The 72,089-nt window shown below is 37.8% G+C and overlaps 2 protein-coding genes across 5 annotated transcripts in view; both read left to right on the forward strand.

Moving 5' to 3' along the window:
• Positions 1–2,222: 2,222 nt before the first annotated feature.
• On the forward strand, positions 2,223–28,737 carry LOC110209249 (ketosamine-3-kinase-like). The gene is made up of 6 exons (XM_020987534.2): positions 2,223–2,395; positions 10,296–10,447; positions 11,096–11,187; positions 12,658–12,740; positions 26,283–26,405; positions 26,953–28,737. The coding sequence occupies exons 1-6, from the start codon at positions 2,255–2,257 to the stop codon at positions 27,358–27,360; spliced, it is 999 nt and encodes a 332-aa protein (XP_020843193.1). The 5' UTR covers positions 2,223–2,254; the 3' UTR covers positions 27,361–28,737.
• Positions 28,738–56,521: 27,784 nt separating this feature from the next.
• Positions 56,522–72,089, forward strand: part of TBCD (tubulin folding cofactor D) — a 502,517-nt gene continuing 486,949 nt past the window's right edge. For 2 of the 4 annotated variants that reach the window (XM_078155769.1, XM_020987528.2), the window contains exons 1-2: positions 56,524–56,653; positions 57,012–57,266. In XM_078155769.1, coding sequence (XP_078011895.1) covers positions 57,074–57,266 — 193 coding nt within the window. In that variant the 5' untranslated portion in view covers positions 56,524–56,653; positions 57,012–57,073. Of the gene's footprint in view, positions 56,654–57,011; positions 57,267–72,089 lie in introns of those variants that run through there. The other 2 variants (XM_078155768.1, XM_078155770.1) reach the window with 2 other exon arrangements.

Genomic DNA, 72,089 nt, shown 5'->3' on the forward strand with positions numbered 1-72,089 from the left:
ACATTAGTGATGTTGTAAGTAAGAATTAGAACTAATAGGAGAAACCACCAGAAAGAGGAAACAAAATACAACAGAAGAAAAAAAATAGCAAATAGTATGCTTCCATCTGCATTCAAACTCCATAGTTCTTTCTTTGGATGTGGATAGCATTTTCCATCATGAGGCCTTTGGAGATGTCTTAGATCCTTGTATTGCTGAAAAGGGTTAAGTCTATCAATACTAGTCATCACAAAATGTGGCTGTTGCTGTGTACAATGTTCTGCTGGTTCTGCTCACTTCACTCAGCATCAGACCATACAGATCTTTCCAGGTTTTTCTGAAGTCTGCCTGCTCATCATTTCTTATAGCACAATAGTATTCCATTGCATTCATATCCCACAACTTGTTCAGCCATTCCCCAATTGATGGACATCCTCTTAATTTCTAATTCTTCGCCACCACAAAAAGAGCTGCTACAAATGTTTTTGTACATGTGGGTCCTTTTCCCATTTGTATGATCTCTCTGGGATATAGCCCTAGAAGTGCTATTGCTGGGTCAAAGGGTATGCACATTTTTATAGCTCTTTGGGCATAGTTCCAAATTGTTCTCCAGATCATTTCACAACTCCACCAACAATGCATTAGTATTCCAATTTTCCCACATCTTCTCCAACATTTATCATTTTCTTGTTTTGTCATGTTGGCCAATCTGATAGGTGTGATGTGGTACCTCAGAGTTGTTTTGATTTGCATTTCTCTAATCAATAGTGATTTAGAGCATTTTTTCATATGACTGCAGATGGCTTTAAATTTCTTCATCTGAGAACTGCCTGTTCATATTCTTTGACCATTTATCAATTGGGGAATGACTTGTATTCTTATAAATTTGACTTAATTCTCTATATATTTTAGAAATGAGTCTCTTATCGGAGAGACTGGTTGTAAAAATTCTTTCCCAATTTTCTACCTTCCTTATAATCTTGGCTGTGTTTGTGCAAAAACTTTTCAATTTAATGTAATCAAAGTTATCCATTTTACTTTTCATAATGTTCTCTATCTCCTGTTTGGTCATGAATTCTTCTGTTTTCCATAAATCTGATGGGTAAACTATTCCTTGCTCTCTCAGTTTGCTTAGTATCAGCCTTTATATCTAAATCATGAACCCATTTTGACTTTATTTTGGTATATGGTGTGAGATTTTGATCTATGCTTAGTTTCTGCCATACTCTTTTCCATTTTTTTTTTCAAAGAGTGGGTTCTTATCCCAGAAGCTGGGGTCTTTGGGTTTAACAAATAATAGATTACTATAGTCATTGACTACTGTATCTTGAATACTGAGGCAAAGAAGAAACAAAGCTATCACTCTTTTCAGATGATATGATGATATAGTTAGAGAATCCTAGAGAATCAAGTAAAAAAACTACTTGAAATAATAAACAACTTTAGCAAAGTTGCAGGCTATAAAATAAATCCACATAAATTACCGGGATTTCTATATATTATTAGCAAAGCCCAACAGCAAGAGATAGAAAGAGAAATTCCATTTAAAGTTACTGTAGACATTATAAAATATTTAGGCGTCTACCTCCCAAAACAAACCCAGGAACTATAAGAACACAATTACAAAACACTTTTCACACAAATAAAGTCAGATCTGAATAATCAGGAAAACATCATTTGCTCATGGGTAGGCCGAGCTAATATAACAAAAATGACAATTCTACCTAAGTTAATTTATGTATTCAGTGCCATACCAATCAAACTACCAAAAAATTATTTTATAGGGTTAGAAAAAATAATAACAAGATTCATTTTTAGGAACAAAATGTCCAGAGAATATCAAGGGAACTAATGAAAAGAAATGCAGGGGAAGGTGGCCTAGCCATTCCCAATCTTAAATAGTGTTATAAAGCAGCAATCATCAAAATTGTTTGGTACTGGCTAAGAAATAGAGTAGTGGATCAGTGCAATAAAATATGTATTTTTTAAAAGGCATAAAATGCCTATTCAGTTGTAAGGAATGAATGCATGAATTTCTCTGCAGAAACTGAGTAGGAAACAGCTTTTGAATTAGTTGGCTTCACTAGATTATTTTTACTCAACAATGGTAGGAGTCCCCCAGGAGGGTGAAGGGGCCCAGACTCTGACTCTTCCATTCCAGCACGTGCCACTGCGCCCTCCCCCGGTCCCCCGCTTCGCCAATCCTTTACTAAGCCTGCGCGCTCCGCCCCTACCCCGCCCTTCCCAAAGTTGCTCTACATGAAAGGAGAGAAAGATGGAGGCGCTGCTGAAGCGCGAGCTGCAGAGCTCCACAGTCAAAGCCACGGGCCACTCGGCGGGCGGGTGCATTAGCAAGGGCCAGAGTTACGACACCGACCAAGGCCGGGTATTTGTGAAAGTGAACCACAAGCCAGAGGTCAGAGCCAGAAGGCGATTCTCCTCTGCCGCCTTTTTTTTTTTATTTCTTAGGGCTGGGAGTCCGAGTCGAGTGGGCGGTGCTGGGCTCTAGGTAGTGGGCGGCGGGCAGGGCCGAGGCTAGCAGTGCGGGCTCCTAGTCGAGCGGGGTCCGCTCCCTGCGTGTCACCCCCGGCTCCTCCACCGAGGCGGCCGGGGGCGCGCTTCATCCGGGTTCCCAGGAGGCCTTGGCTTCCCCTGGGATCCTTCTCGGGCCCTGCCTGCCAATAAACGATGGCCACTCCTCGGGGTCTGGGAGAATTGTTCCTGGGCTCAGGGACTTCAGGCCCAGGGCTCGGCTCTTTTTATTGCCGCTTTGGTCTTTGGTCCTTCCTTTTTATGTCCCCCTCTCTCCTCCCTCCGCCCCCATGCAGTGTAGAGAATTTAATCAGTGATTCTTTTGTTGCAGAATTGGGAAGAGAAATCTCGTAAACAAAAACCTATTCCTTCCCAAGAACAATCTAAATGCAATTTTGTGGGGCAATTTGTGATCTACTAAGGGAAGAGAAGGGGGCAGGGGAAGATGGGACATTTGAACTACTTTCTGTTCTTTAATGTGTATTTTTGAAATGCTTCCCAATACTATATTCCAAAGATATGTTTTGGGACATTGTGGGAGAATGCACATTAACAGGACAGGCCATGACAAAGAGTTGCCAACTTTTTATTTATACATATACATATATACAAACACCCACATACATGCACACATGCATCCACATGTACCCACATACACATACGTGTGTGTACACCAGTGCTGGAGGTTTAGATAAATAACTTGAAATAGTTTTCTTTGCACATTGTTCCAGCAGAAGCTGATGAGGCAGCTAAGTGGTGTAGTGAATAGAGGTTGGGCTTGGAGTTAGAAAGATCCGAGTTAAAATTTGGCTTTCAGACACTTAATAGCTGAACAAGTGACTTAATTCATGTTTGCCCAGTTTCCTTAACTTTAAAAGGGGAAATATAACAGCACCTATCTTGCACGGTTCTTGTGAGCAACAAATGAGATCCTATGTAAATGCTTATTCCTTTCTTCCCCCACTTCCTTGATGACGGGAAATTGGCACATAATAAACACTATATAAATGTTAGGTGCTATAATGATAATAACGATTATTATTATTATACCATTTTTGTAATATAAAGAATTCTGTAAACCCTTAATTTGCTTTATAATCCTTCATCTGTTTTAGGATTTAATTCCTGGCCATAACTTGGATAGTGAAGGATATAGGGCATTTTCCATGGTTATGTCATGGTTGTTTTACCAAACTTTTTGAGTCATTTCTTTTTATTTGCAGGAACCAAGGACAAACAAGTATGCTCAGCTTGTTTTGCCAATTGTACTACCATTGTATTACTTTTCACTGTAGGCTTTGCATCTTCACTGCAACACATGCAACTTGTTAGGGATTTCTTTTGTGATGTTTTTGCCATGGAGAGCAGAGCTTTCTGGTTTTAAAAATACGTATTTTATGAAATGTAAAATAAGATACCATGTTTGAAAGCTGCCTGTTTTGCCTACCTCTGTTCTTAAATGAGACAAAAGCTTCTTGGATTGAGTTTTCACAGATCAGAATTGGACTTTAATGCTTAAAAATATTGTAGTAAATATCTTATATTTTCATAAGTAGTATTTCTTATGGGACATGTGCAGAGAATCTAGAAGAACTCAGCTGTTAGAATTCCTACCCTTTAGGAAAAAATTCAGTCTTTTTTATCTTATAATTTTTATAAGTTGACCAGAAGGCACGTGGATAGACCAGATAACTTAAGAAGGTATCATCTAGTCAAAACATAGCTATGAGTCAGTGACTCCTTGAGCCATAAATTCTTGTTGGCATGGTATGGTTGTTTCTTTGACCCATTCATTACTCAGGACACACCCTTGCAAAGTCTGATCTTATAAAATGCTTACTGACCTATCACTCTGAAATATTAGTGAGTATATTCTTTCTGCTATGTATAGTTGTTGAGACAGGTGAAACTATCGCCTTTTTTTTAACTATATGTGATATTGACCTCATTTAAGACTCCTTATTCTATAAATTTGATTTAGATTTACTCTTACACTATTGTACCAGATGTTTTTCCATGATTGTTTTAAGGGTGTTCCTTTTTCTCTTATATTGACTTTATTCCAGAGTGATTCTAATTATTTTTTGTTTTCAATTTTTTCAAGTCCTTTTGTATGGGACCTTTACTGGTAGTGTTTCTGGATTACTGATAACATTTTAGAATTGAACCTATTAGTGGTGCCTTATGAACACCTCTGCTTCTGCTGTTTCTTACTGTTTTTTTTCTTTATTAACATGTTCATTTTCTTCCCTTCCATTTTTATGTTGGGTATAAGTCTATTTTTTAAATGCTTTGACAGATATTTCCAAACTTACCATAATGTGCATAAATAATAAATATTTGTTAGATGTCAGGCAAGTCAGACACTCGTACTAAGCCTTGGAGATACAAATATAATGGAGAGATAGTCCCTTTTTTTAAGGAGCTTATATTTTGATGAGGGAGATAATACAGGTGGAGAGCATGGCCAGGGAAGGGGGTTTTGATCTGGAAAGTAACAGTGCTTGTGAATAGTACGATAAATAAGTAGTTCATTGGTATGTCCTTTATATAAGCTATGGTGGTATTTATAGGGTTGAAGCTCTCTGAGGAAGAGATAGAAGGCTGGTGGAGGTAAAAGAAAGTATAAGTGCAAAAGCAGGCTGGAAAATGACAGGGTTGAAGATGAGGATGCCTGGTGCTAGAGAGGACAGAGCTAGATGGCTTAGATCATATACTGGTTTTCTTGGAGTATGCCACATGAAATGGGTAAATACAATGGCTGTAGGCCAGACAAGAGGGAACTTTTGGTCATGTTAGTAGTAGTATTCTTCCCTCACGGCAGATTTAAAATAATTCTTAAACTACAACTTACTCAATTACTTCTCTACCTCAAACTTGGGCAGAGGTCAAAATGGGTTCTCTTTCCACTAATTATTCTTATGTATTCTTTGCAGATACTTAAAAGAGTCAAGTTTTGACCAGAAATTTTTTTTGTTTTTTCTGCTTTCAAAATTATATTGGGGAAAAGCAGAGGTGGATGTTATACCAGGCAGATTGTGGGAGAGGAGGAGCTGCTCAATTCTTGCTTTGCTTCAGCTTCTAAAAAATTAATTTGGCAGCACAGCATAGTAGGCAGAGAACTGGCCTCAAAGCTGTCTTTACCTTTGTGTCATTTGCATATTTGATAAGAACACTATGTATGCTTTAATTCAGGTCATTGATACAAATAGCATAACAATAATCACAGAATTTGGTGGGAGGGTTGGGTGTCCTTTCAGATTTCTATTGACTCTTTGAGTCAAGCTATTCAAACGGTTGTTCCACCTAGTTATATCAGCCTACCCATAACTCTTTAAGAATTACACGAAAAACTAAATTAAATGTTTTGCTGGGTAAGCAATGAAGTAGACTTCAATCCCCCTCATGTACTATTCTTTTCAAAAAAGAAAAGTGTTTGACTGCTGTGGTGTGTTCTTAAGGAAGTCATGCTTGCTCATTGAGACTATGGCTTCTTTTTCTGTATATTCAACTAGCTATCCTGGGAATCATGTCTTCAAGAATAGAAGTCAAGTTCACTGGCTTACTTGATTCTTGCCCTTCTCCAGTGCTACAGCATTTCTTCCATTTCCAGTTTTTTGAAGGAAGCAGACATAGTACAATGGAAAGAAGGATCAAGGTTGATATGTAGCCATGCTTAGTACATGTGTGACATAGAGCAAGTCATTTAACCTCCCTGGGACTCAGTTTACTTATTAATGTAGGGGTTAGAGTAGAGGACCTCTGAAGTCCTTTTCAGTTCTAGACCTATGGTCCTATAAACTATAGCTAAGCAATCACACATGCTAATTCTTTCAGTACCATGGGACGTAATTTGTCTGGATCTGGGGACTTGGAACTCGTCAAAGGCAATTAGGTTTTCTCTTGCAATCTCCCTATTTTGGGTTCCATTTTCTTAAAAGCTATTTGTGTTCTGTTGAGGCAGCTAAGTGGCGCAGTGGATAGAGAACTGGGCCTGGAGTCAGTAAACCTGACCTGTGTGATCTTGGGCAAGTTACTTAATTTCTAGTTGCATCAGCTTCTCCAAGTATAAAACGGGCACAATAATATCACCTACTTCTCAGGATTGTTGTGAGGATCAAAAGATATAATATTTGTAAAATGTCTGGCACATAGTAGGCACTATATAAGTGGTAGCTTTATTATTGTTATAATTATCATTACTAGTAGTGGTGATATGTCCTTCAAGTCCAAAGATAATCCTTTTTGGCAAAGAAAGCAGAAAGAGACATTGGAAAAGAACATATCAGAGCCAACCTGGAATACCAACCTGGAAATAGGGTGGACCTCACCCTTCAGATCTGGGTAAAGGAGAGTTGAACACACTGAGATACACACATCTTGGTACAGAAATAAATTGAACAGGAAAGTAGTAAGGCTCTGAGAGAGGGGAGTTTAAGAGAGAAGGCAGGTTTGGAAAGGGATTAATCACAGGCAACACAAATTTCAACCACAGAGAAGATTAAAGTAAGAGAAATAAAGTATAAGAAAAAGTGATCAGAGGAAGATGTCATTGTGCTAGGATTTAGGGGAGCCCAAATTCCCCTCAAGCACCCTAATAAATCTTAAAATGCCCCATTAACTGGCAAAATAAGGAGAAATCACCTCCTAAATTTCACATGGCCCAGGAGTGAACAGATGAACCACTGGAATCCTATAGGAACTCTGAAACAAGGCAAACTGGTTGAAAACAGTTTCAGGGCACCAGGAGAGGTCAGACATGGAGCTGGAGGGATGGTGGTGGTAATGGAAGCAGATGAGAGAGTAGATCTAAGCCCAGTGGCAGGCCCTAGGTAAAGATCATAAAACCCTAAGGCTAGAGACCAACATGGGATCAGGGAAGGGGCCCAGGCAAAACCTAATACAGGGGACAGAACAGGAGCCCTTTGATAAGAGGGAAGATTTAAGGCAGAGCCCAGTGACTAAACAGCTAAAGAGTCCTTTGAAGGAAGGGCTTAGTCTTAGCCACCACATTACCTGTCTAGTCTACTTTGTTTATAAGTACAGGAATATTGTCTGACTTAGGCACAGGCCACCCAACCTAGACACTGAGGCTGTTGAGATGAACAAACCAAAGAAAAAACAGAGAAATATGAAGAAATAGCTTGAACCGAAAGACACCCAGGCAGTAAACACCATTCTAAAAAGGAAGCTCAAAAGTAGTCCAGTTTAAAGCCCGGGAGGAAAAAAATCCATCCAGGCCACAAGGACTACAAGAGTACCTGGAAGAAAGGAAAGCAGAATATAAAGTGGAATAGCTAGGGAGGAAAGAATGGCAAGGAAAATTGACACTTTAAAACAGACAGTAGAAAAGCTCATCCAAGAACTGAATATTTTAAAAATTAGAATGAGCTAAAAAGAAAATAAGAACTATACCTCAAAGATAATTTTGGTAAACTTTGTTTTAGGCCCTCCAGCTGTGTTGGACCTTCTAGCCTGCTTATTTAAAGCCTCCTCCAAGTTCTAAAAGGGAATTTATTCAGAGCTCAGTTTACCTTCAAAGTAACCTGAAGGGGCTGATTTTGGGGGCTTGGAGAAAGATTTTCACCTCATTAGAAAAAGGTAGATTCAGAAAAACTAGTGTTCAGTCCTAGCTGGGCCTGGATGCCTTAATATTGTTGGTGGTCATCATCACCCAGTTGCTTCAGGGGAGGCCTTCTAAAAGGTCTTAAAAGTTTCAAAAAAGTCATTTGTGTAAACTGTTTGGTTTCAAATGGCTGTTTTGGAAATGACAGTGCAGTCTGAACCAGCATAACCCAATCCTATGCTATATGAACGTAGCTATGCCATTGAAGGGTGATATGAACGACCCTAATAATGAAATAATGCAAACTAAGGCAGATTCATGGAATTTTAGGATTGTGCTGAAGAAACTATTTGAATTTTTATTTTGTTAATTTGGAATTTGAGAGATCACCCTCAATTTTGCCATGAAAATGTTATGAGCCTTTGATGCAAGGCATTTGAAAGACAGTGATAAATTCCGGGATCCCAGAGATATTTCAGGAATTAGGGATATAGATAAATGTGCCACTTGCCCTTCATTTAATTACCCGAGGACACAGGTGCTGCATCAGTTTTAAAAGTTTCCATTCTTTCCCCTGAACTTTGAATTCTTTCTGAAGAGCTTCATTGAGAACCCCCTGAATAGCTAGAACTCAAGACCCAGTAAAATTTCCACAACCCAAAAATGATATTGCTTGCACATGGGAAATAAAGGACATGTACTAGCTGAGGTGAGTCTCATGCTTTGTTGGGTTTTTTTGTGTTGCTTTGCATCTCTCCTCAGCAGTAGCAGCACCTACAGAGCTCCTGGTGTGGACTGGGTGGGCAGTGGCAATGTAGATCCCCAGCAACTTTCTCCATACGAGGTCACAGTCAGGCGTGCTGTATTGGGCTGGAGTCGGGCCCCAGCAATGGTAGTACAGTAGTGCTCAGAACTACAGCAATAGTGCTCAACATGGGGCAGAAGAGCTGAGGCCCTAGTAGTTATAGTTGCTGTGCTGTAGCACAGGAGGTAAAGTAGTTCATCCTAGCAGGATGAATAGCAGCCATGCTGGCCAATGGACCCCGAGGGCAGACAGCAGTAGAAAGAGACTCAGGTTCTAGTAATAGCAGACCTCATTGTGTTGGCTCCCAGCATCAGTAGCTACCCAAAGGCAGAAGAGGGGCACTGGCATCTGCAGTGACAAAAGGTAGGTCCACCATAGCTCGTTGCATACTATAATGTGAAACTGATTGGACTCTCTGTTGCCAGTATAACGTATTCAGCGATCATTCTACAGTTTCTCCCCATGGAGGGGTTGGAGGACCCCATATAGGGTAGCATTGTTGGCTCTCATTAGGCAAAAATATTCTACTCCCTACCCTCTTGGGGCTCTTAGGGAGGGGAAGGTCTTTGCTGGTTTTCTAGTGAATGCTAAGCAGGTGATAGTACAAGGCAATTCTCTCTGACCTGTGATGAAGACTAGTGACTATGCTGGAAATATTTTTGCTGGCTTTCCTACTTTTTTACATTATGAACTGCAAAGATTTGGCATCACCTACCACAAGGACCTGATTGTTTAGATTGGGGACTTAGTACTCCCTAATTCAACTACTTCTTCAGGGAACTTAACATTGTTTTGTTTTTATTATGTTTCTGTTTTAGTTTTTCCTCTTCCTCCTTTGGTACAAGTAGCATTGTTATAATAAAAAGAGTTTAGACTGTGCTACATGAGCACCTTGAAATTGTACATGGCAATTCTATCTGGCTTACTTTTCTGATGTGGACTTTGAACATCTAGGGAATTTATTTATTTTGGGGGGGGCAGTTGGGGTTAAGTGACTTGCCCAGGGTCACACAGCTAGTAAATATCAAGTGTTTGGTCTGAGGCCGGATTTGAACTCTGGTCTTCCTGACCAGGGCTGGTGCTCTATCTGCTCCACCACCTAGCGGCTCCATTAAAGAATTTCGAAAGTGTTACTAGCCTCTTTGGATATAACTATGCCATAAAAGTAGTCTTTTCTGTTTAAGTTGTTTGACATTTATATCCCATATACAAGCATAATTCTTAATTCTACTGTATTTGAAGGTTTATTTGGGGACAAGTTGTTTTTATCAGTTCAGTTTTGATCAAGATATTTTTGGTTTGAAATGGTCTTTTCCTAGAAGTTGTCTCATTTATCAGAGTTCATTGGTTTTTGTCCCCCCCCCCAGTATTGACCTTTCTTATTTCTTGCCCTTCTCATTATTTTCCTGACAGGCCAAAAAAATGTTTGAAGGTGAAATGGCGAGTTTATTTGCTATCCTGCAAACAAACACAGTGAAAGTACCCAAACCCATGAAAGTGATAGATGTGCCAGGGGGTGGGAATCTACTAGTAATGGAGCATTTGGACATGAGATATTTAAACAGGTAAGTCTTGGACAAATTTTCTTCTAAAATTTGCATAGTTCTTCCTTGTAGTGGCTTGTTAGTGGCTTCTTTATTCCTGAAACTTTTTGTACTCTGAGGAGTTGGTTTTGATGAATACTGTATCAAAAAGACGTGGCACCACAGCGCAGTGTGCTCTTCTACAGAATGTATAGTAGTACTGTTAGTACTTTATAGTCATATTCTGTGGAATACTGACTGACTTAAAAGGTAAACAGAAAAGGAATATTTCAAGGTAAATTTTTTTTTGGGGGGGGGCAGGCAGTTGGGGTTAAGTGACTTGCCAGGATCACACAGTTAGTTAAGTGTCAAGTATCTGAGGCAGGATTGGAACTCAGGTCCTCCTGACTCTAAAGGTGGTACTCTATCCATTGTGCCACCTAGCTGCACCCTCAGGGTAAAATTTTTGAGGATGATCAGGGTTAAGAACCTCAGAAGGAGAATAGAAATATCAAAATATTATGGTCCTTCACTAAATTGGTGTTAAAATTCTGTGTTAGCATCATACATAATTATGCCATGTTTATGTATTGTGCCTTAAGGTCTTAAGCGCAGATTTTTTTTTGTAACTTTGGTATTATCTCTTTCATCTTTTATTGGTAGAAAAATTGACTTCTTTTGATTTTGTAGTCATGCCGCAAAGCTTGGATCGCAGTTAGCCAATCTACACCTTCATAACAAGAAGCTTGGTGAGACTCTCAGGAAGGAGGAAAAAACTGTTGGTATGGTAGAATGGTTTAAATATGTATATATATACACATATATACACATACATATATACTGTGAGAGTAACTCAAGCAGTAGGACCAGTTAGCAAAAGTTGGGATTTATACTGAAATTTGAAAAGCAGCCAATTTGGACAAAGTGAGGTCATAAGAGCCAAAGAATGCCAAATAGAGCTGGTATGTAGATTGCTTTTAGGAATGATTTGTATAAACTTATTTACCACAGACATGTGCGCATTTAATAAATGTTTGCTTAATGACTGAATTGAGGGAATGCCTAAGGCAGAGGTTCTAAACATTTTTTTGTATCATGGACCCATTTGGTAATCTGGTAAAACCTATGGATCTCTTCTCAAATTAATATTTGTTGTGTACATTCATAATTGAAGGAGATCTAAATTTCAGTTAGAGGTTATTTTAAATTAAGATGTAATTTTTTCCTGTCCCTATTCACAGACTCACTGAAATTCATGCAGAGACCTCTCGGAAGTCTGTGGAGCCACAACTAACCTTAGTTAGTTCTAAGGTTATCTAAGATAATCTGCAATTTCTAGAAGTGAGCATAATGCAAATTCGTTTTAGCATTATATCAGTTGGGGATCTCTATTAATCAGTACTTCTGCAATTCTAAAAAAGTTTTATAAGCCATAAAATAAAGCTTTATACATTCGTTATTATTACCGTAATACAGTGGTGAATGAAGTTCACAATGGTGATCCTTTATGAAGCAAGATTCTGAAGTACATTAATAATTTAGTTTTTTGTTTCCATTGGTATAAATTTATGTTACATAATATGATCTATTTTCATATGATTCTGTCCTTTGAAGTTTGAGATTGAATTGAGTAAAGCATATAGAATAATTGTGTATTAAGCAGAATATCTCATTAATCAAAATACTTCATTCCTTGACTGTGCATAATAACAAAGAATATATTCTAAAAGGCCAAACACAGATGTCGTTAGTCCCTATACCTTTTGCTCTGCATTTATTGTATTTCTGTCCTTAAAGATTTGTTTAACTACAAGTTCTAAGGCACTTGAAGTTGTGACTGAAATGCATAATCTTGGCTCTCTCAGAAGTAAGTATGCTGAGTTGGTCATCAGCAAATGTATTTTTTTTTTAATGTTAGTCATGAATTTTAGTTCCTTAAAGAATTGACTTCCTTTCTCTTTTTCCATCCTCCTGAACTTCCTCTTCTGCTATCATCAGCAAATGATACTTTCAGTTACTCCTTTTGGAGCCAGGATTACTTTCCTGATGTTCTCTTGGTGAAATTCCCGCTAATTGTTGGTATTGGTTGAACACCAATTATGTATCTCTAGATAAGAAAACAAGGTGAAGAAGAAGACATTCAAATCATTTCTGAAAGTGACTAAGCAACTGGAAGCTGTTTATTCCCATGGGTGGGAGCCAGGCCTCTCTGAGGAAGGTAACTGGTGGTTTTTGTTCTTTTGCTTGCAAAGGGAAAGGAGGAGGGCAGGCAGAACTTCAGTTTGTGGACCAGTTTGGGTTTCATATGGTAACCTGCTGTGGATACCTCCCTCAGGTAAGTGACATAGAAGGTTGTCTCAATTTAATTGGTCACCTCTGGTTATTAGATTCTTATGGACAAAGCTACTTTTCTTGTAAACTTTTAAATGCAAAACTTACTATGTTATCTTTTATTTGTCAAGTGCTAAAAAAAAATGACATTAGGTATATTTGCTTTACATTCAAGGACCTGCTCAGTGTAAAAACTAATGTGTTACATAGTGACACTTTACTTTAGAATGGCTAAGAATTAAACATTTTTTTAAAGATTAAAAAATTTAACCTGGATTTTTTTCTTTCTTTACAAGTTTTTTTATTCTGAACTCAAACACCAAAATTAATGTTTTCACATACGAAGTAAATAAAAAGGATTGTATGTGAAACTGCGAACCTCTGTTATGTATAACTTACTTTTCCTTTTAAGTATATAATAAATTAAGTATTTAACTTTCATAACTGTTCTGCTGTTTTTCCCTCTGTCCTTCCTTTTGTTCTCTTTTGTACATTCTTTAAAAAATTGCTTCAGTGAGTGTTTTGTTTTGGTTTTTTGTTAACCCTCATTCTAGCTTTCCTGTGTTGAGAGCAATATTCTCTCCTTCCCCCGTTCCCTCTCCCTGCTCTAGTTCTATGCAAATTAGGCTAATTTTCTCTTAATAAATATGGAAATGATCTAGGAAACTTGAATGACTCAGGGGGCTAAAAGCTCAGTCTATTGACATCACTTCCTTAGTACAAAACAGACGCAACAAGGAGCTCCAGGATGCTTGGCTGATGGGCCACTATGGGCAACTTAGAGGTAGGGAAGCTTCACTCAGCTAGTTCAACTTAGAATATCCTTGATAAATATTTTTGTTGAATAGCCTTCCCCTACTAAGGCTTAGTAAATCTTCATTTGTTAGTGGTTAACTCACCTCTGAGTTCTCATTTCACTCCAATATTGAACACAGACTATTAAGGGACTGTCTTTAGTCAGGCCAAGCCCAGAAGTCAGGCCTAGCCCAAAACATAAACTTCCAAATTGAATTAAAGCAAACAAACAAAAATCTTTGTAATAATCTTTGTAATAAACTAATTTTTGTAATAAGGTTAGTTGCATAGTCATCAAATTCCCATATTGGCCATATTTGAGAGTGTATATCTTATTGAGCACCTCACCTATCACGTGCACTATAATTGTGATTGGTCATTGCATTCATCAGAGTTCTTAAGTCTTTCGGAATTGTTTTTCTAATCAGCAAACAATAAAAAGTGAGATCTTGATCTGGTATCCTCTGAAACTTTAAATTTTAGTCAGTTGTGTGACTATAAATATTGAATCTACTCTAGAAAATGTTTGTGAAAGCCTGTTGCTTTCATTATTATGCCTTCATCATTAATAACACATATTATATATATGTGTGTATATGTAATTTTCATAAAGGATTTTTAGGGAAAGTAGTTATGAGTGGATAGGTAGTTACTGATATTTTCTCAGTTGCCTTTATAACTTCTACAAATTTTTCCAAGTGTTTAGTATCCTCTCTTTCAGTTATTTTGGGATTGGATCTTTTAAATAACTCAAAATTTTTGTTGCTTTTAGCATGGCACTCATTGTATACTTGGTCTTATCTAGCTGCTCTTCTCATCTTTATTTTCTTTAGTGTCATTTCTATTTCTTCAAGTTGAAAAGAGCTAGATATAGTGGTTTCATTGTCATTGATGAAAAAAAATGTGAAATTATCTTGACAGATATTTTCATGTTTATTGTCTTTATTGTTTCAACCTTAAATTTTCTTGGCATGATGTAATTTGAACAGCTTTCTTCCCAAACTTCCTGTAAACTTATTTTTACCTCTATTGCTTTCCATTATTTTGTGGATAATACTTTCACCATCCTTCTTTGTAGAGTTTTTGCAAATGAGTTTATATTTTAAACTGGCATGGCCCTTGGTTACTATCTCTATGCAATTGATAAAGAATAACATATTTGCTGACTGAGGTGATTTCTTTGCTCTTCCTCTTTCCGTGTTCTAGTGTTGATTTACAGCAGTTAAGTAAGCTTCCTTAGGAAATGGTGATAATCTGTATCTGTGTCTTTTTTAATCCATTTTCTGTTTTGGCTTTAGATGTTTTAGTAGCATATTATATTTCCTCATTTTGTTCTTCTAATTTGGTATTCAGTTTGATCTTTGCTCTAACAATAGTCAGCCATGTGACAGTATTTGGACAGCTAATTTGGACATGACTCCCAAATTAGTAATCATTTGTCTGTTAGGATACTATTTCATTTTTCGTGATGCTTGGTATTTGACTAGCACTTTCTAACTTTGCTTGAAGGAAGAAAATTATTTTTTAGCACTTGACATTTATTTAATTAATACAAATCACAGTAGCACTGGAAAGTGGCTCTCCTGGGTGGGGTTCATTACTTAAATTTTTGCAAACAGGGATGTGTGAGGTGGAGGCACCCAAAAGAACCATTAATACCATCTCTCTTTCACTACTGTCCCATCAACTTGTAAGACTCTGCAAGCCAGATGAATCCTCTGATTTTGTTTTGTTGCTGGAGAGGAGGAGGTTTGAACCATTTAGACTCATAATTTAGGGCACAGGAAGCAAAACACAGGACTCAGTATAATCTACCTCCAGGCTCAGTAAACTTCAGGAAAGGAAAGCCCCCAGCTTTGCCACTAACGATAAAGAAGGCCTTGCAAGGCCAGTTGATTGCTGAGATTTCTTGAAGAAAAATTAATGCTATGTAGTTGTAATTTTTCTGTGTGGATTATAAGCTATTGGCCTCTTTCTTTTCTATATTTTTCAGAGGTTTTTTTTTTGGCCATGCTCTCCAATTTTTACCTGTGCATTAAAGTTATCAAAAAAAAAGTTGATTGAATTTGGAAGGTCACGTTCTTGATAGAATTTCTCTCTACCATTTCATATTCTCTACAGATGCTGAACTGCAGTTATTTCCATAGATAAAAAGCTTTTGCCAAATCTAGTATTCATGATTTTCAAAAATACAAATAGGAATAGCTTCATTTTCAATATAGTAAAAAGTATCTACCCACAACAGGAGCCACAATTAAAAGCATTCCCACTAAAAACAGATGCAGTATACCTACTATCTCCACTTCTGTTTTTCAGAAGATTGTCATTTACAATAAATCAGGGGGAAAATTAGAGATACTAACGTTAGAAATCAAGAGGCCAAATTGTTAGTTGTAGAATATATGATTGTATACCCAGAAAATCTCAACCCCAAAATTATGACTTACAGATATGTTTGGCAAGGTTGCAGAATACAAGATTAATCCACAAAAATCATCCTAATTCTCATATGACAGTGATAAAGATCAAGATAGCACAAAAAAAAAGAGAGGCCACATTCATTATTGCTACAGAAACTTTTTTTCTTGGGGGGGCAAGCAGTGGGGTTAAATGACTTGCCCAGGGTCACATAGTTAGTAAGTGTTATGTGTCTGAGGCCGAATTTGAGCTCAGGTCCTTCTGAATCCGGGCTGGTCCTCTATCCGCTGTGCCGCTTAGCTGCCCCTCACAAAAACTTTTAAGTATTTGATAGTTAGCTTACATAGATATTCAAATGACCATCTGTAAAAGCAGCTATATAGTTGTGATGACAGAAAGTAAGGAAGATCTGAGTCATTGGAGGATGATTCCATATTCCTGAAAGAGGTTAAATTAATATATTAAAAATTAGAGTAATCCAAAGATTTACATAAATGTTACTTGAAGAAGAGAACAGCGGGGGATGGGAGAGAGATGGCAGGGCAGGAAAAAAACCTGACTATCTGTTGTTAGTATAGTGAATTGTTTTTAGAATCTTTCTCCACTGCAAATTTAGAGAAATTAGGTGGTTTTTCTTTTGTTTTTCTTTTTTTACTATGAAGTTAACAATCAAAAACCAAAGATATTTCAGTATATAAAAAAAGATTGTGAATCAGTCTGTGAAGTGACAATGTTTACAATTCACTTTTAAAAATATGTGTTCAGTTTAATAAGTTTATCCTATTTAACAAGATTATCCTGTTTAAATTGCCCTGCCTGTTCATGGCAAAATTGCATCCCCTTCTAAGCTTTTGTTCTCTTCTGCATAAATTTTTAAATGTTTCATTGATGCTCTTTTCTTTATTTTTTTTTTGCATCTCTTGATACCCACTGATTCACTTTCTCCCAAATAAAACCCTCCTTCATTGTAACAAATAGGCAGACAAGCAAAACATAGGCCATATCTGAAAATGTATGTCTTATTCTGTGTCTCTAAGACTAATACCTATTCTGTACCAAGGACATGCTTCATCATCAGCCTTCTAAAGTTGGTAACTGCATAGATCAGAGTTCTGATGTTTTTCAGAGTTGTTTTCTTTTGCATCATTGTGATCATTATGCCAATTATTCTCCTGGTTCTATTCATTTCACTCTGTATCAGTTCATTCAAGTCTTCTCAGGTTTCTGGGAATCCTTCATATTGACCATTTCTTATGCATCAATAATATTCTGTTAATTCATATATCACAATTTATGCTGCTATTCCTCTCTTTATTTCCACTTTTTTTCAGCAACAAAATTTATTACTATAAATAGCTTTGTACATTTGGGCATTAGGAAATTTTTTTTTCTATTAACACAGCCAGTTTCTGTCAGAGACAGGCCTAGAATCCAGGTTTTCCTGACTCTATCCATGATGTCATAATTGCCTCATGTATTATAATATTGATAAAAAATTCTAGCACATTGTGTAGAAAACCAAATGGGTATGACCCAACTTGGCCCTAAAGAAAAGATATGAAAATGTAATTCCCTCCCCTTTTTGTAGATAGGATACTGGATACTGTATATACTGTTGAGCTTCATTGGTGTGTTGATTAGTTTTACTGAATGGCTCTTTTTCCCCTACTTTTTTACCCATTGTTATAATGAATGGCTCAATGGATGAGGAAGGAAGAGAGATATACTAGGAAATAAAGTCATGTAACAGCAAAAGACCAATAAACATTTTTTTTTAAACAACCGAAACATACAAGTAAGCAAGAATATAAACTGTATGGTATTGGAAAAGAAATAGATAGTGCTTAAATTTAACAGAAACTACAAATTTGGCAAGTGATCAGGAGAAAAACCTTCAAATACAAAGCAAAAGACATTTAAATAATGCAATTCTATTCCCATTAAAAAACATATAGGGAATGGAATAATGTGTTCCAAAGAGCAGTGCTCAGGATGCAGCATAGGATGATCTACTCTGCTGATCTGAGCTTAACCAAACAGGAGAAAAGATGAACGTTCAATAATGAAGAAGAGTTTGAAACATTCTAGATGAAAACCAGAACACCCCAAATAGCAGAAATACAGGAGGAATAAACAGATGCAGGAAGCAAGGAGAGCAGTAGTGATACAGTGACAATAGCAAGACTGGTATGAGACTTTTTTTCTGAATATACACAAGAAGATAGGAGTAAGGCAGAAATCTGGAAAAAGTAAGATGATAAACGTTTTATGGACAGAACCTGGTGACACTGGCTACAGGTGAATTAATGCTTTTTTTGTCTGTGTGAGAGAGGGTACATGAAACGGGGAGAAGAACAGGGGGATAGAGAGGAGTGTGTGGTGTGCTGGGATCAAATCAAGGGTTAACAATGAGGGGAGGATGGCCTCTGGTCTTAGAAAGAGAAGAGTAGTGAATGAGGAGGAGGGTGAAAGGATTGAAAATGAGGAGAAAGGAAGAATATCATCCACTTTGACATACGGCACTGTTGAATGCTCCTATGGATGAAGAGAGAATTTCTGTGAAGGGAGATGGGGATCTTAAACTGGATGTACCTGCTTGATTTGGTGTTTGGAAAGTCTACTTGTCCTACATTGAGAGGGAGACGTTGGAACTTGTACATGGGGCAGTAGGAAAATAAGGGCACAAAGAGACTTTGAGAAAAATGTGGAGGGAAAATAAAAGATGACCAGGGGAAGACATAGCTCAGAGGTGGAATGCATAAATAAGGACTTGAGGGGAGAGGGCCCCTACCATTGATAGTGTCCTGTGACACCTGTAAGAATTGGAATTGTTCTGGGAGTGAGGCATAATGGAAAAGGAGAATCCATGGTACAAGTCCTACAGGGCAGTGGTAGAAAGCACCTAGAGAGGAATTCATAGAATGGATACCTTGGAAACTTTAATTGCATGAGAATACAGAGAAAAGAGACAACCCAGATCATTATAAAGATCATGAATCAGAGAATGACGGTCTAGAGTAGGTAGAAAGAGAGGATGGATAATAAAGAGAATGAGAGAAATCCTTTTTGTAAAGGTACACAAAAAATGAAATAAAAAAAACTAATGAACAGGAATAATTGAAGGAGAAAAGAAGGAGGAGGAATCTTCTTGACTGAGAGGAAGAAAGGACAGGGTTGGGGTGGGGAATTATACATCTACATAAAAGCAAAAGGAGAAAAAGGAACTAATAAAACTCCAAAGGAAAGGAGTAACAAATGAGAAGAGGGGATCAGAGGTGTTAGAAAAATCTGAAACAAAAATCTACTACGGAAGTGAGTGAAGGAAAGCCTTTATTACACTTCTCGTGAGAGAAGCAGGCACAACCCACTCTAATGTGGCAGGTGCTCACTAGGTTCAGTTGTAGAATCAACTTTTAAATGGTTAGTAAGATCCATACTCCACCCACCGGGGTTAGGATTGGCCTAGTTCATCTGAGTTACACTCTTCCTGAACAGCCCATCCCATGTTCCTCCATGATCTGTTAACTGCTCCCACTTCATGTGTCACATGTTCGAAATGGCAGCTATGTCTGCCCTCAGGATGTGTCAGTTAATGTTCAATAAGCTTATTAAGCAAGCATAGTGGAGAAAACGAGGCCCATGTCCTTAATATTGTGTTTACAGCAGAAGAGGGAAGCATTAGTAACTTGGCTTATTAAGAAAAGCAGGGGATATGTGGGATAGTTCCCTAATTCTTTGAGGTTGATATTTATTTATAAATCACTAATGCTCTAAATCAGCATTTTTTCATATGACTATAGATAGCTTTAATTTCTTCCTCTGAAAACTGCCTGTTCATATCCTTTGACCTTTTATCAATTGAGGGATGACTTGTAGTCTTATAAATTTGACTCAGTTCTCTATATATTTTAGAAATGAGATCTTTATCAGAGATACTAGTTGTAAAAATTGTTTCCCAGCTTTCTGCTTCCCTTTTAATCTTGGTTGCATTGACTTTGTCTGTGCAAAAGATTTTCAATATCTCTTGTTTGGCCATAAATTTTTCCCTTATCCATAAATTTGATAGGTAAACTATTCCTTGCTTATAGTTTGCTTATAGTATCAGTCTTTGTATCTAAATCATGTACCCATTTTGACTTTATCTTGGTATAGGGTGTAAGATGTTGGTCTTTGCCCAGTTTCTGCCTTACTGTTCTCTAGTTTTCCAAGTAGTTTTTGTTAAGTAGTGATTTCTTATCCCAGAAGCTGGAGTCATCTCTTGTTTGGCCATAAATTTTTCCCTTATCCATAAATTTGATAGGTAAACTATTCCTTGCTTATAGTTTGCTTATAGTATCAGTCTTTGTATCTAAATCATGTACCCATTTTGACTTTATCTTGGTATAGGGTGTAAGATGTTGGTCTTTGCCCAGTTTCTGCCTTACTGTTCTCTAGTTTTCCAAGTAGTTTTTGTTAAGTAGTGATTTCTTATCCCAGAAGCTGGAGTCTTTGGATTTATCAAATAGTAGATGACCTATTCCACTGGTCCACCACTCTATTTCCTAGCCAGTACAAAGTAGTTTTGATGATTGCTACCTTATTGATACAATTTAAGATCTGTTACAGCTAGGCCACCTTCCCTTGCATTTCTTTTCATTAGTTCCCTTGATATTCTGGACCTTTTGTTCTTCTAGATGAATTTTGTTATCATTTTTTCTAGCTCTATAAAATAGTTTTTTGGTAGTTTGATTGGTATGGCACTAAATAGGTAAATTAATTTAGGTAGAATTGTCATTTTTATTAGATTAGTTTGACCTATCCATGAGCCACTGATAGAAATAATATATTTTTTAAAAATTATTTTCATCAAAAGTATTTTCAAATGCTTTTGGTAATTGTAAAGGAGAATTTGAATTAGGAGCCAAACGATTGGTTCTAATCTTAGCAATGTCATTTCTAACTTCTTGACCTTGAGCAAATCACTTAAACTCTCAGAGCTTCAAGTTTTGTCATCAATAAAATAGTGGTGATATACTGTGCCTATTTTCAGAGTTGTGAAAATCAAGAATAAAAATAATTGGCATTTTTATAGTGTTTTAAAGTGTACAAAACTTTTATCCTTGCAAAATCCTTAGGAAGGAATTAGTACAAATTGTGTCATAGGTTTTTAAACTAGAGCAGAGTTTCTTAAACTTTTTCCACTTGCGACCTCTTTTTGCCTGAGAAATTTTTACATGACCCCAGGTAATATATAAGATATATAAGATCTATAAAATAGGTATACAAATCAAACATTTACTGATAATAAATCATAAATTTATTTTAAAACAATTCTTTGGTATACATATAATTTTACCACTTATTAAAGACAAAAGCAAATTTGCAAACTAATGAGATGGAAGTGCTTGTTTATTTTTACATAAAAAATTAAATCAGCAGGATATTTTGTACTGCAGGATGTAGAGCATTTTCTATGTCTTTCAGAGTTGATCAATATTTTGATTTTATAATCATCAATGCTGAGAACAGCATTGCATATAAATACATAGTACAAAATGGCAGAAGTATGTTTAGGGCCATTTCAGAAGTTGTTGGAAATTCCGTCCTAATCCCAAGCCAAAATTTATTTAACACTTTAGTATGTACAGTAAAAACACTGCAATTCATAGCATATGATAGCCTTGAATCTGAGCCAAGGTGTTTCTGGCAGTGTTTGTTGGCGTTGCACGGTGTGATGACATGCACAGTGCAAACTGAACATGTGTGTTCAGAGCCAAGGCTGCAGTGAAGTTGTATGATGCAGCACAGGAAAGTGCTTCCAGGAACATTTCTTATTCGTTACGTGTTTGATTTTGAATTAATTTTTGGTCATTGCATGTTCAGAAACCTTGTACTGTTGCCACATTTTTTGTGATCCCCACATTCAGTTACACAACCCTACATGGAGTCTCAACCCACAGTTTAAGAAACACTGAACTAGAGGAAATCATAGAGATCATTTAGTCTGAACTAGTCATTTTGCAGATAAAAAAGCTGAGACTCAAGAAAAATTACTATTAATTGATTTGCACAGGCTCATATAGATGTCACATGGCAGAGTGAGAATTAAATTCTAGGTCTCTGTGCCTAAGTCCAGTTTCTTTTCTTAAAAAAATTGAACCATCTGGTAGTTTTAGTCCTATGCAGAAAGGAAATACTATGTAATAATCAAAGGATGATTAGAATCATTTGACAGTTTAGTATATAAGTTTTCCTTTTTGGGACATAACTATTTTACAATTCACATCCCCGTGCAAAGTGAGCTATTTTCTTTATGGTTTGTTGTTCAGTCATTTTCAGTCCAACTCTTCATGAACCCATTTGGGGTTTTCTTGGCTAAAATACTGAAGTGGTTTTCAGTTTCCTTCTCCTGCTCATTTTATAGATGAGAAAACTGAGGCAAACTGAGTGATTTTCCCAGGATTGCATAGCTAGTAACTGTCTGAGGGCAGATTGAACTCAGGAAAATGAGTATTCTAAACTCCAGGCCTGGTCTCTATCCACTGTGCCACCTAGCTGCTTAGCTGCTTTTTATGGTAGTTTCTGTTTCCCTCTCAGCCAGTCTTTTTCTGTAACTGGACCAGTTGCTAATATCCTGCTGCTTGGGTGCTCAGAAAAGGGGAGGTAGCCCCTTCTCAAGTACAGGCTTGCCTAGAAGACTGTGTTTGTAAGAGCAGCACAGTTTGAGGAAGGGTAGATACTCCCTGGTCCTCTGGAGCTCAGAGTTATCCTGCTCTAGTGGTCTTTCTTCTGTGTCTATTTATCCCTGAGTTGGGAAGAATATGTACTAAGGTTATTACGGTAACAAGAATGTACCGTTGGAATTCTGATTTAAGTGAATTTTGCCTTGTTTGACTTTATCATTAAATTTGAAGCAGGAGGTTTAGGCACTCATATTGTGGGCAATTATATTTACATTTTCACTGAAATGACAGTATTTAGCACTATCTCCAGCAATATTTTACATAAGCAGAAATCAGAATGTGATATTTCTTCTGTTTATTCTGATATCAGAATGCAATAACTCTGTGACACAAATGCTTGCACAGCTCTGGTAATGATATGGAAGTTTTGGTCATGAAGATACTTAGGCATAGAACTAGACCTTGTAGATACCTACTGAGCTGTGGCAATAACCATATATGGTAGAACCAGAGAAAGGAGTGTTACTGTTTTCTCTTCTTTTCTCTCAGGCTTCCATGGAGAGTCTAGAGATGGAGTTTGTACTTCTGGCTATGCCACAAAAAAACTCTATGACTTTAGGCAAGTTTACTTCGTTCAGTAACAATTTATTTAGTGCCTTTTATATGTAAACCACCATGTTAGGTGCTGGGGGAAGAAGAAAGGTAACTACAACATGATCTTCCTATTCCACAAAGTTTTAGAACTGTAAGGGACAACTGTCTAGCTCAATCCAAAAGGAATTCCCACTATTGACATAACCTTCTATCTGAAGACCTCCAGCGAGGGTAAACTCACCACATCCCAAGGCAACTTATTGCACTTTGGAATAGCTGTAATCATTAGGAAGTTTTTCCCAATATGCCTAAATTTTCCTCTTGCATCCACTGCTTCTGCATCTGCCTACTGGGGACAAACAGAACAAATCCAGTCCCTCTTTCATATGATAGTATTTCAAATGCTTAAAAGCACCTATCATTGGGCATTATATGCTCCAGGCTAAACTTTTCTAGTTCCTTTAACCTGTATTTATATGAAATGAGCCCTTCACTGTCCTGATGGCCTTTTCTGGATATTTTCCAGGTTGTTAATGTCCTTTATAAACTAAGCCTGCCAGACTTGAGCATAGTACTCTAGAGAGGGTTTGACAAGTGCAGAGTATAAAGGAACTATTACTTCCTTTTTCCTGGAAGCTTTGCCTCAAATCACAGCGCTGTTATTCAGTTTGCAATACATTAAAATCTTGAAATTTTTAAATATATTTGTTGAATTAATAAGTGTCTCATTCCTTCTGTACTGTATTTAAGGAACTGATTTTTTGAACCCAAGTGTAAAACTTATATCCATGTTATCCAAGATGGTAGCTCTCCTTCTCAACTTTGTGTCATCTGTAAATTTGATGAGCATGTCTGTGCCTTTATTCAAGTCATTATTAAAAAGTGTTAGTCTCCATAATGAATCAGAGTATATGAATAAATTGTTCTCATAAGAAAAATTGAATGCTATAGGAATGAGTTTCAAATCCCTACTGAGAAAAATATAAACCACAAAAGTTCTTAAGGTGATTACCTTATAACCTAGGAAATTGGCAAAAGCTGGGAAGTCACTATTGGAGGGGTTGTGGAAAGACAGCACACTCCATTTGGTGGAGCTATGAATTGGTCCCAGTATTGTGGAAGATAATTTGGAACTTTACCAGTAAAGTGACTAAAATGTTCATACCTCCTTCCCTAGAGATCCCGCTACTAGGCAGTACCGAAAGGAGGTCAGTAATAAGCACAGGTCTTTACAAATTGAATTTAACTATCAACTATTCCTTCAGTCACACAATGCAACCAGTTCTAAATCCATCTAATTATATCATTGTCCAGTCCATATCTCTCCAGCTTTTGCCATAAGAATAGGAACAGTATAAGGTACTTTATCAAATGTTTTCTAAAATCTAAATAAACTTTTCTAGCACAACCTGTAGCATCAGTTTAGTAACTGTTAAAAAAAAAAGATGATCTGTTGCCAACATCTTGCACGATATGTTTTTGATAAAGTCATACTGACTTCATTATCCCTCAAATGATGTATTCTAGAATTTTTCCAAAAATCAGCTCAAGTTCACTTGCTTATTACTTTAGTTTTTACACTTGTTTTTCTTCCTTTTTTTGAAAACTGTCATATTTGTCCTCCAATCCTGTACTTCCTCTCCTTGTTTCCAGGATCTTTCATATATCACCATCAGTGGCTTAGCAATCATAGCTGCCAGTTCTTTTACTAACTGAGAATAAAGTTTTCTGGTGACTTAACTCTATCAAGGCCAAATAGGTACCCTATCACTATCTCCTTAGTTTCCTTTAGCATCAACACCCTACCAGCTATTTTTATTGTGTAATTTCCAGCACAAAGTCATTCTTCTTAGCAGAGAAAACAGGCGAATTGAGATTGAGAGGCTCTGCCTTCTTTCTGTTGCTGTCATCATTCCATCCACTCTCAAGTAGTTGCCTCATCCCTTCTTTGATTTTGCTTTTTACCTCAATATCACTTTAAAAAAATTAACCTTAGCATCCCTTGCAAGTCTGTGTGCATTCTTAGCTTTAACATTTCTAGTTGACACTACTTTTAAAGACGCATGCACTCCTGTATTCATTATGTTACTTGCCCTTGCTCCTATTTTCTGTACCTTTTTTCATTTTTAAAAAGTTTTTATTGATGTCTTTTTTTACATGATTATGGTTTTCCCCAGATTCCCGCCTACCCCTGGGGGGTCATCATGTAACAAACAGTATTTTTTAAAGACAAAGAAAAGGAAACAATCAGTGCAACCCATCAATACATTGAAAAAAATCCAAGAATTTGTACAATGCTTGGATCTTCTACCTCCACAAAGTGGAGTGGGTTTAGTCATTCCCAAATTGATGGGCATCTACTTTTCTAATTTTTTGCTATTTTTGTACCTATCTTTTGTTGATTAATGAGTTCTTTATGTATCTACAGTATTCTCTTTAGATAATTCCCATCCTTCCTCCTCCCTGGAATTTTTTCCCTTTCTGTCCTCAGAATTTCATTCTTGGGAATTTCCTATTCCTCCTGGGCTTATATCCATGAAGTGCTACCTATCCTTCCTCTGAACTCTTTGAAATCAGATTTTCCAAAATCCAAGGCACATGTCAGATAATACCTCTGCTTTATTTCTCTTTATGACAAACTCCCCTCAGGGAGTTTACAGCTTAGGAGAGTAATATGATAAATACATAAATATGCAGTGTTATGCAATGACTATTTCAGAATATAAGAGCATAGGAGAGAGAAAAAATACTGTTTAAAGTAAGAGAAAGAAAAAAAAGTAAGAGAAAGGAAAGATCACTTAACTGGTAGTGTTGGGAAGACTTCCTGCTTTCATCACTGGACCCCTAGTAAAAAAAAAAAATCTTTAAAAAACAATCACATTAGAATAGATGAACTCTATGGCTCCAGCATCTGCTGTGGAGAGTTGGAACTCCCCAGAGATTGTAGAGTACAAAATATATTGCATCTTTCAGTAGTGCCAGGTTATATTTAATATTCTATGCTTTGGCTGAGCTAGTCACTATTAAAGCTAATTTTTGCTCATTTTTTTTCCTCCTTCTTGATTTTACTTCTATAGGTGAATGATTGGCAGAAGGACTGGGTAACATTCTATGCTAGGCAGCGAATTCAACCCCAGATAGACATGGTGGAGAAGGAGTCTGGGGATAGAGAAGCAAGAGAACTTTGGTCTCAGCTGCAGGTAAGAATTATGTACAGACTCTTAAGTGCTGCCATTTTAGACAAACGTGTTCTTTGACAGTACTTGAGTAGAGATAAGATCTCTTTTTAGTTCTCTCTTTAATATAGAGAAAAGGATAAATCAAGCCTGCCTTTTGTGTCTGTTTCTCCAGAGTAAATGATTAGTTAAATCTAGCCTGATAGTTTTTTGCTAGAATCCCAAGCAGCGTCTCATGTCTCCCCATCATGAGTGATGCATAGTAATTTTGCTTGATTACTGTAAATTGCTTTTTAGAATGAATTCAATTTGTAATCCACAACTCCTTTGGGAAAAGTTCAGCTTAATATAAAGAAAACTTTCTTTATAATTAGAACTGCTCAGAGTTCCCCATCCCTGTAAATATTCAGAGGCTAGGTGACCTATTGGGGATATTGTAGAAAGAATTTATATTTCAGACAAAGATTGGACTGGATAGCCAAGGTTCCTTCCAACTCTGAGATTCTATTATTACTTTGAAACTGGAAAGATGGTAATCACCAACATCTTTTTTACCCCTTTCTTTCTTCAGCTGAAGATACCTGGCATGTTCCAAGGCCTGGAAATTGTACCTGCCTTACTCCATGGAGATCTTTGGGGAGGAAATGTCGCAGAGGATGTGTCTGGGCCAATTATTTTTGATCCAGCTTCCTTTTATGGCCACTCAGAGTTTGAGCTTGCCATAGCTGGAATGTTTGGGGGCTTTGGCAGCTCGTTTTACTCAGCTTACCACAGCAAAATCCCCAAAGCCCCAGGGTTTGAGAAGCGACTTCAGCTCTATCAGCTCTTTCATTATTTGAATCATTGGAACCACTTTGGATCAGGATATAGAGGATCTTCCCTGAATGTAATGAGGAGCCTTCATAAAATGAGTGCTCTTTCTTTTAGTGTTCTGACCTCAGCCCGTTTTGGTGATTCAAACATAGTATTATTTCTCTAAGGAGGTATGTAACATTATAGTCAGACATCTAAAGTCTAGTATTTCTTTTGTTCTGTCTTCTCTTCCCTTGAACATCATTACCATATCCCCAAAGGGTTTTTGATTTTAACTTTTTCTGGTAATTAGAGTAGCTCAGTACTGAGCTTCTTAATCCAGAACCCAAAAACACATACAGTAGCATATTTACAAGCCATGAAAAATACCTCACAGCTTAGAGAAAAATTTGTTTTAAAGTTGAATATTTTGCTAGATGCTAAATTAAGCTATGCTACGGGATAAAGAAACTGTGAAGTAATAAGTGGTAGCATTTAGCTATCATGTTACAAGATAGAAATGGAAAAGATAGTAATCAAGGTTATTTGAAGTGTGAATAAGAAAGTTTGATAATAAATAGATGCCCTTATTTATTTCTTGATTACTTAAACACATTCCTTTCAGCTTTTTTAGTTCTTAGATGAACCCTCCTTGTAGTATGAAATAGGTTTTCCTAACCTTGGCTAGCTATCTTCCTATTACAGAACACAAGAAGTGGTTAGTTCCGCTTTTTAATTGGTATAGCCTAAATCTGGAAATGAACATCATTAATTAGAAGCTTCATAACATTCAGGATCACTGAATCTAATAAAAAGAGGTACAGCAGCCTCTTGTGTTTTCTAATAATAGCATTCTGTTTTTTCCCCTGGAAGGACCTAGAATCTCTTTACTGATCCAAGAATTATTTTTCAAATATTGGAAATCAAGTGTTTCCATTTTGATGGCAGAAATGTAAGTTCATGAACCAAGGAGCATAAAGGAGATGGAATTGTTTCTCAGGCTACTTACAGGTCTGAAGTTATTTCAGAGTACTTTTGAAAGAATATGTTAATTTGTACTCTGTTGCCCTAAGATTTGCAGATCAGAAATGTTATCATAGTGGAATTACTGAGTTGGGTCTAGATTTTACCATGCAAAGGGGGTTTCCAGATTAGCTAGACACGTTTCTTTTTTTTCAGTTGTTTCCTTTGCTGTATGTTGAAATGAGCTTTTAAATGCTTTAACGTAGTCCAGGGTAAGTGAAGTAATTTATTTGCTTATTTATTTACTCCATCCTGTCCTTCCATTTTCCTAAACCTGGTCAGTTATCTCATTTTCATAGACTTTTGAAACAAATTTAAACTTCCTTCCTTTACTTAGTATTCCAGTGATGTAGTAAATTTAATGAATGGTGTTGATGCTTATCACCCTTTTGCCATGAGAATTTGAATGATCTTTCAACTGTTTCGGTGGGTGATATCTGACAATGTATTTACTTTTGCTATTTGTCTTATGATTTGGCTAAATAACATCTGTAACATTCTTGTACAACAATAAAATAGACAAAGGTTGTTTCTTAAAAGATCCATTTTGACCTTGTTACTTTCTTGTTCGTATCATTTGTAATTGATTCTGTTCTTTTATTATAATTTTAATTTACATCTTTTGTTTTTATATCACTTTCATTTCCAAATATATCGCTTTTCCCCCGTCAAAATGAACCATACCTTGTAAGAAGGAGGTAAAAAAGTGTAAAAGTCAGTCAGAAAAGCCCCAAAAGTACTACAGACAGGTAAGAAATGAGAGTAGAGAAGAGGAATACAGATAAATAGTATAAAAGAATACAAATGAATAAAAGAAGTACTGTGTACTATGAGGAAATGTACAAATGGTGCAAGCTAAAAACAGATTGGGAAAGAGTTTAGGTAAATCTGTTATTATGCATAATGGATTATTAAGGGACCCCACCTACTCGCTTGCATCCACTCATACAATTTCGTCTTTATTTTAGGTCCTTATTACCTTTTGCCTGTACTACTGCAATACCCTTCTTTTTTTTTTCCCCCAGTGAGGCAGTCGCGGTTAAGTGACTTGCTTAGGGTCACACAGCTAGTAAGTGTCTTGTGTTTGAGGTCAGATTTGAGCTCAGGTCCTCCTGACTCCAAGGCCAGAAGCTCTATCCATTGCGCCACCTAGCTGCCCTGCAGTACCCTTCTAAATGATTTCCCTATCTCTAGCTTCTCTGTTCTCTAATCCATTTTTTTGCGTAGCTGCCAAATTGATATTCCTAAAATTCAAAACTAACCATGTCACCCCCTTGACAACTATGGGTAGGAGGTAAATTTTTAATCAAACAAAGGATAGAAGTAATTATAAAAGATAAAAACTGACCATTTTGGGTACATGAAACTGATAAGCTTTCACATGAACAAAATTCATCCATCTATAAGAGAAGTTGACTGGGAGAAAGTTTTTGTATCAAATCCTTCTGATAAAGGTCTAATTTCTTAGCTATATTGACAACTAACAAATATATGACCAAAAGTCATTCCCTAATAGATGAGTGGTAAAAGAATGTGAACAAAACAGCTTTCAAAAGAATTGCAAATTATTAGCAACCATGTGATAGTAGGGGCCAAGTCATTAATAATAAAAGAAACTTAAAGCAAATCTTAGGATTTACCTCTAGCCCCACAAATTGGCAAATTCCCATGACAAAAATATGGGAATAGACAATGTTGGAGGACGGTTTATAATAAGACAAACGCATTAAAGTACTGTTGTTGGAATTATGAGTCAGTGCAACCATTCTGGAAATCAATTTGGAATTATGCAAACAAAGTGATTATTATGTCCATACCTCTTTTTTTTTCCTCCAAGTGACTTGCACAGGTCACACAGCTAGTAAGTGTCAAGTGTGTAAGGCCACATTTTTAACTTGAGTTCTCCCGACTCCAGGGCTGGTACCCTATCCATTTGTGCCATCTAGCTGCCCTTGTCCATACTGTTAGAAAAATCTGAAACAAAAATCTACTACCGGACTGTGTAAAGGAAAGCCTTTATTATGCCTCTCATGAGAAGCGGGCACACTGCATCTTAGCAGTATGTGTGCGGTAGTACAGAAGTAGAAAGAACTTTTAAATGATTAGTAAAAATACATACTCCTCCCGTTTGAGCTGGAATTGGACCAGCTCATTTGAGTTACAGTTTTCCTGAACCACCCATCCCATGTTCCTTCTTGTCATGTTAATTCCTCCCAGTTCATGCATCCCATGTCAAAAAATGGCACTATCTTTACCCTCAGGGTGTGTCAGTTAATATTCAGTAAGCTTATTAAGCAAATGCAGTGGAGAAAAGCCTTTGCCTGGTCCTTGATCCTGACGTGTTGCAACTGGTTTAGCCTCCAGGGCTCTGTCTTAAGGAGCTAGTCCTTTTGCAGAATGTTTGGAGTACTTTCTGATTGGTTGAGGGACTATCTGCAAGATCGTGGAAGTCCTCCTCAGAATTCCTGTGTTCTGCTGTGGAAGTTTAACTTCTAAAACTTTCCCACAATACTTTTTGACTTAGAGATTCTGTTGCTAAGCATATCCTCCAAGAAAGTCAATGACAAAAAGAAAGGCTCCATATACACAAAAATATTTATAGCAGCACTTTTTATGGTATCAAAAAATGGGGGAGGGGGTTTTGGGGTAAATGGCTATGGTTGGGAAATGTATGAACAAAATGTGATACATGAATGTAATGGAAAATTACTGTGCTATAAAAAACCACCGTGATGAATGCAGAAAAGCATGGAAAGACTTATATGAAATGTGAAGTAAACAGAACCAGGAAAACAATATACGCAATGACTATAGCAATGTAAATGAAAAGAAAAATAATAAAATAACTGATATGAAATATTTTGAAATTATGATGACCAAGCTCAGTTAACCACTATGAGAAAATACTTTTCTCCACTCCTTTGCAGAAAGTGGAGGAGACCTTCACTTCCACAGCGAAAAATGTGTATGATGTCAGACTTTTAAAATATGTTGCTTTAGTTTTGCTAAAAGGTTTTTTCTTCCTCTCTTCATTCTTTATTGTTGGAGATAGCTCTAGCCAGGGATAAGGGGAAGGATACTGGAGAAAATATAGGTGGCATAAAAAGAAAAGGTCTCAATAAAAATATTTCAGAAAAAAAAGTACAGTTACATCTGATCCCAATGTGTGGGACAGAGACCACTTACTCAAAATTAAAACAAAGACTTAGATACCTTGAAAGTAGAAAAGAGTTCATTGCTTTCTCATGAGAAAGGGTACTGCCCCTAGTTGCCACTGCTGGCCAGGAGAGTATGTATTGGTCACAGAAAGGAAGCCTTATTTATACCCTAACACCAACTCCTCCTCCCTAACCTCCTTCCCCAGCCCATTGGCTGGGCTTTCTGGGGGCACAATCTATTCGTGGAAATCTAGAACAAAGGCAGTTACACAAGTTTGCCCAGAGACAAGAAAAGGTGGGAAGTTTTTCAAGGGCAAGCAGTTCAGGTTGGGGTAGGGCTATTCTTTCTGCTACTTGCTTAAAAACAGGGTCTGAGTGGGGGAGGGTTTTGAAAACAATACAAGAACTATTGACCCTTTGAGGAGGCTTCACTTCTGAGAGATCATCTCTGACATCAACAAGTACAGGGAAGATCTCAGTCTTCAGAAGTTTTCTTTTTTTGCTGTTGGGTAATGGTAGTAAGGAGGTGGCTTTCCCATCCAAAAAATTTTAATCTCTCCTTGCTCTTTTGATGGACTTAGGTCAAGTCCTGAAATACACCAAACACATAAGTGAAGGAAAAGACGTCTTTGAGATAAAGAAGTTTGCAACTGGGGTCACCCACAAGTGCAGAGCACAATGGATTTCCCAACCAAGAGATTCACGAAAAGGTTCTTTATACTTTTAGGAGGAGAATGGAGGAGGTAGTATGAGGTAGCTAGGCCTGGTCATGAGATGTCAGCTGCCCTAAGCAATTTGAGTAAGGAAAACCACTTTGTTCTGGCTGTTGTGCCCTTCATGCCATGAATCCCAACAGAAGGGGTAAGGATGTGAGGGGCTACTTTTGGGGCATGTCTGGCTCAAGCTGGCTGGCTTGGTTTATAAGGAGAGATTCCAAGGCGGGTGATGGGGTGCTTGGGTGCTTGTGGTTGTACTTGGACCCCAATTTCTCCCTCCTCTCACAAACACTGTCTCTGACAACCACTCCCTAGTCCAAGGACACTGTGCCTAGCAGTTATTCATGCATGGGCCTCAGCACAACCCTTATCTCTCTTCCTCGCCCAGCTACACAAAGCTGGGTAAGACAGTGCTGGGCTGCTCAGGCCCCAGCCGTCATGTCTCTGGAAGCCTCCCAATTCCTTAGTAAGTTCCTGTCTTGTGAGAAAGCTTTCCCTTGTTGCAGAGCATTCTCTCATCAAGACAGAGGGAGAGGGGTGCCTTGCCCAGCCCAAGGACTCTACCTCCTGCCAGACTCCAAAGATCCATACCTCTGTCATCTCCCTCCCTGTCTGGTACACTCCCTGCACTTTCTCATCCATAGCTCCCAAAGACACCTGGACTTTTAGATCACCTCATCAATGTCCCTGGCATTCCTTTCCCATGCCCTTTTCCGTATAAACCCTAGCTCATCCTCAGTCTCTTGCAGGTTCCTTAAGAATCCTTGCCCACTGAAAAGCATACCAATAAATCTTTGCTACCTTGACTTGAAGAATGCTTGAGTCTGTGAATTCATTCCAGATGACCCTGGCCTGTACTCTGGTCTTTGAGGGGTCTCAATCTCTCAGATCATAACACAGGGACTTAAAGTGTAGCTCAGCTCAACCTAATGGACATTATCTTAAGGGTAGGAACATAAGCACATTATTGGAACTCTGACGTTTCTAGGATGATTGTGGCCGTCCATATTACATTTGGTATTAACAATTTCCTTGATAGAAGAACTTGGAAGAGACTTAAATTTGCTTATGGGACCTGGACATCATGATCTTATCAAAATTGAAAAGTGTTGCAAAATCAACAATAGTTTTATCATCAGGGTAAAGTTCTCTTTATATTCACATTAGCTGAATGGCCACAGGCAGTTTACTCACTAATTGTTCAGGGGTAACGGAGAAAACCTCATAATAAGTACACACCAGAGACAGTGCTAGGAGCATCACTGGAAGCACAGAGGTCACCCTGGCTCACCTTCCCCAGCATAGTTCCCTTCTCCACTTCAAGATTTTATCCATTCCAAAACTGCCAACTGTTTGAAGCCAGGACTGGCCAGGCCAATCTAGTACCTCAGATTTAATACTGGAACAAAACGAAAACACCTGACCTGTGGACAAACTATCTTGTGATGTTGTAGGAGAAACTATCCTGTATCTTAAATCCATCATTTCTCTCTCAAAAGGTAGGAAACATTCTTCATCATATGTCTTGTGGAGAAATGATTGGTCATTGTTTTGGGCAGAGTTCTTAAGTCTTTAAAAATTATTTGTATTTAAAATGTTCTTGTATAAGGTGTTCTTCTAGTTCTGTCTACTTTGTTTTGTATACATTCATAGAAGCATTCCCAGTTTTTCTGAAACTATCCCCTTTATCATTTCTGCCAAAATAACAGCTAGGTGATACAGTGAATAGAGTGCCTGGCCTGACATCAGATCATATACTGTCTCAGACACTTAATATCTGTGTGACCCTGGGCAAGTCATTTAGCCCTGTTTGCCTCAGTTTCCTCATCTGTAAAATAAGCTGGAGAAGGAAATGGCAAACCATTCTGGTATCTTTGCCAAGAAAACCCCAAATGAGGTCATGAAGAGTTGGGCATGACTGAATCAAGTGAACAACAACAATAACACAATAGTATTCTATCACATTCATATTCCATAATTTGTTCAGCCAATCTGTAGTTGATGGGCATCAGTGCTGTGCCACCTTAAAAAAAAGAACTGCTATAAATGTTTTTGTATGCATCAGTTCTTTTCTATTTCTTTGATCTGTCTAGGATATAGGTATAGTGGTGGTAGTACTATGTCAAAGGACACGCGTAATTAGTAAATTTGGGGCTGCAGTTTCAAATTGCTTTCTAGAATGACTGAACCAATTCATAGCTCTACCAATAGTGCTAATAATGTTCTTGTTTTCCTGCAACTTCTCCAACATTTGTCATTTTCCTTTTTCTGTTGACTTTGCTAATCTGAGGGCTGTCAGGTAGAACATCAGAATTACTCTAATGTCAGTTTCTCTAATTAGTGATTTAGAGCATTTTTTAATCTGGCCATTAATAGCTTGAATTTTCTCCTTTGAAAACTACCTGTTCACAACCTTGGCTGTTTATATTTTGGGAAATGGCTCTTATTCTTATAAATTTGTATCAGTTCCTTACAGGTCTTGGAAATAAGACCTTCAGTCTTCTGATGCATATTTGACTTTGACTTCAGAGGTGGTATTGTAGGTCCATGCACCACCAACTTCATACAGAATCCACAATGCCAGATACTCACAGACCATCTCTTCATTTTGGTCTTTCCACAGAAGGAGCAGGTATACTTGGCATGCTGGGTAATTTCGATTTTCTTCACCATTTTTCTGAGGGGTGCACCATAGCATGTTCCATATTTACCAGCAATTCTGAACTTGTTGGTACATTTAGCCATGCTGCCAGTTGTAGGGCCGGAGCTCAGAGAAGCAAGGACTGCTTTTCTTGAGAGTGACCAATAGTCAGCAGGGTCCCTGTCCCTCCGTAACTGTACTCACCAGCATGTACTCACTTTTCCTCACCCACAGCCACAGTCTGGGACCAAGTTTGGTCAGTGCACCTAGCCCCTGTGTCCAGAACCAGCCAGTTGAATGCACTGCAATTTTCTCCTAATCCTGACCCTGCTGTTTTCCTTGGGGCAAAAGGTCTTGAAGCAGAGGCTGCTGACCTAGCTGCCTTAAGGGCTTGTTTGTTGATTTGGTGGTATCTGCCCAGAGCTATCTGCCTTTCAATCAGGTCAGAAGACCATTCTGAGAAGTCAGATTCTTTTCTAATTCCACCCAAGTTGTCTTAGGCTGGGAAACTGCTTCACCTCAGCTATCCAAAACCAGGACTCAGACAATAAGCATTTCTTCATCTCATGAGAGAAGAAATGGGTGGGGGCAGTCATTGTTAGCCCCCATTACCAAACTTCTTTTTTTTTAAGGCAATTGGGATTAAATGACTTGCCCAGGGTCACACAACTAGTAAGTGTCAAGTGTTTGGTCTGAGGCTGGATTTGAACTCAGGTCCTCCTGACTTCAGGTCCAGTGCTCTATCTACTGGGCCACCTAGCTGCCCCCATTACCAAACTTCCAACCAATCATGTTGCATTCAATCCAATGATGTCATCTATCCTGTTCTGTTCTTTGTTCTGTATTCCCCAAAAGCTATAAAAGGGGTGCTGTCTATCTGCTTGGGGTCTTTGCAAAAATGGAGGCAAGGGAATAGGTTAAGTATGCAAGACACAGTAGTCAATGACTATAGTAATCTATCATTTGATAAACCCAAAGACCCCACCTTCTGGGATAAGAACCCACTCTTTGAAAAAAATGGAAAAGAGTATGGCAGAAACTAAGCATAGATCAAAATCTCACACCATATACCAAAATAAAGTCAAAATGGGTTCATGATTTAGATATAAAGGCTGATACTGTAAGCAAACTGGGAGAGCAAGGAATAGTTTACCCATCAGATTTATGGAAAACAGAAGAATTCATGACAAAACAGGAGATAGAGAACATTATGAAAAGCAAAATGGATAATTTTCATTACATCAAATTGAAACGTTTTTGCATAAACAAAGCCAATGCAACCAAGATTAGAAGGAAGGTAGAAAACTGGGAAAGAATTTTTGCAACCAGTCTTTCTGATAAAGGCCTCATTTCTAAAATATATAGAGAATTAAGACAAATTTATAAGAACACAAGCCATTCCCCAATTGATAAATGGTCAAAGGATATGAACAGACAGTTCTCAGATGAAGAAATTAAAGCCATCTGTAGTCATACAAAAAATGCTCTAAATCGTTATTGATTAGAGAAATGCAAATCAAAACAACTCTGAGGTACCACATCACACCTATCAGATTGGCCAACATGACAAAACAGGAAAATGATAAATGTTGGAGAAGATGTGGGAAAATTGGAACACTAATACATTGTTGGTGGAGTTGTGAAATGATTCAACCATTTTGGAGAACAATTTGGAACTATGCCCAAAGGGCTACAAAAATGTGTATACCCTTTGATCCAGCAATAGCACTTCTAGGGGGTAGATCCCAAAGAGATCGTACAAATGGGAAAAGGACCTACATGTACAAGAATATTTGTAGCAGCTCTTTTTGTGTTGGCAAAGAATTTGAAGTTGAAAGGATGCCCATCAATTGGGGCATGGCTGAGCAAGTTGTGGCATATGAATGTAATGGAATACTATTGTGCTGTAAGAAATGATGAACAGGCTGACTTCAGAAAAACCTAGAAAGACTTGATGGTCTGATGTTGAGTGAAATGAGCAGAACCAAGAGAACGTTGTACACAATAACAGCCACGTTGTGTGATGACTAATATTGATAGACTTAACCCTTCCCAGCAATACAAGGATCTAAGACATCTCCAAAGGCCTCATGAAGGAAAATGCTATCCACATCCAAAGAAAGAACTATGGAGTTTGAATGCAGATCAAAGCATACTATTTGCTATTTTTTTTCTCTTCCGTTGAGTTTTGTTTCCTCTTTTTGGTGGTTCATCCTATTGGTTCTAATTATTACTTACAACATCACTAATGTGAAAATATGTTTAATAGGAATGTATATGTATAGCCTATATCAGATTGTGCGCCATCTTGGGGAGGGTGATGGGGAGGAAGGGGGAGAAAAATTTTAAACTCAAAAGCATATGGAAGTAATTGTTGATAAATCAAAATAAATTTTTAAAAAATGGAGGCAAGTCATCGACCCATTTATTGGCAGGCAGTATGTACCTGTCAATAAATGTTGTCTTTCTTGGAACATTGCTTCAGTTTACCTTCTTGTTAAATTTCAGTCACAACATTCTGTTCTCTGCAGACATAGGGGACTATCAACGTAGGCACTATTGAACGGTTTTGATGAAATGTCTGTTTTTCTCCCACTTTTTTTTATTGTTTGCTATATAGGATGGACAAGGGAGGAGAAAAAGGAAAATAAAAGTCAAGTGAAAACAAAAGATACGTATAATATAAAAAAAACTGAGTGCTTGACAAGGGTCCAGAAGTAGAACCATCTGAACTGTTGCCCAAACCTGATAATCAGTGGACAGAGTGTGGAACCTGGAGTTAGGAAGTGCTGAATTCAAATATGCCTTCAGATACTTGCTAACAGTGTGACCCTGGGCAAGTGAGTAACCCTTGCATGCCTCAGTTTCCTCATTTATAAAATGAAGATAATAATAAAGCATCTATCTTCAAGGTTGTTTTAAAGATGAGATATTTGTCTAGTGCTTTGTAAGGCTTAAAGTGATACATAAATCCTATTGTTATTATTATTAAGGTAGCCATGTGGCATAGTAGTAGAGTGATGGATTTGGTTTAAGAAAAGTCTAAATTCAAATCATGCCACAGGGGGAATTGGAGAATACATTTATTAAGCAGCTACTATGTGCCTGGGACTGTGCTAAGCACTTTACAAATATCTCATTTAATTCTCACAACAATCCTAAGAGGTAGATGCTATTATTATGCCCATTTTACAGATAAGGAAACTGAGACAGATAAGTGATTTTCCCAAGGTCACATAGCTAGTCGGTGTCTAAGGCTTTTTGGACTCAGGTGTTCCTAATTCCAGGCCCAGCACTCTATTCACTCCACCACCTAGTCACAGATAGTAAACTAGCTATGTGATAGGACAAGTCACTTAATTTCTGTCTGCCTCAGTTTTTTTCAACTATAAAATAGGGATAATAATAGCACCTACCTCTCTGAGTTAATGTGCAGGAAAATGGGATAATATTTTTAATAATAATAATAATTAGCTTATGTACAGTCATACCAATTGTGGTTTTGCTTCGATATTTTTCCTTAGTTTTCACACATTTGCTTTAGTGTTTCCAGTGAAACAACAATAAGTTAAACCTGGGTTTAACTGGTGGTGCTTAAGGAGTTAGTTAACAGTTAAGCATTTTTTGAATGTTTCCTATGTACCTAGCACTGTTTTGGTGAATTAAATATGCTTTATTACCTGAAGAATAAGCAGGACTCAGTGTATTTTCTTGCCTCCATAATCACAATAATTGATTGGATTATTATTGTAATAATTATACTAGAAATAATCTTTTAACAATGGGGGGGCAAAAGAAATGTGAAGTATTATTGTAATTTTGTACATGTCTAATTTTCCTATTTAGATTTTAAGCCTGAAGAAGACAGGGACAATGTCTTATGGTGATGTGGAAAAAAAGAGTAGTCTAGTATAGTGAAAAAATACTCGATTTGAAATCAGATGATTTGGGTTCGAGCCTCAGCTTTGATGCTTACTATGTGGCTGCTGTCAATTCACTTTACCTTTCTTGGCCTCTTCTGTGAAATGAGGTAGTTGGTGTAGATGATCTCCAAGGTCCCTTGGGCTCTGAATTTTATTTGCCTACTGCCTCTTTTTTGCATATGTAAAATGTGAATGCTAGTCATTGGTGTGCTAGTAACAACGAGCTCTTTTTTTTTCTTTTGGTGAGGCAATTGGAGTTAAGTGACCTGCCCAGGGTCACACAGCTAGTAAGTTTCAAAGGTCAGATTTGAACTCAGGTCTTCCTGATTTCAAGGCCAGAGCTCTATGCACTGCATCACCTAGCTGCCCCAACAAACTCTTTTAAAAAATGTACATAGCTATGTATCTGCACATTTTATAGAATTCAAATTTTTAAAGAAATAAATCCTAAAAGCTTGAAACAAAAAAAAATGTACACAGGATCCATTTTAAAATTTAATCTGCTTTATTAACATTCTATCAGTTTCTTAAGTCTAGATAGTCAACAAAACTGTACATCAACCTTTGATTTCATTTATAGTTTGCCAGTCTCTGAAATATATAAGTGTTCACACTGAAAGCTGCATTATTAAATCTGGTTGATTTGATCTGGCTCCAGCACACCCTTGATACTAACACATTGCCTGTTCAAAGAAGTTGTTAAAAGAATCAAATGAGGTAATGTTATATAAAGAACTACAAGGGGCAGCTAGGTGGTGCAGTGGATAGAGCATCAGCCCTGGATTCAAGAGGACTTCAGTTCAAATCCAGCCTCAGACACTTGACATTTACTAGCTGTGTGACCTTAGGCAAGTCACTTAACCCCATTATTTAGCCCCCCCCCAAAAAGAACTATGTAAATATGTGCTATTATTGCCATCAAGTTCCCTGGGGTTTACTTAGCTCTGTTGGTTTTCTAACTAGTCTTTTTCTAGGTGAAGATCCTAAATGTTTTGTGAGTATCTTTGACCAGAAAATGTTGCTAAAGATGACCCTAAAGAAAGAGCATTCTGGGAAGATGGTGGAGTAGGTCAGAAAATTCCAAGCTCTCCAGATTTCTCCCAAAAAAGAGATAAAATAGCACATCAGGGCAAACATAGAGCATTAAAATAAGTAAGAGTTAAGGCAGAACAGTAGCCCTCCTGGGACAACTGGAGAAGATCTAAAGAAAAATCCCAGGACCAGGTTTGTTCCCTGTGAAGAGTAAACACCTCCAGGCTAGGTCCCCTTAAACAAGAAGGGGCAAGCTCTGGGGTTAACTGGGTTGGGAGGCTGCCTTGGTTCCAGCCACAGGAACTTTTGCCCCCTGGGACAGTGAGGGGAGTTGGGCATCTGACCTGGAGAAGATAGAGGGAACTTCTACTGACAAAGAATGCCAAACCCAGCTGTGCTGCAGAGATTTGACCAGGTGCAAGAAGGAGCAAGCATACTCTGCGTGAGTGCAGAAGCAGTGGGACAGGGATGCTGCTGGCTATGAGCACTTACAAGAGGCTGGAAGTCTTGGTTTTGGTTCCACACCAGCGTGGACAACTGCAGGAGGATCTAAGGCCAGAGGCACCATCCCATATACCCCAGGATTAGAGGTGATTACAAAAATTAAGCTGCTACAGATAAAAAAAAATTATGAACAGGCAAAGAAGAAAGATCCAACCACAGAGAATTACTATGGGAATAGAGAAGACCAGAGTTTGTCTTCAGAGGAGGATACTATCTATCCCGAAGAGTAATGTCAAATTGTCACCTGCCCCAAAAGACTAAAAATCAAATGAGATAGATTGAGGAAAAACTTAAAAAAAACCCCAACCAATCCAAGGAAAACAAGAAGATTAATGAAAAGAAAGCCAACCAAATAGAAAAGGAGATCTAGAATCTTAAGGAAGAAAACGACTCCTTGAAAATTAGAATTGGGAAAGGGGAAGCCAGTGAAATTATAAGAGATCAAGAAATAACAAAACAAAATATAAAAAATGAAAAAAAAATAGAAGAGAATGTGAAATATTTTGTAAGAAAAACAACTGATCTGGAGAACAGATCAAGAAGAGAAAACATAAGAATAATCAGACTACCTCAAAGCTATGATCAAAAAAAGAATCTTGATATAATAATACTAGAAATAATTAAAGAAAATTGTCCTGAAGAGTTAGAACATGAAGGGAAAGTAGAAATAAAAAATCCACCGATTACCACCTGAAAGAGATCCCACAAGTAAAACTCACAGGGATATCATAGTCAAATTCCAAACCCCCCAGTTCAAGGATAAAATATGAGCAACAAGAAAAAAACCCCAACAATTTAAATATGGTGGTGCCACAATTAGAATCACACAAGAACTAGCAGTGATAACACTAAAAGACTGCAGGTCTTGGAACATAAAAATCAAAGAGCTAAAGAACTGCAGTTCTAGCCAAAAATATCATACCCAGCAGAGTTAAGCATAACCTTGAAAGAAAAAAATGGATATTTAATGAACTGTCAGACTTTCAGGATTTTGTTCAAAACAACAATAACAACAAAAGACCCTGAACTTAACAGAAGATTTGACATACAAGAGCCAAGAGAAATATAAGGTACATACCAAAGACTATTTACAAGGGACTCAGGGCAGATTCTTTACTTTTATGTTTGCAACACATAAAACTTATGTCTAAAATTGTTATTAGTAATTGGGTAGTTTGGAAGAAAGATTGAAGTTGACCTGAGTATGATATGATTTTAAAAAGTTAAACCATTTAGGAACAGCTAAAAAGAGTAATTATACAAATGAGGTGAGAGGGGAAGAATTGACACAGGGGAATTAGATGGGGGAGGAGGGCTGTTAGTTCTGGAAACCTACTTTCTTGGGAATCAGTTCAAGAGGGAACAATACATATCTATATCTAAAAAAGTATAAAAGTCTTCTAAATTCAGAAAGAAATAAAACACTAAGGGGATAGGTAGCGGGGGGAGAATATGGGAAGGATCTTTAAATGGGAATGGGAAGGGATAGGTTAAAGTGGGGGCATAGAAGGATGTTTAGATTAATGAGAATGGGAGGATAAGGGAGAGATCCTGGTGGGGGGGAGTAGGTTAAGTAATAGGAGGGCAACGTAGCAGGTAGAAGTAAATTAGTAGAGTCAGGAGGGATAGGGAATAAGATATGCACAAACAAAATAAAGATTAGGAGTAGAATTTGTTAGGGAAAAAGGAGCAGGAATAGTAATCATGATATTGGACAAAGTTAAGGCTAAAATAGGTTTAATCAAAAGAGAAAAATAGGGAAACTACACGATATGTCATCCATATTCATCAACATTGGTTTGGACTGTTTAAAACAGCTAGACAGAATAAGGTGGGAATATTGCTGTGATATAGGAAATGACGAGTTGGTGGACTTGGAAATATATAGAAAGACTTGGATTTATGAAGGAAGAGGATAGCCACCCTCAGAGAAACAGAGGATACATAAGTACAGTACTGTCTTACATAGATACATATGAATGTATATATCTATAAATGACTAAGTATATGTATGTGTAAGTATGTGTATATATATGTATACATGTATATCTTTGTATGTTTTTGTACATATGTATATATGTATGCATATGTATGTGTGTATATATGTATATATGCCTATGTATACATGTATATATATATAAATATATCCATGCTTAATATTAGCCTTTGGTGGGGGGTAGAAAACGGGAAAAAGAACAAAGTAAAAAGTGCACAGCAGAGAACAAAAGAAAACTTACAAGGAAGCAAAGTAAAGATGGATAACTCTCAACATATTTTTTCTTAAAATGGAAATTTATTGCTGTATATTTTGAACCCTCTCTTACGTTCTGCTGTGCACATGGCAATGCTTTTCTTTCCTTATTTTGCATTTAAGTTTAAAATAAAAAAATTTACAAATAAAAAAAGATGACCCTAGAAACCCATTATTTATGACCCAACTTCCTTCTATAGATATCCAGACTTTAAAATTACTTTATCTTCAATGGTTTGTGAATTTCCCAGATCTTTATTCATTGCTTACAAAAAAAAAATCACCGAAGATTTGAAAAATGATTTTTGCCTTACCCCTCTTGAATTATCGCAACCACTGGAACCATTTGAGAGAGAATAAAGGTGTTCTTCATTGGATACAATGAAAACACTTTTGAGACAATTTCAGAGCTGGAATTTTGAATATTTACCATTATTCCCCCCTTAACAGATCAGACAACATTCTGTTTAGTGATAACAAAGCCAATATATGTAAGGCAAAACTACATTGCATATAAATATAACATCTGGTTGGTTGTACAGATAGATTAGATTTCATTCCTCTACCCTAAGGTTTTGTGGTACCTTTAAGGGAATTGGTGGGAGGGGTGTCTAGGCTCTCTGCCAACGGCTTTAGCACCCACCTGTAGTGTTTCTTCAATTATAAGAGGTGAACATCTTCTGCACCCCAGTTTCATTTAGCCTCTGAAAGCTTTTACATAGAAATACTCGCTTCAAAAGGCATAATAATAAACATACAAACATTCACCCTAATCCATGGGAGGCATAATCCCCTTACATATGTGCACTGACAATGAGGGGTAACAGCAACAGTGTGACAAGTTTGATTCACAGCAGGGCTTCATGACCAGAAACTAATTTTGGGATTTTGCTGTGGCTGAGATCATTCAGAGGGTGAATGCGAAGGATTTTTTGTTATGCCAAGCTGAGGGCACAGCTTGCTTGCTGGGCCTTAGCTCTGGGAAACAGGATATCTCCTAATATCTTGACACCGTAGAGCACCGTCCCAGTTTCAAATCCAAAATCCCTCTAGGACTGGAGTCTCAGGCACCTTGGCTTCCCAGGGCTTTCATGATGGGCAGGCTGGCTGTACCATTCCACCTGTAATCCTGGCTGCAAGGTTACCCGTTGCACCTGAAACTCAGAAGGACAAACAACACAGAATAGAAACAAATACTCTCAGGACTATTACTCAGAGCTGGGGTAAAAGAGGGAGCAGGGGAAGGGCTTTCTTTCCCATCTCATAAGTTCAGTTAATAGCATTCACACTGAGTGCAGCAGAAAAGAGCAGCAACAGAGATTAAGTAGAGAGAGGAAGAAAAGAACACATTTACAGAAAAGAAAGTGAATGTCTCAGTCTTGTCACTTTTAAAGACACAAGCAGCCAATCAAAAGAGGCTACCCATACCTCTGTAGTAGGGAAGACAAGGCTTCCATTTTAGGCAATCTGTATATGCTCCAAAAGTCCCTTAAGGCTGTCTCCATGTTACCCAAGTGGCGCATGCCCAGACTAGATTGGGTTGTCTGCAAGTAAAGGTGCTCTTTCTTCTACAAACTATCTTCTTCCATCATATACTTTAGGAGTTTTTTCTTGTTATTTTTCTTATAATCTGAAGAGCATATTACTGATTGTTACTACTATCTATTTATGGCATTTTCTGGAATCATGCACCACAATCATATCAGCTCTGCCATTATTCCTAAATGGAGTGGGTCTATATACTCCATTATAACATCACTCACTATTCCTGTAATTTTCTGGACCAGAGTGCTTTTCTCTGGCCACCACTCCCCATGTGTATTGTTTCCTGTTAGAATGTGAGCCTCTTAAGGGTAGACACTGTATTTGCTTTTGTATTTATATCACCAGTCTTTAATACAGTGCTTGTCATATAGTAAACATTTAATAAATGCATTTTCACTCATAATTTTATTTTTCAGTTTTCTGAATCAAAACACCCAGATAAAGGTTAGTTTACTTATATTTTCATCCCAGTCTGAACCAAAAATCTTAAGATGATTCTGCCAAGACTTCAAGTTATTTGCTTACTGAAGTAATGATATTTAGGATAAGTTCCAGATAGAGATCTGAACTTTTGGGTAGGAGAGTGGCATCACCAGAGATCAAGTAAGGGATTCAAGAGGACAACCACAGAACTAAGTGTTGAGGGCCGCTCTTAAGAGTCCGATCTGGGTTTAAGATCCAGGACAGAGTTTGACTTTTGCCCAGGCTTAAACCCAAAGGGCTCAATCAGTTAAGAAGCAGGGCTCTCCAAATTTCCCCCTGCTAGGAGTCTCCTGAGACATTCCTTCTCACTCTTTGAACCTTAGATTTACATATTCACTCCTCTATACAGGCTCCAGGAAAAAGCCTTGGAATTTACAACCCTATCTAGGAACTCTGATAATGAGGAAACGTATGTTGTCACATCCTTAGCAGATGTTTCAGGGAATGTCTCATGGGGAGGACTCTTTGAAGTTAGAATAGACTTTCTCTATACATCCTGTACCCTCAGATGAATAAACTGAGTCAGTCTCTACTGCTCTGCCTGGCCCACATCTCACACTTATTTTGAGCCTTTCTGTTCAGTGTACTATCTGATTGCTGGCAATAATTGGCGCTCCAGACAGTGATGACAACATTGGAAAAGTCCAAGAAAGGCGGTTCCCTTGCACTCTGGAGAAAAAACCCTTGGTGGCTATTACGCTGTGGAACAAGGTCCTTGGTGGCTGGATGCTGAGGAATCAAGGTAAAGGGAGCGATGGTCATTACAAATTATCCCTTAGCTGTTTTAGGACTAAAAGGGGGAACAACCAGGCTTAAGAGGGAGATTAGAAATTAGAAAAAAAAGATCAGAAGAAAAGTTTAGAAACAGGCTCGGTAATTAGAGCATGAGAAAAAATAAGGAAAAAGAGCTCGAGCATAAGAAATAGTGTCGCTTTGGAAAGGCCCACATAAATACTTTCGGTCTTAAGAGGTGCCCTTAGGATCAAAAGTATGGGTCAAGGACAAAATGGAAAAAGAGATAGAGATTATTACCTAAGATTACTAAAGAAAATAGTGAAAGAAAGAGGTTTAGTTACTCCGAACAGTCAGCTACAGGAATTTTTAGAATGTGTAGAAAAATGCTGCCCATGGTTTCCACAAGAAGGAACAATTGATTTAGAGAAATGGGAGATTGTAGGCAAGCAATTAAGTGAATATTACAGAGAAGAGGGCCCTGATGCATTCTCGATTGCTACCCTTTTAATGTGGAATGTGTTAAAAATATGTCTTACGCCCCCGGAGAAAGTACTAGTAGCTGAGAAAATGATTCGGGTAGATAAGGGGGCGGGAACAGATGAGGAAGAAGAAATGCACAAGGCCTTTGAGGAACAGTTGAGCACTGTTGAGGAGGGAGAGGAAGATGTGAGAGATGTGCATTCCCCTGTGCAACAGAAAGATGTGCATTCTCCTAAACAACAGAAAAATGTGCATCTACCTTCAGTTAAACAACAGCCTGGGAGAAAGTTAAAATGCAAGGGCTTATTAGAAGAGGCAATACAAAGGGCAGAAGGCAGAGGGGAAGAATTGCCCATGGACTTAAAATTAGCTATTTCAAAAGGCAAGTAAGTTTAAGCATGTAGGAGAGAGGAGTATGTATAGCAAGCTTAAGGAAGGTATAATTTATTTGCACAGTGTGATTAGAGGTTTTGAAAGTAAAAAAGGTTTTGAAACTTTTTGAGAATTGTTGGGAAAAAATTCTCTTTCTTTTTTGCATTCTAGAGCCCTGGCCAAAGCTTTGGGTTAAAATTGAAAGATTATCAAAGATAAGTTGTTGGAAAATATTCTCTTCCTTTCTCTCACATTCCAACCTTGGCCACGTTGGGGTGTGGCAGACAGAATGAGAATAGTTTTTTATGTATTTGGAATGTAATCAAAAGATAATTTGCTCATTCAAATTAGTAATATGTTTGTTTGAAGTTTTAAAAATCTAGTATTGTTACAAATTGGCAAACTTTTGTATTGTTTTGTGTTATGTTAAACAATTTTTAATAATTTAGATGTTATTAAAATGTGAATTAAAAAAGACTGAAAGACAGTGGGAAAGCTGTGTGAAAACCAGCTAAATTATTTTATCAAGTCTGGTTAATCTTGCTTTGTAATGTTTTATAACTGTCAATTAGAAAGTCAGGTATTTCCATCTTTACCTGTAATTAAAGAACAGCTTGTAGTTAAAACAATTTGACTATCACTTATGAAAATTACCAGATTGTTAATTAAGTTATTTGAAGTTACTGTTTTAATGTTAAAACCTAGAATTTTTAATTACTTATGAGTGAAAAGTAGGGGCACAAGGCAATTTCCTCTACTTTGTAAATTTGCCAGGACTCCTGGAAACTATCTGTTGTGGGCAAGGTCACCTGCCCTGGGGAAAAAAAAGAACTTGTTAGGATTATGCAGCTCCTAAACAATTAATTTAGCTTGCTGAGAAGCAGCAACTATATGAAATGATTTCTAATAATTGGCTTTTTTACCAGAACACGTTTAAATTTGAGAAAGAAAGATGTTAAGTGAAATCTCTCATGTATGTGAGTCATGGTAAATCTTTGTTACTTATTACAGCTCCATGGGAGTAAAATTAACTGTATCTGGCTTTAAGCCATGATTGGTAAAACTTACTGCTTAAGGTAAAAGACTCTTAGGACTATAACTAATTTTGTTTTGAGTTTTAATTTGGGTATAGTCATCTCTATTAAATTAGTATTTGAAATTTTCCTATTATGTTCCTTTAAGAAGGAATGTTTTCTGCCATGTGCAAAGATTTTGTTCATAACACTATTAAACCTGTTAGGCAAAAATATTCCCAGACAAAAATAATTTATTACATGGATGATAAATTCAGCAAACTTTCCTTATTAATGTGTGAGCTTTAACAAGCTCTTTAGTCTCAAAGAGTTATAATTACTCCTGATAAGGCACAAAAGAAATCACCTTTTGCTTACTTTAGACATATTGTTTCACGGTCTACAATTAGACCCCCAAAATATTACAAAATAGGCAAGATTCTTTAAAAACTCTTAAAGATATTAATTACCTTTAGCCTGCCTAATCAATTATTTTAAGATGAATTTAAACTAAGTAGAATAATAGATAGCTGAAACTCAATTAATTCCCTTTAATTTGTGGGGGCACGATATTTTACACCTAAGGGGAACTGTTATTTAGTTTGGGTGAAACTGGCTTTTGACAAAAAGGAAGCTTTTTACAGTAAAGCAATTAGTTGAACAAGACTTTTAAAAGGACATATAGAATTCTTTACAAATCCTTAGAATTCACCTGTTATTGTTATTAAAATGAAGTCATTGAAGTGGAGGATGCTTCATGACCTCTGAGCTATTAATGAAGTCTCCCTTCACCCATTATGAATTCTGTTTCCTAGCCTTTGATAGTTATTAATTTAAAAGACTGCTTTTTTACTATTCCACTGCAAGAAGCTGACAAATGTTGTTTTGCTTTTATAATACCCAGCGTTAATGCAGAACATCCTGCAACCAGGTTTCAATAGAAAGTCCTTCCTCAAGGCATGAAAAACAGCCCTACAATGTGTCAAAATTTTGTTAATAAAGCTGTACAAACAATTAGGAAAAAAATTTTCAATGCAAAAATAATACACTACATAGTGACATACTTTGTAGCTGTTCCACTGAAAACTCACACATTTATTTCCTCAGCCTCAATTAGCTTTACAAGAATACAGGAAATTTGCTTTCTGTTATTAATCAACCTTATAACAAAAGGCAAATAGACACTCTTGTTTCCTCTTAAAGAATTGGCAAATTGCTATTACTATTTTTTCCGGTCGTATTGATATTGACAATTACTTCCCATTTCTCAAGATATTAACCTTTTATTTTACTAATTATTTATAGGTATTTCAAAAACATTGTTAGATTTAACCCCATTCCTTCAGCACCCATGACATTCGTCGATGGGTTAAGTACAGGTATAGCAGGATATTATAAGCCTATTAATGCTGTTTCTGATAACAAGTAATCTGTTTATGTCTCTCAAAATATAGAGACTGCAAAGTTAAAATATATTACTAATACACAATTATATACTGAAAGCAATGCCATTATTGATTCTTAACCACAGTGCTACCACTTAATTTTTATTAAGCTTTTATTGAGCCTTTTATTAACTATATTCTGACAATAGAACAACCTGAACTATAGAGAAGAAAACATTTTGTGACTATTTTTGAATAAACTCCTACAGTATTAGAAACATAGTATAAAGAATAATGATTATTTTTTAATTAACAGCCTGTTTCAAATGTATCAAGAGGCTTTTCTCCCAAACATATTTGACAATTGGATGTAGCTTATATGTCTTCTTTTGAAAAGCTTTCTTATATTTATGTTAGAGTTGATGTTTTTTTTTCTTCTTTCATTTTTGCCACTTTACAAACAAGTGGAACAATTAAACATGTGATCAATCATGTTATGAGTGTACTTAAATGAATTAAAACAGATAATGCTCTTGAGGAGCTTCCATTAGCAAAACATTTTCTTCCTTTTATGCTCTTTATAACATTTCTCTGACCACAAACTTTTTATATAATTAAAAACAAAGATATTAAAATTATTCTTTTCAAACAAGAAAAAGGGGGGAATCTGGGCTATTACCCCTCATTGATAATTGGTTATTAATTTTTGACAATTGGCTATTAATTTTTCTAATTGGCTATTAATTTTCTAAATATTAACAAAGATGAGTACACTCCAGCCTAAAAACATCCAGAGGCCCGGATCCATTACAGGATACATTACTAACGAGGGGACGAGGGTGTGCTTATATTTTTTCAGAAAACTTTGATAAACTTCTCCAGATATTGGAGAAAGATGTCAGAGCATGTATAACAACTCCCAGCTGGAATGCAGAGTATGAAAATTTGGGGAAAGCACAGAAGGAGCCAATCTACAGTGACGAGTCACCTTCCCACATGGGGTCCAGTGAAAGCTCTCCCTCATCGAGTGATAAAAGACAACTGAACTTGTATTTTTAGTAATAGTAGCTTTACTTTCTGCTCAAGTGTGTAATGTACAGAGTGCTTAGCACTGCACTTATCTTCCTCTTCCACCCTGGATGCAACCTATCACATATATGGACAAATTGGGACTATATGTATATATACTGATAACATGTGTATATTCGGAAGACAAGAAGATCCCTATCTCCAGGACAAAGTCAATGTTACAATTACCCTCAGCTCTCTAGCATCCAGGACACCTATATGTTTTTCAAAATTTAGCAACAATATTGAATCTGGTCTTTTTCTTGTTACATCAGTTTTTAATACCAGTTTGTCTAATGGATATGTAACTTTTACTCAATCTAATACTACTTTTGAATAGAATGTTACTTGTGTCAATTATACTCTCAAACAATGTATTGATGATAATGACTATATTGTACTTTTGGTAGAACAATCATCATTTGCTATTTTCCCTACCAATGTTTTACATGAATAGTTTCAGAATTCTGGTGAACATGTTCTTCAAATTATTACTTCCTCCTTAAGTCAATGAAAACAATTTATTGGTCTCCTTATTATTTGTCTAATCATTGTTGTTTCTTTTATTGTTATCTACTACTGTTTCATCTATTGTGCTACAATCTGAAATCTAAATTGCATAATTTGTATATGACTTAGCAAAAAATATATGTTTAATACTTAATGCACAAGAAACTATTGATGTATTGTATAAAGTCAATTTATTAGAACAATCAGTATTGTATTTAGCAGATAAGTTAGAACCCTTGAAAACAAGGTTGCTATTGCAATGTGATTATAGATATTCATATGTTTACATTACCCTGCTACCCTATGATGCTTCAGATCTTAATATCTCATGAGACAAGACAAGTGCCCGCATATTGGGGTCTGTCACAATTCTAAATATCACACAGGTGATTGCAGACAGTCATTCCCCAGGGATCAACCCAAAAAATCTGGTGTAGAGATCTTAGAGAAATTAAGTGCGATCAATATATTTAAGAATTTACCTGCCTTGTTACTTCATGCATTTTCTTGGGCAGTGTTATTCATCATATTATGTTTCATTATCCCCTGCATTGTTACCCTTATTAAATCAAGGATCACAGTGTTGGGAACAGATGTTCACTGCCTTAAGCTGCTTGCTAATTCAGAAAGGGAGGAGTTTGTTGAGGGCTGCTCTTAAGAGTCCAATCTGGGTTTAAGGTCCAGGACAGAGTTTGACTTTTGCCCAGGCTTAAACCCAAAGGGCTCAATCAGTTAAGGAGCAGGGATCTCCAAATTTCCCCCTGCTAGGAGGCTCCTGAGACATTCCTTCTCACTCTTTGAACCTTAGATTTACATATTCACTCCTCTATACAGGCTCCAGGAAAAAGCCTTGGAATTTACAACCCTATCTAGGAACTCTGATAATGAGAAAATGTATATTGTCACATCCTTAGCGGATGTTTCAGGGAGTGTCTCACGGGAAGGACTTTTTGAAGTTAGGATATATTTTCTCTATACATCCTGTACCCTCAGATGAATAAACTGAGTCAGTCTCTACTGCTCTGCCTGGCCCACATCTCACATTTATTTCGAGCCTTTCTGTTCAGTGTACTATCTGATTGCTGGCAATAATCAACTAAATCCAGATAGTTTTAAGTTTAACCACTTATAAAAAGGACAATTCAGTTATTCTCCATTATTCACAAACAGATTATCTGGCTTTTAGTTCTTACTGACATAAGGTTCGTTGGTAGGATCATAGATTTAGACCCAGAAAGGATCACAGAACTCATCAAGTCTAGCCTCTTGATTGAATGGATAAGGAAACAGGCTGAAAGTAATGATTTACTCAGTCACACATACAGATAGTAAGTAGTTGAGCCAGGATTTGGATTCCAGATCTTTTTACTTCAAATCCATTGTATCATGTTATTTATTGAACACCTAATATAGTTTTGAACTTCAAGAATTTCTGTTATGATAATTAATTGAGGAACATGAGCAACTGAGGGACTAACTTGTTTTTTAAAGTTGTATTTTTCTATATTTCTATAAAAATTGATATTAATATAGTATTTTCAAGTTTGCAAAGGACTTTATAGGAATTTTCTCATTTGAGCCTTACAGTCCTGTGAGGTAAGTTGGTTGGTTGTTGTCCTTCATTCTCAAACAGGACAAAATGACATCACTATGCTAGAGTCAAGTTACAGTGTGTCCAATTATGGCTGATCAGACAAATCTGACCTTGGAATGCTCTACCACAGGTTGGGCTATGTCTGGTAGTCCATGCTTACTCTAGCATTAAAAGTCACCCAGAATTATAAGCTTGTTTATTTTGGCACATTGTTGATGAGGGTCTTCAGGTCTTCATAAAATTTTTCTTTGACCTCATCAGGGTTTGTCATGACAGGAGCATAGGTATTGATGATGTGGCATGGCACTTTCCTGCAAGTGGCGATTACACTGTCAGGAGTTTGTCCTTCACTCCTTTTGGGAGGCATTCAAGCTTGTTGACTAGATTAGCTTTGATTGATAGTTGACTAGATTAGTTTGATTAGGTTTTCTATGCCAGTTTTATGGCACTCCCCTTCCCTGAGGCCACTCTAGAAAAATGTGTATCCAGCTCCTACTTCAGTAAGCTGGCCTTCATTTGCCTGCCTTGTTTCACTCAGGGTTGCTATTTGGATGTGGTACCATTGAGTTCTTTCACAACAAGAGCTGTTCATCTTTCAGGTCTACTGGTTTTTATGTTGTCCATAAGTGTGCATACATTCCATGTACCAATGGTGAGTGGAATCATCTTTGCAGAAATTTTTGTACTTTTTTTGTGTTTTGACCACAGGGTGGGATCCCTGCCTGCCAAAGTAAACAGGCCAGGATTGGGCAAATAGACAATTTTTAGGCACCTTTTGTAGTCCCTTCTTCACACCAGGAGGTGAATGGTGTGGTCCTTACAAGGCTGCTCAGACACCCAGAGGGCTGCTGAATCCCACTGCTGCTTCCAGTGAGAAGATGACCCCCATGGTCTAGGCCACTTGTGTGCAGGGTTGTGATTATAGCTCCTAGTATATCCTTACCTGCTGCTTTGTCACATACCTGTCACTACAGAACTTCAAGATAGGTAAAAATGGTAAAATAGTAAAATGGTATGGGTGATGTCCAATGGTATGACAGAATCAAGATGACTAGTGATAGCTTGAGGTGCAGTGGATGATCTTGGTGTCTTCAGTGACTCAAAGTGCTCCTAAGTGCCTGCTTCAGCTGCCTTCATGGCCATTGGAACAAATTGTTCTCACCTGCCCATTCCACCAGGGGAAGTCTTCCCATGCTTGGGGTAGACACCTCCCCCTAACTCACTGATGGATTTGAGACTCCTTGGTTACCCTCAACCTGGTTTAGCCCATCTGCCAAAATGGTTTACTGGGGTATGACTGTTGTACTATATACTATAGCTTCTTGGAGCCACAGGTGAGAGTTAGGTGAATCAAGTAGACATCAAAGGTGGAAAGAAGAGGAAATGGTGGTTCTTATTTGAACTTGACAAAAACAGGTTGAACACATACTGATTTTGGTGTATAAATACATTAAATTTAATAGGGGAAAAGGGAGGGAGCAAAGAGAAAGGAGAATGGATGCCTAAGAAGGAGGATAGAGCTGGGGAGGGTATAGTCATAAATAAACACTTCAATTTCAGAGGGTGTGTCAGATTGTTGATCCCATTCCTTTTCTTTCCCACTCCCTACTTCTTTTTAAAGGAGGAATGTGGACAAAAAGAAGAAAAATTATAAGGGGATATGATGGAGCAAAAAAACAAAATTAAAAATCACAACTAAGAGTGTGAATGGGATGAACTCATCCATAAAATGGAGGAGAGTAGCACAATGGATTAGAAAGCAGAATCTAACAATTTGTTGTTTAAAAGAAAGACATCAATATTAAGAGAACTAAAATAAGGGACTGAGCAGAATTTATTATGCCTCAGAGGAATTGAAAATTAAGATTGGCAAAAATAATCACAGACAAGGCAACATTGGGGACATTGGTAAAGAACTGGCATCTGAGTTGGATATTGAAGTAAGAGAAGCATTTCAACAGGGAATCTATTTTAAATGTGAGATATGTCCTATATGTATGCATAAAGACAGACGAGGATAAAATTGGGAAATAGGTAGTAGTCTACTTTGATTAGAACATAGAATGTAAAAGGGGGAGTAGTAGTGTGAAAAATGGCTGAAATATGGTGAGTTGGAGCCAGATTATTTAGTGCCTCAAATACCTGATTGAGAAGTTTGTATTTTACCCTACAGGTAATGAGGAACCTCTTTAGTTTTTTCATCAAGGATATGACATATGCACCAGTGCAAAAGGAAGATTATTTTGGAGAAACTGGAATCAAGAAAATCTATTAAAATATTGTAATTGTCTAGGCAGGAGATCTCAAGGCTCTGACCTAGGATGATGGCAGAGTTAGAAAGGGACAGATAAGAGAGATGCTAGTGAACTAGAATGAAGATAATTTAATAACCAATTGGATGTGGGAATGTATTTATTTTCTTTATGTTTATCCTGCATATACTTAATTGTTTTGTCTCCCACATTAGAAAGAAAGTAGCAATTGTTTTGTTCTTTGTTTGGGTTCTAGCACCTAGCAAAGTGCCTGGCACATAAGAAGTACTGAATAAAAGCTTGTGTATTGATTGATTGGGGCATATTCCTCCCCAATTTCCTCCATCATTCTTCATTTCCCACAAGAAGTTTTGGTTCTGAAATTACACACAGTTGGATTCATCCTGGTCGTTTTCTCTCCCTGGATCACTGCCCTTACCTGGAAGTAACATTCCAGACAAATATCTTCAACAAAGCTTAGGGTCATGTTCATGTTTAAGATCTCCCCAGAATGTAGATAATAGGATCTCTTCTAAAAAGATACTCTGTATATAAATATGGATAATAGGTATAGAACAGTAGCTTTTGAGCTCTGCCACCTTTTTTTGAGGAAAAGCCCTGGACACAGAAGACTCACAGGTGCACATTTACAAATAGAGAAAACCGAAAACACTTCAAATAGTCCATTATACTCATTGTATCCAAGGAAGGTAAAGATACTTAGTGTGACTGCTAAGTTGAAAAATTAACATTCACCTCACACATCTGCTATTTGAGCAATCCACAAAGTCCAGATCTCTGGCTAGCCAGGCTATTTTTATTATAGACTACTGAGGGGGAGAGGTTCCTCCATAAGGGTTTGTTGTCTATGATGCTCAGTGGACAATGATCTTTGATGCAAAATCCAAGGCACAGGGACTCACAAGGACCAATTAGTAAAGCACATGTGTTATTCCATCAAAGCACATATCCTTTATCAATGAGCCAGAAATCACTTCCTGCACTATGGAAGGTGCCCCTTTTGTGATAAATGTCCAAGTCCTATTATAAATTTCATCAATCAGGGTACTGAACTGATTAGGAATTCCACTAATAGGCTTTCCCTCTTTCTCAAGATTGATTAATACAACCCTACAGTGCTGTCCTGGTACCATAAATTCTTTTCTAAGTCAAGTATAACACTAGATGGGTAAGACATATGAATACAAGATAAAACAACTTAAAAGGTGCAGCTTGAAAGGTGCAGGTTTCTATTGATTCTGCTCTTGGCAAGGGGAGGAGAATAGCCAGAGAAGAAGAGGGAGAGGGAGAGAGAGAGAGAGAGAGAGAGAGAGAGAGAGAGAGAGAGAGAGAGAGAGAGAGAGAGAGAGAGAGAGAGAGAGAGAGAGAGAGAGAGAGCAGTCCTAAATTAAGAAAAGTTACTCTCTGAGCTGTCCTCTGTATACTCATGTCTTGAACATATGGATACAAGGAGATACACATCTGGGTCAACCACAGAAGCTTATGAGAAGTAAAACTAGTTATGTTATACAATTTACAGCAGAAAAAAGGAACACATTTAGAAATAGGTACCAGTTGTGTCTAGCTCCAATGAAATGGCCACTCACTTCTCTCCCTTTTCTCCTTCTCAGCCAGCAAGATGAAGCAAAGTTACTAACTATAGGGTGCTGAAATTAGTCATTCATAGCTTTAATGTTTTTCTATAATTTTATTTGCTTGAAGTTCTGCCTCTATTTTTGAATGTCACGGGCCCCTTCCTATTGATGTTTTCTTTACCAGAAATTACTGGAATTGTGCTGTGCCAAATAACCAAATTTTGTCCTTTTGTATATTCATCCTGGGCAGAGTGGATAGAGTGCTGGGCCTGGAGTCTGGAATTCTCACTTTTCTGAGTTGAAATCTGGCCTCAGAGACTTACTAACTTTGTGACCCTGGGCAAGTAACCCTGTTTGCCTCAGCGTCCTCATCTGTAAAATGAGCTGGAGAAGGAAATGTCAAACCAAATGCTCATTTTGGCTTAACTGCCAGGAAGGTAGAGTGAACATGATTTCTTCATACTCCTACAACAGGAGAAAACTCTGGCTGACTTTTCATCTTGACTCCTGGAACTGAATAGTCCCTGCTTTCCGCCAACAGCATCATTTGGAAGCAAAAGCCCTGGAGAAAGAGCCCGGAGACTCAAATTCTAGACCTAGGTTTATCATTAGGTTGCAGTACAACCCTAGGCAAATTATTTCCTTTCCGTGTCTCAGTTTTATCATGTGTCAAGTGATAAGTGGATTGGACGGGGTGGTTTTCAGACCCCTTCTGCCTCTGGCATCCTATGATTCTTCTAGATGGGAAGCAAAACGAAGAAAAAGGAGTTACTCTGGCCCATCACTGCCGCCCCACCACCAACAGAAACGATAACAGCGCTCAGCTCTCTGGGTGGCATGGGGGGGAATATTTTTTAAAAAAATGCTAAGCTGCCGAAGAGAGAAGGTACTGTTTTCAGGAACAAATTAGGAATGATGTAGGGAGAGGAGATGGCACAAAAATAAATTTGAGTGAGGGGCTGACACTTCCTACAAACAACTGCATCTCGGCTGACAACCCGGGTGATTCACGCTCACACCAGACCCCGCCCACGCTACTCGGCCCTCTTTTGTCTCTTTGTGCTTTCCGTAGCGGAACTGAGGTCGGCGTCTGAATTCGGAAGTGAATGCTTTGGGAAGTCTCAGTACCTGGCACCACGAGCGCAAGTTGGAGAGGACCGGCGAGGGACCGTATCGGCTCATCTGTCTTTCAGATTTACGGTGTGCTGGCCAGTGGAGACGGGCAGAGGGACCAAGATGAGAGACAGATTTGGGGAGGAGGAGTAGGGGGGAGCAGATGCTGCTGTCTGTTTTGAAAGGATTGGGCTGGGGCGGGGCTGGTCCTCGGGCAGTGTCTGGAGAATCAGCGGTAGTAATGCCTCATCTCTTGTCTCCTCCCTCCCCCATGTCCAGGCAGGGATGCTGCCTGTGGCATCTTTGGGGTCATGGTGGTGTGTCTGGGGGGCGGGGGGAAAGGGTGTGGCAGGATGGTGTGCAGAACTGTTCCTGGAATTGACTCACAAGTGCGTGTGGTCATTTCTTTATTTCTTTTTTCTTTTCTTTTCTTTTTGAATTCCAGTGTGCTGACAGCTTTCCCAGATTTTTTTTTTATCCACCTCCCCACCACCTTAGTTAGCCCTAATGCCTTTAAATGAGTTGAATGAAGATGGTACCGAGCAAGAAGAAGGGGTAAACACGGAATCTGATGTGATTGCCATTACCAATGTTCTGGAGACGTTCAGTGAGAGCCAGGAGACAAAAGGGCTAATCGATAACCTGAAGTATGTGTATGGCGATTTGGTAACTCGTGAGGTTACAATCGAAAAGTTCATAGGTAAGTGTCCTTTGATAACTCAGTTAAATTTCCATTTTGTGATGACTTTTATGATCCTTTTATAGGGAGGCAACGATAACAGAACGGATAACCACGATTTGAAAATAGTTTTTGTGGTAGTTGTTAGGATGCTTTTATGGAGGTAACTTGGTATAGTGGTACAGTGCAGGATTTGGAGTTAAAAGACTTGGGTTCACTACCTATATAACCTTAGAAAAATCACTTAATCTCTCTGGGCCACATTTCTTCCTCCTTTGTAAAATGAAGAGTTGATCTCTAGGTGCCCTTCCACTTCTAAATTTACAATTCTTTGAGTTTATGATGGAGGTAGCTTTGATAATCCCATTTGCTGCCATTTGATCTGAAGTTGTCTAAGGAATTTGGGGACACAGTAGGAGAAAGTCAGATCCTATTTTGCTTTTAAGACTTGTACCTTCAGTGACATGTAATAGAGAGAGGAAGAGAATAAATGCTAACTTTCTGGAGAACTAGAATTTAAATGGGCATAATAGAAATTGGATAGTGGAGATGGTAAGCAGTGTACCTAATTATGGGGTATACAAATCACACATGAAAATTGATCTTATTACTTTATAGCCGTATTCTTTGTGTAGTATCTTATATTATTCTAATTAGAATCGTAAATATTTGCGATAGAAGGAATCTTAGACATTATGTGGACCAATTCCTTCGTTTTATATATGAGGAAACCAAGGGCTAAAGAACTGAAATGACTTGTCCAATATCTCGTAGTAAGTGGCAGAGTGGAGATTTGAACCTACACCTAAAAATCTTTACCCTGAAGCTGAAATGCACTTTGCAGCTAACTGGCTAAGACAAAGTGGGGAGGGACATGCCCAGGGAAAGGACTAGCATTTTGTTTATTTTTCTATTCACTTTGACTCAGTAAAATGTTTATTAAGTGTTTATTTACATTACATTTACATACTTATATTTATTAAGGTGGACCATCTTGCTAGGTGCAGGAAATACAAAGAAAAATGAAATAGTTCTTAAAAGGAGCTTTTTTTGTTGGAAGGCTGCAACTCTAACTCAAAGAAGCATAAGGTATTTTCAGAAGGGAACATATATTAACAATTGGGGAGCTCCAGAGAAGCTTCATGGAGGAAATGGCACCTGAGCCTTGGAGGAAGATTAGTATTCTGAGAGTGGGCAGAGGGAGCATCTCAGGCCTAATGGAAATTCTTGAGCAAAAGGATGAAGTTGGCAGGCAGGAGATGGAATGTCAAATTTGAGGAATCCCTAGAATTTCCCTTTGGCTGGAACATTAGAATGTGTGACAGGGAGGAATGTGAACTAAGGCTGGACAGGTAGGTTACACTGTTTATGGAAGACCTTACAAACTCCTAAACATTCATTTTTATATTAGATGAAGCCATTAAATGTTTTTGAGCTGGTGGCACTGTACCTTCCGACCTACTGTTGTAGTGGTATAGAGTAGTATTCTTAAAATCAAATAGAAACAGATCACAGCTGGTTGCATGTTGACATATAAAGCCATTAATTAATGTTGTTTATATTGTATTGTATTTTTTATTTATTATATTAAACCCGAGGTTCCCAAATTTATTTGGCCTACCACCCCCTTTTCAAAAAAAGAAAATTATTCCATGACCCCCTGGAAATCTATTTTCTTTAACCCTTTAACATTTAAAAAAATTTACATCATTTCAAAAAAATATAAAGTATTTTTAAAAAAAAAATGACACATCTTAAATTTAATAACTTATTGTAAATTTGTGGTTTTTTCCTGTATTGAAATTTTGATGACACAATGTCATGTTTTGTAACCATATTGTATTGTATTGTAAACAAGTCATTACATGCACACATTCCTGCCAATGCATGCTGGACTTCCCGACAATGCAGTTGGGACACACTTGCCTACCAACCCTTGCTTCTTAAGACCTGTTGGCAGACTTGACCACTCATGGGTTCTAACTCACATTTTGTGCGTTTATTTGGAAAATAATGTAATCACTATGACTTTAACTCTGTTACACAACAGATGAAACATATATGAATGGTTTTTGAAAATATTTTTTTTCTTTCCTTATGTTTCCACTGCCCCTTTATTTTTATTTAGTGCCCCCCAGTTGTATGGACACTACTTCTCCCCACTCCAGTCATTCCAGTGCCCTCCAGGGGGCCCACTTTGAGAACAGCTGTGTTAATCCTTTCCCAATTACGTTTTAATTTGGTTCTGCTTTAGAGGAGCGGTATTTGACGCCTCTGGTGTGGAGGATTGATTCTTTGTAGGAAGGAAGAGACTGGATGCTGAGAGTTAAGAGGCTATTAGCATACTCTAGATAATGTAAGTGAAGAGAAATGGGATGGATAGAAGAAATGATATAAAAGTCGAACTGATAGAACTTGGCATATAACTGGCAAGAGAAAGAGAGGGATGAATCAAATTGGAGAAAAGATATAGGGAGGTTTGGAGGTGAGGTGGGTTTAAGGAGAAGGATTAGGGGCCGTGTTTGGGAAATGTTGAATTTGAGATATTGATTCAATGTTTGGTGGAGATGTCTAAGAACTAGTTGGAAGTATGGTGAGAGTTTAGGACTAGATGTATAGTTTTTTTTTTTAGGCAGTTGGGCAGTTGCCCAGGGTCACACAGTGAGTAGGTGTCACGTGTTTGGTCTGAGACCGGATTTGAACTCAGGTCCTCCTGACTTCAGGGCTGGTGCTCTATCCACTGGGCCGCCTAGCTGCCCCTAGATGTATAGTTTTGAGAGTGATGAACTGTGTAGAGATGAGAATTGAACTCACAGAATCAGTTTAGAGCACCAACAGAGAGAAAGAGAGAATGAAAAAGAGAAGTTTCAGAGAGAGGTGGAGAGGGATGACTGTCCAAAAACAAGACTGACAATTGATCTGATTGGGTGAAGAATTAGGAGAGTGCATTGTCATTGAAGTCAAGGGAAGATAGAGAAAATAGGAGAGAGTGAGGAATCCTTTTTGTGAAAAGCATCAGAGGAGGAGGAGGAAAAGGCTATTTCATTTAGCTACTGAAAACACTGGTAATCTTTGAAGGAGCAATTTCAGGTGAGTGGAGAGGGTTGGAAGCCAGATTACAAGTAGTTGAGAAGTGGATCAGCATATGGGTGACTCTTTCTAAGATGTTAACTGTGAAAAGGAGGAGAGATACAGGACTGTGGCTTCAGAGGTAGTAGGGTCAGTTGTAGGTTTTATAAGGGAAAGGGAGGGGAGAAAGCTGGGTATGTATAGGTAACACGGAAGGAACCAGTAGATAAGAGGGAGATTAAAAGTTATAGATGTGGAGAGAATGATGGAAGGGGAAAACCTCCATACAATTCTCTTATACTTTTTCTTCTTTACAGAGAAGAGGATTATGGGAGAGGAATGTAGTCAGCACAGGTACTCTATGCTTGAGGCAGTCACCTTGGCCCTCTTGCTACCTCTTATCCAGAGCCTGGTCACAGATCCATCCATTCATCCTTCCTTCATTCCTTCCTTCCTTCTTTCCTTCCTTCCTTCCTTCCTTCCTTCCTTCCTTCCTTCCTTCCTTCCTTCCTTCCTTCCTTCCTTCCTTCCTTCCTTCCTTCCTTCCTTCCTTCCTCTCTCCTTCCCTCCTTCTTCCCTTCTTTCTTTTCTTCTTTCCTTCTGTCTTTTCTTCTTTCCTTCTTTAAGAATTTGTTTTGCTCTAGCTGTGTGACCCTGGGCAAGTCACTTAACCCTGATTGCCTCACACACACACACAAAAGCAAAGAATTTGTTTTGCTTATGACTAATTCCTCACTGAATCTTTCTTCCCTCTTATTCCCACTTCTTCCAGTTCCCTATTTGTTTGTATTTTCCTGTTGAGTTGAATTTATTTCTGCATCGGGGTGTGTGAGTGTGTGTTTTCAAACCCTCCTTTGGCTACTTCAGATGAAAGTAAGGTTCTGGTGATTACTTTTCTTTCCCAGCCCTTTCCCTTTGTGTAGACTCTACTTGCCAAACCCATTTAAGTGAGATAAATGAGATCACTTTTTCTTTCCTAGTATATCCCTTTTCCCTTGCTTTACTTCCTTTTTTAAAGATTATTAGAACAAGAAAACCATTGCCAGGCCTTCTGTCTTATATGACTTCTTTCTTATCCATCCTTACGTTAAGATTCTTTTTGGCTAGGCAACGGGGTTAAGTAACTTGCCCAGAGTCACACAGCTAGTAAGTGTCAAATGTCTGAGGTCACATTTGAACTCAGGTCCTCCTGACTTCAGGGCCAGTGCTCTATCCACTGTGCTACCTAGCTGCCCCTTTATATTACGATTCTTAAAGGGGCATATGTATACATTAGACTCTAAACACTTCATTCTTATAAAGTCCCTTTGGATTTACCTTTTTATGTTTCCTTGAATCCTATGCTTATACTTAAAAGTTTCTATGTAGCTCTAGTCTTTTCATCAGGAATTCTTGGAAGTCCTCTATTTCATTAAAGATCCATTTTCCCTTTGTAGGGTTATATTTAATTTTTCTGGGTAAATTATTCTTACTTGTATTTCTATATTTTTGTCTCCTGAAATATTGTATTCCATAATCTTTCTTCCTTTATCATTGTACTTGTTAAATCTTATACAATCCTGACTGTGGTTTATTGATGTGTTAAATATCATACAATCCTGACTAGGTTTATTGGTTCTTCAACTCTTTCTTTCTGGGTGTTTGAGGTATTTTTTTCTTTCATTTGGAAACTCTGGGTTTTGACTCTGTTCACATCTGGAGGGACTGTTATGTCATTATATAAATTCCTGGCCTATCTTATCTGGGGTCCTGCTGTTATGTTCTTCAGGTTATGAGTGCTGTGTTCTTCAGGTTTAACATTGATGGCTTGGGCTAGGTAACTGCAAACTTTCACCAGGCCCTTTGTGGTCTAAATTTTGGCCTCCTGGACTTTTGAGATTCTGGACTCTGGTTTAGACCTAGGCAACAAAACTTCATACTTACCTCTGAGTGGAGCTCCAGCTGACAGTTACTGGTTCCAACATTGTCAGCTAGCTTGAAGGCTCTGCAGGTTCTGAGCCATGATATACTGTCTCTTTTTTCTTACTTTGAGAGTTCAGTCTTTGGTCCTGCTTTGGGGCCAGACCAGTAGGACTGTTGTAAGTAAGGGGCTGTCTGTGAATCCCACTCAGCATCAGAGAGACAGCTTTGCATCCCTTTCTGAATATGGAGGCAAAGACAGTGCAATAGTGGTCCATCCCAGTTCTGAGTCCAATATCTCTAATAGTAGTATGGCCTTGTTTTGAACTTGGTCTGAGTCTGCAATCATGACCTGCTTCTGTGCCACAGTTTTTGCCCTAGACCCTTGCTTGTGTGTGTAATTTGTGATTTTAGGCTAAAAAGATGACCTGTTATGGTTTCTCCTTATATTCCCAGATCACTGCTCATTCTAGGGCTGTTCTTAAATCTTTATTAGAGTAGACATGAATGGCATGGGGCTGTGTTCCTCCTCTGCCATCTTTGCTGGTCTCTTGTTTGCATTTCACAGTTCCTAGACCACAGCTCCGATCTTTTTATAAGAAATGTTTGAGGAGTAGCTAGGTGGTGCAGTGGATAGAACTCTGGCCTTGGAGACAGGAGGACCTGAGTACAAATTTGACCTCAGACACTTGACACTTAATTAGCTGTGTGACCCTGTGCAAGTCACTTAACTCTGATTGCCACCAAAAAGCAAAACAAAAGAAAACAAAATAAAATAAATATTTGAAAGTCTTTTACATTAAAGGGGCTGTTTTTTCACCCTGTACAATTATAATAATTAGGATTCTCTAATCTTTTTTGTCATTTCTTAAAGCTCCATATTCCATTATATTTATATACCATAAATTTATTCGGCTATTTTCCAGTTGTCTAAGGTGTTTTAAAGTGCCCTCTTTCCCCCCACCCCCTTTAGATTCTAGTATTTTAGTTCTTTTGTCTCCCTCCTTCCTCCATCTTGAGAGGAGGACCTTAAGGATCAAGAAGTTTGTTTCCTCCCTGGTGTTAATCCTCTCTCTTAACTACACCTCTGCCTAGTTCTACTTGTTTCCTGGTTGACTTTGACATATTTCTGTTTTTGCACAATGTGCATGTGTATTTAACCCTCCTTTTTCCGTTTCAGATAAAAGCAAGGTTTATTTGATGCCTACCCTTCCTTCCTTCTTCCTCCATGTTTATATACTCTTATCCTTATATACCTCAAATATGAGAAGTTCCATCTCTTTCTTTTTCCTTTCTGAGTATATTCTTCCTTTACCCTCTCCTCTCTTTCTCTTCTTCAAACCCTCAGAACAAACTTGCTCCATCTTTAGATCCTCTGTTTTTCTTTTTATACGTTGAAGTTCTTAAGTGATTGATACTTGTTTCTTTTCTCCATCAGAAGTATTCATCCAGCTCCTATTTGCTCAAATAAATTTACCTTTATAGGTTTTCTTGGCCTCCTATGTTTGTATTTCAGAGTTCCTATTCAGCTGTTGTCTTTTTTTTAATTTAAATTTTATTTTTTTAAATAGTATTTTATTTTTTCCCTAAATGTGCATAAAGTTTTCAGCATTCACTTTTAATAAGATTTTGAGTTTCAAACTTTTTTCTCCCTACTTCCTCTCTCTCCTCCTCAAGGCAGAAAGTGGTCTGATATAGGGTTATACATGTACAATCATATTAAACATATTTCCACATTAGTCATGTTGTGAAAGAACAATCAAAACATAAGGGAAAAGCCAAGAGAAAGTAAAAACAAAACAAAAAAAGTGAAAATAGTATGCTTCAATCTGTATTCAGACTCTATAGTTCTTTTTCTGCATGTGAATAGTATTTTCCGTCATGAGTCTTTTGGAATTTTCTTAAGATTATTGCATTGCTGAGAAGAGCCAAATCTGTCAAAGTTGATCATCTCACAGTGTTGCTGTTACTGTGTGCAATGTTCTTTTGGTTCTGCTCACTTCAGTCAGCATCAGTTCATGTAAGTCTTTCCAGGTTTTTCTGAAATCTGTCTGCTCATCATTTCTCATAGGACGATAGTATACATTCATATGCCACAACTTGTTCAGCAATTGATGGGCATCCCCTCACTTTCCAATTCTTTGCCACCACAAAAAGATCAACTCTTGTCTTTTTTATCAGAAATGCTTAAGAGTCCTCTGTTCCATTAAAGTTCCACTTTGTTTCCCTGTAGTTATACAGAGCTTTGCAGGGAAAGTTTTAAAATATAGTATTCCAAAAGGTATTTTAAATTGTGGTCTAATTTCTTTTGCCTTTTGAAATATTGTATTTCAAGATCTCTTGTTTTTTAATAGAGGCTGCCAGTTCTTGTGTTCCTTACTGGTTCCTTGGTACTTGAAGTACTTTTTTTTTTGCTTTTTGGTGAGGCAGTCGGGGTTAAGTGACTTGCCCAAGGTCGCACAGCTAGTAAGTGTTAGGTGTCTGAGGCTAGACTTGAACTCAGATCCTTCTGACTCCAAGGCCAGAGCTCTATTCACTATACCACCTAGCTGCCCCTTGAAGTACTTCTTTCTGGATGCTTTCAGGGAGCTCAGGATTTTTGCTATGACATTCCTGAGACTTTGCCTTTTGGTTTTTCTTTCAGGAGATGATTGATGGAGTCTTTCTTCTTTTTGCCCTCTGGTTCTAGTAATTCTGGGCATTCTTCATTTATAATTTCTTGAAATACAGTATATAGGTTTTTTTTTTCAATTATGATTTTCAGGAAGTCCAGTGATTTTATTTTATTTCATTTTTTGAGATGAGACTATCTTGCCTAGACTGAAAGTGTAGTGGCCACTCATGGGCCCATCAGGACAGAAACTTTGTCCTGTTTCATTTTCATCCTGGACTGGTTTGCCCCTTCTCAGGTAGCCTTGTGATGGTCCCCTGATCCTAGGGGCTCATCATATTAGTGCTGAATTTAATGTTGATGCCTGATTGCCTTTGGGCCTAATGCTTCTTAATACTCCCAATCTTAAGTGATCCACCAACCTTAGCCTCCCCAAGTAGCAGGGACTACAGGTATGCTCAGTGAGTGTGGTGATTCTTAAATTAAATTATCTGTCCTTGATCTGTGTTCTAGGTCAGTTTTTTTTATATCAGATAGTTTCCATTTTCTTATATTGTTTTAGTCTTTTGATTTTGTTCTTATATTTCCTACTTTCTCATGGAGCCATTGATTTTGTGTGGTCTCTTCTGGTTTTCAGGCAATCCATTACTTGGGTAAGTTTTACTGCTTTCTTTTTTAAGCTATCCAGTCTCCTTCTAGTCCTTTCTTCCAGAGTTGTTCTTATTTCATTTTAAAAAATCTATTGCTTCATTTCTTCTGGGAATTCATGTTGACTTTGTGGAAGATTTTTTTTTTCCTTTTAAGGCCCTGCTTGGAGTTGTTATGGAATTAGATTTGTAAAAATATTTTATACTAGTTAGATATTTTCTTAGATTTTCTCTTCTCTCCAGCTGTAGTTCTTAAATTGGTCCAGGTCTAGGCCGTGCCCTCCCTCCTCTTCCATAGGTGGTTGGCCCTGCTTGGTTTCAGTCTTTATGATCTGCTTTTCTACAGTGATCTCCATCTTTAGTCTTATGCCCCTTTACATGTTTGAAGTTCAGAACAATGGATGTCAGGCCCCTCTGTGGCATCTTAAGACAGAGTGCTAGAAGCCTAGGATAACCTGGGTATTTCCAAGGGCTTGCCTTTCTTTCCTCCTCCTCAGGTTACATCTCCCAGGTGCCTTCTCCCCTATTTCTGCCTTTATGCCCTCTCACATGATGAAGTGACACTGATCTTTGCCAAGGCAAACCTCTGTATGCCAAAGTATTACCATTCTGTTCCATATTCTGCAGCAGCTTATACTTTGTATCATTGCCATTCTCTCACTTATTTTTAGACTCTCCCTGTCAACTAGCTGTTTTCCTACTGTCTACAAACATGTCCATTTCTCTCCCATCTTCAAAAAAACCCTCACTTTATCCATCCATCTCTGCTAGCTATCATCCCATAGCTCTTCATCCTTTTATGGCTAAATAGGTGGTATTCAGACTTTTGTATGGAGAACCCTAATTCTCTTAGAACTCTTTTAGCTCTTATGCTTTTTTGTTTGTAGAGGTCTCAAGTCAATTTCCAGTTGTCATTTTAAGAAATTTTATTTTGTTGTTGTGTCATCTTTATATTTTTTTACTCCAGATGGGCCTTTCTGTTTTTCCTAGATTTCATGGTTTTATTAGAATACTCTAAGTTGAATACTCTGTGTTGTAGAGTGTGGTGTTCTTTATTTTTTTGAATACTCTTATGTACGTTTAAAAATTTTTAAATAATTCATTTATTTTTAGTTTTCAGCATTCACTTCTATAAGCTTTTGAGTTTTAAGTTTTTAAAAATTTTTAAAAATTAATTTATTTTGATTTATCAACAATCACTTCCATAAGCTTTTGAGTTTTAAATTTTTCTCCTTCCTCCCCACCTCCCTCCCCAAGACGGTGTGCAATCTGATATAAGTATACATATACATTCCTATTAAACATATTTTCACATTAGTGATGTTGTAGGTAAGAATTAGAACCAATAGGAGGAACCACCAGAAAGAGGAAACAAAACACAGCAGAAGAAAAAAAATAGCAAATAGTATGCTTCAATCTGCATTCAAACTCCATAGTTCTTTCTTTGGATGTGAATAGCATTTTTCCATCATGAGGCCTTTTGGAGATGTCTTAGATCCTTGTATTGCTGAGAAGGGTTAAGTCTATCAATATTAGTACCTAACCGATTATGTTATTCCCTATCTGATGAGAGTAAGGTTCAAACAATGCTCATCTCTCTCCCTTCTTTTCCCTCTGCTGTAATAGGTTTTTGTGCATTTTCCTGTAATGCAATTTACCCTTGTCTGCCTCCTCTTTTCCTTTTCTCTCAGCACATTTTCTTAGTTAGATCAGATTAATCCACTTACTTGGATCCATTTAACCCACTTGATTAGTTTTGTTTTTTTATCATTACATCAAAGTCAATTTATACCCACTCCCTTTATGTATACTCCTTTAAAATGGTGTAATACAATTCTCAAGGGTCACAAGTGTCATCTTCTCTTGTGGGTATGTAAACAGTTTGCCCTTATTAATAACTTCTTTCTTTCTGTCCCATTTACCTTTTTATATCTCTCTTGAGTCTTGTTTGAAGATCAAATTTTCTGTTGCCTTTTTATCAGGAAGGTTTGAAAGTCCCCTATTTCGTTGAATATCTGTTCCCTCCCTTGAAAGATCATGCTCATTTTCACTGGGTAGTTGATCCTTGGTTGTAATCCAAGCTCCTTTGCCTTATGGAATGTCATATTCCATGCCATACAGTCTTTTAATGTAGAAGCTGCAAGGTCCTGTGTAATTCTGACTGTGGCCACGAATTGTTTCTTTCTGGCTGCTTGCAGTATTTTCTCTTTGACCTGGTAATTTTGGAATTTGGCTACTATATTCCTTGGCGTTTTCAATTTGGAATCTCTTTCTGGAGGTGGAGGTGATCGGTGGATTCTTTCCATGACTGTTTTACCTTCTAGTTCTAGGACCTCAGGGCAGTTTTCCTTTATGATTTCCTGAAAGATACTGTCCAGGCTCTTTTTTTCATCGTGATTTTGAGGTAGACCAATAATTTTTAAATTGTCTCTCCTGGATCTATTTTCCAGGTCAGTTGTTTTATCAATGAGGTACTTTACGTTTTTATCTATTTTTTCATTCTTTTGTTTCTGTTTGACTGATTCTTGCTTTCTCATAGAGTCGTTTGCTTCCATTTGTCCAATTCTAATTTTTAACAAATTGTTTTCTTCTATTACATTTATTTTTTATTTTATTTTATTTATTTAGGCAATTGGGGTTAAGTGACTTGCCCAGCGTCACACAGCTAGTAAGTGTCAAGTGTTTGGTCGGAGGCCGTATTTCAACTCAGGTCCTACTGACTTCAGGGCCGGTGCTCTATCCTCTGCACCACCTACCCGCCCCTCTTCTATTAAATTTTGTACCTCCTTCCCCATTCTGCCAATTGTATTTTTTTAAAAAAATTAATTTATTTATTTTTAGTTTTCAACATTCACTTCCACAAGATTTTGAGTTCCAGATTTTCTTCCCATCTTGTCCCTTCCCCCACCCTAAGATGGCATGCATTCTGAATACACCTTCTCCTAATCTGCCCTCCCTTCTATCTCTCCACCCCTTCTTTTGTTCCCTTCCCCTGCAGTTTTCCTGTAGGGCAGTATAGATTTCTATACCCCATTTCCTGTATATCTTATTTCCCAGTTGCATGTGAAAACAAATTTATTTTTAACTTTTGTTTTTAAAACTTTGGGTTCCAAATTTTCTCCCTTCTCTCCCCACCCACCCTCATTGAGAAGGCAAGCAACTCGATACAAATTATACATGTGTAGTAATGCAAAACTTTTTCCATAGTAGTCGTGTTGTGAAAAACTAAGTATATTTCCCTTCATCGTATTCCACCCCCCCATTTATTCTATTCTCTCTTTTGACCCTGTCCCTCCTTAGAAGTGTTTGCTTCTGATTACCCTCTACCGCAATCTGCCCTCCCCTCTATCATCCTCCTGTTGTCTTGTCCCCTTCCTTCCCTATTTTCTTGTAGGGTAAGATAGATTTCCATACCCAATTGAATGTGTATGTTATTCTCTCCTTAAGCCAAATCCGATGAGAATAAGATTCACTCATTCCCTCTCACCTTCCCCCATTTCCCCTCCACTGTAAAAGCCTTTTCTTGTCTGTTTCGTGTGAGATAATTCACCCCATTCTACCTCTCCCTTTCTCCTTCTCCCAGTATAATCCTCTCTCACCCCTTAATTTTATTCTCCAGAATAAAATTATTCTTCCCTTCATCTTTAACTCACCTTGTGCTCTCCATCTATCTGTCTATCTATCTATCTATCTATCTATCTATCTATCTATCTATCTATCTATCTACCTATCTATCTATATACATATATATTTTTTCCCTTTATCTAATATTGACAAAGGACTCATGAGTTACAAATATCATCTTTCCATGCAGAATGTGAACAGTTCCACCTTAATAAGTCTCTTATGATTTCTCTTTCCTGTTTACCTCTTCGTGTTTCTTTTGAGTCTTGTATATAAAACTAAAATTTTCTATTCAGTTCTGATCTTTTCATCAAGAATGTTTGAAAGTCCTCTATTGCACTGAATATCCATTTTTTCCCCTGAAGGATTATGTTCAGTTTTGCTGGGTGGGTGATTCTTGGTTGTAATCTTGTCTTCTTTGCCCTCAGGAATATCACATTCCATGCCCTCTGATCCCTTAATGCAGAAGCTGCTAAATCTTGTGTTATCCTGATTGTGTTTCCACAGTACTTGAATTGTTTCTTTCTGGCTTCTTGCAGTATTTTCTTCTTGATCTGGAAACTCTGGAATTTGGCTACAATATTCCTAGGCGTTTTCCTTTAGGGATTCTTTCAGGAGGTGATTGGTGGATTCTTTCAATTTCTGTTTTGCCCTTTGGTTCTAAAATATCAGGGCAGTTTTCTTTGAGAATTTCTTTTTTTTTTAAATTAATTTTATTTTTATTAGTCAATTGGAGTTAAGTGACTTGCCCATGATCACACAGCTAGTAAGTGTCAGGTGTTTGGTCTGAGGCCATATTTGAACTCAGGTCCTTTTGACGTTAGGGCTGGTGCTCTATCCACTGGAGAATTTCTTGAACGATGCTGTCTAGGTTCTTTTTTTGACCATGGATTTCAGATAGGCCAGTAATTTTAAAATTATCTCTCCTGGATCTATTTTCCAGGTCAGTTGTTTTTCCAGTGAGATGTTTCACATTGTTTTCAATTTTTTCATTCTTTTGAATTTGTTTTACAGTGTCTTGATTTCTCATAAAGTCACTAGCTTCCAGTTGCTCCATTCTAATATTTAAGGAAGTATTTTCTTCAGTAAGCTTTTGGACTTCCTTTTCCATTTGGCCAATTTTGCTTTTTAAGGCATTCTTCTCCTCATTGGCTTGCTGGGCCTCTTTTGCCATTTGGGTTAGGCTATTTTTTAAGGTGTTATTTTCTTCACTATTTTTTTTTGGGTCTCCTTTAGCAAGCTGTTGATTTGTTTTTCATGATTTTCTTGCATCACTCTCAGTTTTTCCTCTGCTTCTCTTACTTGCTTCTCAAAATCCTTTTTGAACTCTTCCATGGCCTGGGACCAATTCATATTTTTCTTTGAGGTTTTGGACGTAGGAGCTTTGACTTTGTTGTCTTCTTCTGGTTGTGTGTTTTAATCTTCTTTGTCACCAAAGTAAGATTCTATGGTCTGACTCTTTTTGGATCTTTGTTCATGATCCCAGCCAATTACTTGACTTTTAAACTCTTTGTTAAGGTAAGGCTCTGCTTCCACTGTGCTTCCATCGTCCCACAGTGCGGGGGTTTTGTATAGCTGTTTTCAGAGATACTTCTAGGGACCTGTAAATTTTCAGTTCTTCCAAGGTGGTATGATAAGGGGTGAGGTGTTTACTCATTTCCTGGCCTATGCCCTGGTTTGTGAGTGACCACAAGCACTCTTTTCTGCCTTAGAACTGTGAGGAGGATTTTCTCTCCAACGCCACCACAAGCTCCACTGGGTCAGTACTCCTCACTTCAGGACCACCACCCAGAACTGTGACCCAGATCCAAGCATGGGCAAAGCAAGAGATTCCTGCCTCAGCACTGGCAAAGAGATCCCTGCAGTCCCCCTCTGATCAGCTACTCAATTCCCCCTCAGTCTGTGGGCTGGAAGCTCTGGAAGCAGCCACTGCCCAGGGGCCGAGTTCAGGGACTGGGACCAGGACCATGCTTCTCTCTTACCGTAGTCAGACTCTTCCCACTGACTTTCTAAGTTGTCTTTGTCGTTTGTGGGTTGAGAAGTCTGGAAACTGCCACAGCTGCCCACGATTAAGTCCTCTGAGGCCTGCTCCAGGTTTGCTGAGGCCTGTTTTGCCTGTGCACCCACACCAAACTGTGCTCCTCTTCCCACTTGGCACGATATACCTTTCTAGTCAACCATCCAGGCTGTCTTGGGCTGTAAATTTGTTTCAGTCTGTCTTTTCTGTGGGTTCTGCTGCTTTAGAATTTCTTTAGAGCCATTTTTTACAGGTATATGGAGGGATTTGAGGCAGAGCTCAAGCAAGTTACTGCTTTTACTCCGCCATATTGGCTCCGCCCTTCTTGCCAATTATATTTTTTAGAGACTTGTTTTCTTCAGTGTACTTTTTTTCCATTTGGCCAGTTGTATTTTTAGGGACTTGTTTTCTTCAGTGTACTTTTTTTTCTAGTTGGCCAATTGTATTTTTTAAGAACTTGTTTTCTACAGTTAATTTTTGTCCTTGACTTTTAAAATCCTTCTTGAGCTCTTCTGAGAAGGCTTTTTGGGCTTCAGACCAGTTCATATTCCCTTTTGAGGTTCCAGATGTGGGTTTGTTGGCAATGTTATCCTCTTCAGAATTTCTACCTTGATCTTCACTGTTCTCATAATATGAATCTAGCATACATTTCTTTTTGCTCATGGTGTTTGCTTATTTCCTGGCTTTTAAAGAAATTAAGCTCTTCTGCTGGGGAGCACAGAGGGTACTGACTGAGCTTCTTGTGTTGGGAGCCTAGGGCCTGGTCACTGGCATTGTGTGCTGGATTTGTGTTGGCAGTTGAAGGCTGTAGATTCTGGCAGCTTACCTGGTGTTGGGCTGGAATCAGCAACACTGGAACTCTAGAGGTAAGATTGGGTAGTATGGCCCCTGGAGATTTCCTGATCACCTTGGGCCTTTCCTTCCTTTCACTTTTTTCTGCTCCTTTCAGATGGATGTTGCAGGATGTTTGTCTGCCT

This window comes from Phascolarctos cinereus, unplaced genomic scaffold, assembly GCF_003287225.1.
Source record: "Phascolarctos cinereus isolate Bilbo 61053 unplaced genomic scaffold, phaCin_HiC Scaffold_5;HRSCAF=322, whole genome shotgun sequence".
NCBI lineage: Eukaryota > Metazoa > Chordata > Mammalia > Diprotodontia > Phascolarctidae > Phascolarctos > Phascolarctos cinereus.

Excerpts from the sequence above, each read along its gene's own strand:
- LOC110209249 (XM_020987534.2), top strand. The coding sequence starts at position 2,255 with ATGGAGGCGCTGCTGAAGCGCGAGCTGCAGAGCTCCACAGTCAAAGCC. Across the intron at positions 11,188-12,657 it reads GAAGGAGGAAAAAACTGTTG|GGAAAGGAGGAGGGCAGGCA; the intron begins GTATGGTAGAAT and ends TTGCTTGCAAAG. Across the intron at positions 12,741-26,282 it reads GCTGTGGATACCTCCCTCAG|GTGAATGATTGGCAGAAGGA; the intron begins GTAAGTGACATA and ends TTACTTCTATAG.